This window comes from Drosophila montana, unplaced genomic scaffold, assembly GCF_035044405.1.
Source record: "Drosophila montana isolate Dmon_TW-CO22-7 unplaced genomic scaffold, ASM3504440v1 contig_2626_1, whole genome shotgun sequence".
Classification (NCBI taxonomy): domain Eukaryota; kingdom Metazoa; phylum Arthropoda; class Insecta; order Diptera; family Drosophilidae; genus Drosophila; species Drosophila montana.
The window spans coordinates 9,702-81,790 of NW_026997490.1; the positions used below are offsets into that span (position 1 = coordinate 9,702).

At 40.3% G+C, this 72,089-nt stretch overlaps 4 protein-coding genes across 4 annotated transcripts; 1 reads left to right on the top strand and 3 right to left on the bottom strand.

The window, feature by feature from the left end:
• Positions 1-5,178: 5,178 nt before the first annotated feature.
• Acsf2 (Acyl-CoA synthetase family member 2) lies at positions 5,179-8,689 on the bottom strand. Its single transcript, XM_064683472.1, has 3 exons — positions 8,457-8,689; positions 5,590-7,042; positions 5,179-5,523 (listed from the first exon to the last, which is right to left on the bottom strand). Exons 1-3 carry the CDS (start codon positions 8,528-8,530, stop codon positions 5,254-5,256), a joined length of 1,797 nt encoding a protein of 598 aa, XP_064539542.1. The 5' UTR covers positions 8,531-8,689; the 3' UTR covers positions 5,179-5,253.
• Positions 8,690-10,672: 1,983 nt separating this feature from the next.
• Positions 10,673-12,463, bottom strand: LOC135429295 (cytosolic non-specific dipeptidase-like). The gene has a single exon (XM_064683561.1). It carries the CDS (start codon positions 12,461-12,463, stop codon positions 10,673-10,675), a length of 1,791 nt encoding a protein of 596 aa, XP_064539631.1.
• Positions 12,464-13,963: 1,500 nt separating this feature from the next.
• On the bottom strand, positions 13,964-15,775 carry LOC135429198 (cytosolic non-specific dipeptidase-like). The gene has a single exon (XM_064683454.1). The coding sequence runs from the start codon at positions 15,773-15,775 to the stop codon at positions 13,964-13,966; it is 1,812 nt and encodes a 603-aa protein (XP_064539524.1).
• Positions 15,776-17,150: 1,375 nt separating this feature from the next.
• nompC (no mechanoreceptor potential C) lies at positions 17,151-41,512 on the top strand. The gene is made up of 18 exons (XM_064683465.1): positions 17,151-17,725; positions 19,979-20,080; positions 25,086-25,187; positions 27,072-27,188; positions 28,946-29,038; positions 30,381-30,594; positions 30,678-30,973; positions 31,572-31,874; positions 31,946-33,373; positions 33,505-34,041; positions 34,127-34,333; positions 34,408-35,101; positions 35,530-35,616; positions 37,304-37,515; positions 39,772-39,900; positions 40,366-40,474; positions 40,814-41,043; positions 41,158-41,512. The coding sequence occupies exons 1-18, from the start codon at positions 17,336-17,338 to the stop codon at positions 41,161-41,163; spliced, it is 5,256 nt and encodes a 1,751-aa protein (XP_064539535.1). The 5' UTR covers positions 17,151-17,335; the 3' UTR covers positions 41,164-41,512.
• The last annotated feature ends 30,577 nt before the right edge of the window (positions 41,513-72,089 follow it).

A 72,089-nucleotide genomic window follows, 5' to 3' on the forward strand; every position in this document is an offset into this window, starting at 1 on the left:
GATGCCAATCGATAGTACTGATCCTTACGAGTCCAAAATGGTATAAAATTCCCAAATCTGACATTATTTGGCCGAAATATTCCAAATAATCATCAAAAAAGGTTGACTTTACAAACAAATCGGTTTTTGGTCAACCACTTTTTTGAACCCATCGATTTTTAAAATGTTTGAATGCAGATTGATAGGAGGGATACCTACGAATTGAAAAAGGTATAACATTTCAAAATCGGACAGTATTTACCGGAGATATTCAATAAAAATCATCAAAATAGTTTTGATTTTCGAACCGACCCCGAATTTGAGATAAAACGTGATGTAACCCCTTGCCATTTTGTTGATTTTGGTCAAAATTTAGATTTTTATTTTTTTGATGCCAATCGATAGTACTGATCCTTACGAGTCCAAAATGGTATAAAATTCCCAAATCTGACATTATTTGGCCGAAATATTCCAAATAATCATCAAAAAAGGTTGACTTTACAAACGAGTCGGTTTTTGGTCAACCACTTTTTTGAACCCATCGATTTTTAAAATGTTTGAATGCAGATTGATAGGAGGGATACCTACGAATTGAAAAAGGTATAACATTTCAAAATCGGACAGTATTTACCGGAGATATTCAATAAAAATCATCAAAATAGTTTTGATTTTCGAACCGACCCCGAATTTGAGATAAAACGTGATGTAACCCTTGCCATTTTGTTGATTTTGGTCAAAATTTAGATTTTTATTTTTTTGATACCAATCGATAGTACTGATCCTTACGAGTCCAAAATGGTATAAAATTCCCAAATCTGACATTATTTGGCCGAAATATTCCAAATAATCATCAAAAAAGGTTGACTTTACAAACGAGTCGGTTTTTGGTCAACCACTTTTTTGAACCCATCGATTTTTAAAATGTTTGAATGCAGATTGATAGGAGGGATACCTACGAATTGAAAAAGGTATAACATTTCAAAATCGGACAGTATTTACCCGAGATATTCAATAAAAATCATCAAAAAAGTTTTGATTTTCGAACCGACCCCGAATTTGAGATTAAACGTGATGTAACCCCTTGCCATTTTGTTGATTTTGGTCAAAATTTAGATTTTTATTTTTTTGATGCCAATTGATAGTACTGATCCTTACGAGTCCAAAATGGTATAAAATTCCCAAATCTGACATTATTTGGCCGAAATATTCCAAATAATCATCAAAAAAGGTTGACTTTACAAACGAATCGGTTTTTGGTCAACCACTTTTTTGAACCCATCGATTTTTAAAATGTTTGAATGCAGATTGATAGGAGGGATACCTACGAATTGAAAAAGGTATAACATTTCAAAATCGGACAGTATTTACCGGAGATATTCAATAAAAATCATCAAAATAGTTTTGATTTTCGAACCGACCCCGAATTTTAGATAAAACGTGATGTAACCCCTTGTCATTTTGTTGATTTTGGTCAAAATTTAGATTTTTATTTTTTTGATGCCAATCGATAGTACTGATCCTTACGAGTCCAAAATGGTATAAAATTCCCAAATCTGACATTATTTGGCCGAAATATTCCAAATAATCATCAAAAAAGGTTGACTTTACAAACGAGTCGGTTTTTGGTCAACCACTTTTTTGAACCCATCGATTTTTAAAATGTTTGAATGCAGATTGATAGGAGGGATACCTACGAATTGAAAAAGGTATAACATTTCAAAATCGGACAGTATTTACCGGAGATATTCAATAAAAATCATCAAAATAGTTTTGATTATCGAACCGACCCCGAATTTTAGATAAAACGTGATGTAACCCCTTGTCATTTTGTTGATTTTGGTCAAAATTTAGATTTTTATTTTTTTGATGCCAATCGATAGTACTGATCCTTACGAGTCCAAAATGGTATAAAATTCCCAAATCTGACATTATTTGGCCAAAATATTCCAAATAATCATCAAAAAAGGTTGACTTTACAAACGAGTCGGTTTTTGGTCAACCACTTTTTTGAACCCATCGATTTTTAAAATGTTTGAATGCAGATTGATAGGAGGGATACCTACGAATTGAAAAAGGTATAACATTTCAAAATCGGACAGTATTTACCCGAGATATTCAATAAAAATCATCAAAAAAGTTTTGATTTTCGAACCGACCCCGAATTTGAGATAAAACGTGATGTAACCCCTTGCCATTTTGTTGATTTTGGTCAAAATTTAGATTTTTATTTTTTTGATGCCAATCGATAGTACTGATCCTTACGAGTCCAAAATGGTATAAAATTCCCAAATCTGACATTATTTGGCCAAAATATTCCAAATAATCATCAAAAAAGGTTGACTTTACAAACGAGTCGGTTTTTGGTCAACCACTTTTTTGAACCCATCGATTTTTAAAATGTTTGAATGCAGATTGATAGGAGGGATACCTACGAATTGAAAAAGGTATAACATTTCAAAATCGGACAGTATTTACCCGAGATATTCAATAAAAATCATCAAAAAAGTTTTGATTTTCGAACCCCCCGAATTTGAGATAAAACGTGATGTAACCCCTTGCCATTTTGTTGATTTTGGTCAAAATTTAGATTTTTATTTTTTTGATGCCAATCGGTGATGTAACCCCTTGCCATTTTGTTGATTTTGGTCAAAATTTAGATTTTTATTTTTTTGATGCCAATCGATAGTACTGATCCTTACGAGTCCAAAATGGTATAAAATTCCCAAATCTGACATTATTTGGCCGAAATATTCCAAATAATCATCAAAAAAGGTTGACTTTACAAACGAATCGGTTTTTGGTCAACCACTTTTTTGAGCCCATCGATTTTAAAAAAGTTTGAACGCAAATCGATAGTACGCTTCCGTAAGAATTCAAAAAATGCCAATCGATAGTATGCTTCCGTACGAATTCAAAAATGTATTACTTTCAGAAATCTGGCTAAGATCAGCATGTCCAATTGGGTATAAAAACTAAAAATTTTAATATTGTGTAATATTTCATTAAATAAAATACTCTAACGAGTTCAAAAAAAATCATCTGCCCTAAATCCGACTCAATTTGTAGACATCCATCGGAATAAATGGCTACTTTTAGCGGATACTTAATTATTCAGCGTAATCCGCCGCATCACTTGCGTGTCTAGGCATCACTATTAGGCAATGCTTCTTCTATACAGTTTCGCGAATGTGCATAGGAACCAAAACAAAAGGATAGTTACAGTTATTGCGCTGAGCAGCCATCATGCATTTTCGGAATTATACATACATACATATATATGACCAATGCCGCGCCGGCGCACAATCTGTTTTAATTCTGGTGTCTCCGACTTTTGGCTACTTACTGACATTGTTGTTCGCCTGGTAATTCAGCTGAGTTTTGTTGAAATTTTGTGACACAGCCGACATGCGGAAGGGAAGTTGGCGGCCGTTAAATTTTAAATATTAATTTGCAACCAAGCACCGCATTTGTGTGAGATGCGAGTTTGCAAGCGTATGGCATAGATATAGTATGTTCTTAAGTAGAACATATCTTCATCCTTTATTTTGATTTAATTGCATTTATAATAATGTAAATTTAAGATCAGCTAAATTAAACTCAATTTACTCAATTTGTAGACATCCATCGGAATAAATGGCTAGTTTTAGCGGATACTGAATTATTCAGCCAAATCCACCACAACACTTGCGGTCTAGGCATCACTATTAGGCAATGCTTCTTTTATACAGTTTTGCGACAACAACAATGCAAACGGTCGATACGTATTGACGAATGTGCATAGGAACCAAAACAAAAGGATAGTTACAGTTATTGCGCTGAGCAGCCATCATGAATTTTCGGAATTATACATACATACATATATATGACCAATGGCGCGCCGGCGCACAATCTGACTTAATTCTGGTGTCTCCGACTTTTGGCTACTTACTGACATTCTTGTTCGCCTGGTAATTCAGCTGAGTTTTGTTGAAATTTTGTGACACAGCCGACATGCGGAAGGGAATTTGGCGGCCGTTAAATTTTAAATATTAATTTGTAACCAAGCAACCGCATTTGAGTGAGATATAGCTATTTTCTTAAGTAGGACATATCGTTATCCTCTATTTGGAATAAATTGCATTTATAAAAATGCAAATTTAAAATCAGCTAAAATTAAATTTAATATCAGATCCAGGACATTTTTAATTTACTTGACATCTGCATATCAGCCTGTCCGATTGGCCTCAAAAACTCAGTTTTAATATTTGGTAATATTTCATCAAATAAAATACCGTAACGAGCCCAAAAAAAAGCATCTGCCCAAGATCGGACTCAATTAACTCAATTTGTAGATATCTATCGGAATAAATGGCTAGTTTTAGCGGATACTGAGTTATTCAGCCAAATCCACCACATCACTTGCGGTCTAGGCATCACTATTAGGCAATGCTTCTTTTATACAGTTTTGCGACAACAACAATGCAAACGGTCGATACGTATTGACGATTGTGCATAGGAACCAAAACAAAAGGATAGTTACAGTTATTGCGCTGAGCAGCCATCATGCATTTTCGGAATTATACATACAGACATATATATGACCAATGGCGCGCCGGCGCACAATCTGTTTTAATTCTGGTGTCTCCGACTTTTGGCTACTTACTGACATTCTTGTTCGCCTGGTAATTCAGCTGCATTTTGTTGACACAGCCGACATGCCGGATGGAATTTGGCGACCGTTAAATTTTAAATATTAATTTGCTATCAAGCAACCGCATTAGAGTGAGATGCGAAATCTGCGAAATCGTAAGCTGCCAGGATTACTCCTGGATCCTTCGATTTGTTGGACACAGGACTCGTCGGAATTGGCAAGCGTATGGCACAGATATAGCTACTTTGTTAAAAGGGACATATCTTCATTTAATTGCATATATAAAAATGCAAATATAAAATAGGCTAAATGTTATTTAAATATATACCGATGGCAATGACAGTCGGGATGGATCCGTACAAGTTGAAAGAGGTACGTACATATGTACATATTATATCACTCCGAAATCGGACTGTAGTTTCCCGAGATATTTCAATTCGAAATTTTTTCGCACACTTTAAATGGCCATATCTCGGGCAAATTAAGTCCGATCTGGAAAGATATGCCATCCACCTTGAGCAATTATTATAGATTTGTCATATCCTTATAGATAATCGCAAAAGCGACAGTTTTTTGTACATTTAATTATCAATTTTTATTGCTATATGAGTAAATGAAACCTGTACAAGAACAAGAGCTAATACTTAAACTCGAACAGCCTGTGCTTGGTCCTTCTTTGGGTGGAAAGTCTCCTCAAACTGTTTCAGGAGCTTGAACTTTTGAATTTTGCCGGAAGTGGTCGTGGGGAATGTATCGACGGTCACCACATACCGTGGCACCTTGAAGTGGGCCAGTTTACCCTTGCAGTAGGCCTTCAGGGCCTCGTTGGTAAAGGACTTGGGATCGACGTCGCTCTCGAGGCGAACAAAGGCGCAGAGCTCCTCGCCCAGACGTTCGTCGGGCACGCCGATAACCTGAAGAAAAAGGAAGGAAAACCCAATGAGCAGCTGAAGGAGGAAGCGCTGAATGTGGAAACTTACATGAGTCTCGATCACCTGCGGATGGGTGTTCAAAAAGTCTTCGACCTCTTTGGGGAATATATTCTCGCCGCCTCGTATGACCATCTCCTTGAGGCGGCCCACGATGCGTCCGTAGCCATCGCTCTCGAGCACAAACTGATCGCCCGTGTGGAGCCAATTGTCTTCGGCGAGAATCTCCTTGGTTTTCGCCACATCGCCATGGTAGCCCAGCATGGTCATATAGCCGCGCACGCACAGCTCGCCCGGCTGGCCGAGGGGCACAATGCAGCCCTGTGCATCGATAATCTTGGCCTCGATGTGATCCGTGAGGTGACCCACGTAGTGAAGGACGCGATCATCCTGCTCCCCGGGCAGAGACTGGAAGATGACAGCCGTTGACTCGGTCAGGCCGTAGACGCTGTGGACGGCCTGCACGCCCAGCACCTGCTTCACGTCCAGGACGAGCTGCGGCGAGACTGGGGCGCCACCAGTGATAGCCTTCCTAATCTTGCCTAGCGGCAGCTGCAGTTTGCGCTGCTCAGCCACCAGATCAACATACATTGTCGGTGTACCGTGTATCACAGTGCACTTCTCGTTGACAATCGCCTGCAGCGAGTCCTTGGGATTGAAACCGGCTGCTGGCAGGACCAGAGTAGCGCCCTTGGCCATAGCCGCCATGATGGTGATGCCCACGCCGAAGGCATGGAAGAGCGGCACCTGGACACAAATGCGCTCGCCCCCGAGCTCGTTGCGGTTGCCCACATGGATGCCATTGTTGACGAAACTGTGATGAGAGAGCACCGCCGCCTTGGGATGGCCGGTGGTGCCCGAGGTGAACTGCACATTGCATGGACTCTCGGGCTGTATTTGGCGCTGCAGCTTGCCAATCTCCGCCTGCTCGCTGGCATTGCTCAGATCCAGCAGCTCATCGAAGCGCATCGCGCCTTTCAGACTCTGTTGGCTGTTGATGATGACGGTGCGCAGATGCGGAAACTTTTCGCTCTTGAGCTTGCCCGGCTCCGATTGAGCTAGTTCCGGGCAGATGTCCCGCAGTATCTCATAGTAGTTCTGCGTCCTGAATGTATCCGGCGCCAGAATCGCCTTGATGTCCACCTTGTTCAGGCAGTACTCCATCTCGGGTCCCTGGAAGGCCGGATTGATGCCCACCGAAGTGAGGCCCGCACGCGCCGCACCCATCATGCCCAGATACCACTGGATATAGTTGGGCGCCCAGATGCCAACCGCATCGCCCCTCTGCAGTCCCAGCTTGAGCAAGCCCGCCGCCAAGCGGTCCACCTCAGCCAACAGGCTGCGGAACGTATATCGCTTGGCCTCGTGACACGAAACCAGGGCCTCCGTGCTGCCAAACTTGGAGGCGGCCAGCTCCAGCTGTTGGCCCACATTGCGATACACCAGCGGCTCCTTGCCTATGTGATGTAGGTAGCTGTTGAAAGCTGCACTCGATGTGGACAGGCTGCAATGGAGAGATTGGATAGAGCGTTGAATAAAATAAATATATATCTATATACAAAATAAATAAAATATTTATAAAAAACAAATATAATTCATATATTTATTTATTTGCCGCGAACAAGTGTTATCTGTATTACACCTATATTCCACGCTGTTAGGTAGATTTTCCAAAATTCTTAAATTAAGCTATGCTAAAGATCTTCAAATATGATTTAATGAAAATAAAAAATTACGATTAATAAATACATTGCAAAACTATAAAAATGAGTACAAATCTACTTTTATATTTGGCATAAGGGTGTGTATTCGTCGTTGTACCATAAAATGTGGTACAGTCCAACATTGATAAGATTTGTACTATATTGGGAACAAAATTGTTGGTAAAAAAAAACAAAACAAGGTTTTCCGAATTGAAATAGATTGGATAAAAGAGGGGATTTATTGTGTCTATGAAGCACAACAAATACGGAATATTAACTGATACGAAATATATATATATTTTACATATAATTTAACATAATTACAGTAATTATTTAACTTAAATATGTATCAATCTTTAGAAAATGGCGTACATACATATATGTGCAGTTAATATTTTCCAACCTAATACGCGCATAGGTTTGAATCTCTGCTGCGGGTGGTGTGTACTCACTCAAAAGTTGTTCAGCTGGCAAATCGCTTTTAAAGCTTTCGCCAAATAACGTTTATAGCAAGATTTTATGGCGCTCTGTTTACAAGAACAGCCTTGAAATTACGGCACTTTGTTGCTGTTCTAGACAATGTTATGTTTTTGTTTGGATTAGCTCGCAGAGCGTGGCATGTACATACATACGTATTTATGCACATACATATATGTGTGTATGTATATATATATTTAATCACTTACATGTGGTACATGCTTATCTTCACTATTAAAAAGCTATTAAATGTGACATTTGTATACGAAACTATATGTATCTGTTTAATCTGTTTAATAGAAAAATGAAATAAATATATATATTTCTCTTTTACCAAGTGGCTGAACACCGGCTAAAAATACGCAACTGTTAATGGAAAAGTTTCTGTGTTCAACAGGTGCTTGAAAAGATTCTGCGCAGTTAGATAAAAATTTGATAGGTAAATTTGCAATGCGTTTACACAAAGTTAATTATAACAATTAGCAGCTGGCTGGGCTAATAAACAGGAGTTGTGGGATATTCGAATATTACGCAATTTCTGGTAAGGCGTAGATGTCGACGTGGAGATAAATACAAAGATGCCAAAAAAACAACCCTTGGAAAATATTTGAGCTATGCAAATGTTTACAGCTGTTGGCATATGCGCACTTGGGTTAATCCTTTGTTAGAGCTGATGTCCTTCTGATAACCTGACCTTTTTTGTATGTATTCGGGTTTGTGTCCTTTCTAAGCATTTACCTGCGCAGCGCCTGCTGGCCAAAGCTCTGAATGAGCACATGCCTGGACACGATTTGCAGCTTCTTGTTGAACATGTTTCACACTATTTTTTTAAAAAAATACTTAAAACACAATTTGTTCTTTTTTCATAACTTCTCAAGTGTCAATATGTATTCACGATTTGCGCAGCGTTCGATTCACGTAATAAAACTCCCCAAAAATGCTTCGGACAGACACGTCCACTATTCGCCGCGTACAGGCGCGTACTGAGAAGGCGCTAAACGCAGTCGACGTCGGTTTGCTAAACTTAAAGAGGAAAAGAGATAGCAAGAGAGAGAGAGAAAGAGTGTGGGAGAGAGCGCGGTGAAGGAATCAACAATTTTTAGTTCTAATACCCAGCACAAAAAATAAATGTGTGAAAGAGCGTATATTTAAACGGAGCAAATAGGTCACCACAGCTTCTGCCTCAGGCACGACGATCTTGTCTAGAGACAAAATTAGTTCGAGAGTGTTTAGTACTTTATAAAAATTTCCCCATCACTCGGATTGTATTTAAACAATGAACTTTTAAAGCTAATGACTAGGTCAGGCTTAGACAGCCCATAAATACTGACTCGAATATTTATATATACATATATATAATTATTGAGTAAAAACCAAAAAAATATACATACATGGTTATTTTTTCAGTCTTTTTTTTTGCGTCTTGTGCATGCTCTCTAAACTTATCACAAAATATTTGTGGGCAGGGTTCTACACAATTAGTATAGGTTTTTATTCAGTGTGCAGGGTGTTTGTTAGTCGCTTATATATTTTAAACACATAATTACTTTAAATACTTATTCAGTTTGCAGGGTGTTTGTCAGTCGTGCATACTTGTGTTATACATTGTTAGCTGTTGCTATTTATGTTTTATTAGTTTTCGTTTGCTGATCGGCGCCTTATTTTTATTGCGATTTGTTTTGTTTATCATCATCGCTTGTATTTTGTTCCCACATTCTGCACGCGGCACGTGTTGACGTCGATGCCGACGCCGACGTCGACTGCGACGTCGCTTTATTTGCTTTTCGTTTTTGTTTTTGTAGTTTTCTTTTTTTATGTTTGTATTTTTATTCGCTTCAATTTATGAAACCGGCATTTGTGCTCTTTTTCGACCGACTTTATTTATTTATTTTTTTTTTTTTGGTTTGTTTTCCGCTCGTTTTTTGTGCTTTTAAATTTAAAAAGCTTTGTTGGTTGTTTAGCGGCAGTTTTTTATGAGATCCGCTAATAATTGGCCTCGCTCTGCTAATTCTACTGTAAGTTTATCAAACAAAAATTTTTATTCATCGTAATTGGTTGCTTTAAAAGTTTTCGAATTATTCGTTCTCAGACTCGACTCTAATTTCCCGATTTATGCATAGTATAAAATATGTATGCATAGTATAGTATAGAAAATAGCAAAAAGTACTTTATGATTTAATAATTTATGTATTTTCTTCTCCAAATTTTGTATGAACATCCACGGATACTTCTAACTATTAAACAATCACAATTTAAACAAATGAATAATTAAAATGATTACTAGGATAGTTATCTGAAATAATTCGTAGCTCTTCTGATTTGCTAATTGAAAATCAAGCTCTTTATACTCGTTATCATATCAACTTTCTATATTTTATTGTTGGCTTAGGTCTGCCCACCTTTTGGCTGTCTGGAATTTTTGGTATATATTTTTAATAGAATTTTATTTAGTCTTATACTCTGTTCGCTTAAAACGAAAAGGGCTGTTTTGGGGGTGTGTCTGTTACAGAACGCATTACTTAGGTCTTTCGAGCGAGGGATGATTTTTACACTTTCCTAAGAACAAAGGTATGTGTATCAGTCTATGCCGAAATAATTAAACCAGAGACAAAATTAGGGTATAAGGTCTACTGGTGATATCCAATATAGATTACATAAGTAATATATGTGTTTCTTCCACTTTTCCCGAAATGTTTTTGCACCAGATACACAGAGTATCCCTCAGTTGGGAGCATTAAACGTGCTACTTAATAATTTGAGTATAATTTCTGTTTTTAAGTTTGGCAAATTAATAATCTAAGAATTTCTTATCAATTTTCGGGGCATTAGCATCGTATATGTACAAATTTTATTGGGCTAGTGTGGCGTGTGTCTGGCCTTATCAGGGCATAGAGAAATTAAATGAAATTAAATGAAAAAAACAACGACCCAAACATGGTAATCAGGTGAGGTCTTTATGTGTCTAGCTGGGTTTTCTTCTTTGTTTGACCCAACAGCATTTGGCGCATGTTGGGGAAGGGTTCGTCCTCGCGCGGCATGTTTTCGATCTCAGTCTCGTCCAGCTCGTAGAGGACGTGGGACACGGCGGCCACTCGGGGCTCCATCATGCGTATGAAGTCGTGCTCATACGTTTTGCCCCTTTCGAAGCAAAAGTCCTTGATTTCGGTGCACTTGCATTCGGGCGGCACGATCGCCACCTCATATAACATTGTCGCATAGAGCTCAAGATTCTTCTGGTATTCTTCAAGGCGCATGCCCTCGTCCGGCTTTCCGATCCGCGTGTGTATGGAGCTGAAGGGCAGACCCACAACCTGCGCTTTCTTGGTGCAATATTTGCGCAGCTCGTTCATCATGGGCATGCAGACGTTGACGGTATCCGGAATGGCCGCCTGGACGTTGTACACTCGCTCGTAGGCGCGGCGGGCGGACAGATTGAAGGGTGCATTCCGTGCCTCATTTAGCGGCTTCAGCGAGTCCAGGATCCGCAGAGAGGCGGGATGCTCGCACTTGAGCCGGCAATAGGCACAGTCCAAATGCTGGCGCACCAAAAAGGTAACATATTCCACACTCTGGTCGGGCACCAGCTTCACGGAGAACTTGGCCCTTATGCGCCTGGGCTTATAGAATTCGCGCTGGCTCGAGTACATGCGATGATCCACGCTGTGCAGCACCAGGGTGGACATGCACCAGCGATGCTTGAGGAACAGCGCCCTGGACTGCTCGTGGGGCAGGCGTGTCACGCCGTACGTATCCTTGTACTCCATAATGCCCACCTCGGCCTGGCAGAGTATGTCCCAGTCGTGGTGTGTCACGGGCAGCACATGACGCTGCAGACCCTCCGACAGGGCGCTCTTCGGATCGGTCAGGCTGTTCATTAGCAGGATCAGCTCCACCAGGGGATCATTCTTTGGCGTGGTAACGGTTGGGTCGACCTCATCTGTTGTCGAACTGCGCTGGGGCTCGACTTTCTTTGTTACCTCCAATTCAAAGTAAATGTAGCCGCTGTGGCTGGTGGTTAGCATTGGTAGAACCGGTGTGATCCATAGATTGGTGTTGGTTATCAACAGATCGACAGCCTTGAAGAAAATCGTCCGCTCTGCGATGATTCGTCGCAGGGGCTCATTGTTGTTATCGTCGAAGGTGTCGATAATGAATCTCAGGTTCACCGGCAGATCTTCCGTTTCCTCCATCCAGGCCTGGGTCGCTTGCAGCCAGCACAAGACGGGTCCCTTCGAGGTAGTCAATCCATTACCATAGAGATACTCATTCTTTTGGGTTAGCTTGAAGGGATGCTGCGTCCAGCCATCGGCATCTTTCACGTTTGGCACATCCACATGCCCATAGACGAGCACCACGTTCTTGGCGGGTGTGGAAAAATAATTGGCGAAGATCACATAATGCGTTGGCTTATCAATGCCCTGCGGCTTTACCTCCACCACCTCCACATCGAAATTGAGCTCAATTAGGCGCTGGGCCAACCGATCGACGAGCTGTTTTGATTCCTTGTTGAATTTGTGATTGTTTGATATGCTCTTGATCGCCAGCATCACGTCCATCTCGTGTAAATAATCTTCGTTATTGAAATATAGACGATCCACCACCTCATCCAGTTCGCTTTCTTTCACCGTAATCCGCTCCTCGGGCGGGAAGTCCCTGATGCAGGTATCCCGCAAACAATCACAGCGATCATATTTCGATCGATCCACGAAAACGCCGCAGCAATTGCGCTCACCCCAGCAAATCATTTTTACGTTCTATTTATCTATAATTCAACTTGGAAATTTCTAACAATTTTATATTCGAAAGTAAAGATGAAAGCTAAAACAAATTATTATCACATAGTTTTGACGCAAGGTTGATAGGAATTGGGTATGATAGGCTCACGATACTGAGTTCTGAATTAACTTAATTGGGCTTCAAGGAAGGTAATTATACCCTCTACTTAGATACATGATTGTGACCAAGTCTTAAAACTAATCTTATGCTAATTAATTCTAACTGCTAGCGTGGGAGCCAGTGTTGCCTACTGTCGCTTCAAAAAAGTTGCTAAATACAATACTAAAAAAAATGGCTGACTTTGCTTTTTGAACACAATTCGGCAATAAACTGGTTTTGCGAGGCCAAATCATCTGAAAGTTTAAATTCTTATTAGCTGACCAACACTGAAAACAGCCAATTTTAGCTAGAAAACTGCTGAGTTGACAACACTGGCGTGCTTAGCATGGCACATCTTTATTGAAAGCTTTGGGTTTTCAACTTCACTAAGCTTTCGATCTTCCCATGTTGTACAGACTTGAGCATGGCTGGCATAAAAAACTACAAACTAAAACTTAAGAATGTTCTTAATACTAGTACAAGGCACTTTTAATAAGCGACTGACTGATGTTATTGGATTTCAATGTAAGTAGTGTAGGATTCTATGATTTCCTGTCATTAATGTATTTATACACTTGTCAAGGGTACTATAATTTTGCCATTAAAAATGTAACGCTTAGAACGAGTCAGCTCCGACCTCAAAAAGTGTATATATTATATATCAGCATCAAAAGCCGTGTTAATATAGCTATATCCGTATTTCCGTGTGTCCGTGTATATGCGAACTAGTCTCTCAGTTGTTGGCCTATTGCCTTGAAACCTTGTATAGGTTCACCTTTCTGCTGCAGGAAGTACATAAGTCAGAACTGGCCGAATCGAACTACTATATCATATAATGAGTTATCGATATGCAGGTACTTGTATGAACATATTTGTGGCTTATCAAAATATCTTGACCAACCCTGGCACCTACTTTCTAAACTATGCTGCTTTTACATGTGCCAAGCCTCATCGCACTACTATATTAACTAGCTAACTCTATGGGAAACGGTCAATTTCAAGATATTTTCATAAAACTCAGCATTTGCAAGCTTCACTATTCTCATATATATTTGCAATGCCGTAAGGCAAAGGTCCGCAAGGGTATTTGATATTCCTGACTTTCTCGATTAAGTGTACCCTCGACACAAAATGGTTGACAGAGACAAGTTAAATAGATGAATTAAGGCATAAATTCGCAATGTCTGGTTAATATTTACCAAAATATCACAATCAAATATCGATCAACATACTTAGTAAATATTAACCAAAGATTGTAAATCTTATTTAATTCTCACATGATTTTCAGAAGCAAAAGGACAACAGACATAGATCCTTTAAGCAGATAATTAAAAAGAATGGATGAATCCGAATCGAAGACTCCACAGGCATTATATTGGAGCAGCAGGGGCCCTCTTCCTCTTGTTGGGTTTCTTGAAACTAAATGGCAAACATAGGAATTTCTTCAAGGATTTCCTTTTCGGCGCTTTCTTTGGAGCCGGTTGATCTTTATGCTTTAACTTAAAGAAGCTAGTCAATAGATTGCGTTTGGGAGGCACTGGCAGATCATAGCCACGATCGGCATCCAGTTTCTCCTTGACGCCTCGCAGGTTGCAATACTTATTGATCAGATCACACTTGCACTTGGTTCGGAGGAAGGAGAGCTCATATAAGAGGCGGGCACAGGTTTTGGTGTGCCGCATAAGGTTGTCCTCCTCAATGCTCTCGTTCTCCTGGTGATGGCGATCCCTGCGCTTGTAGAAGGGCATCAGGATGATGGGCTTCCTGATCAGCTTACCCAGCACATTGGCAATGGGCAGACAAATGGGTATGCCCTGTGTGGCAATCGGATCCTTTTGGTAGACTTCGCCCACGGCTCGCATGAGGGCTTTCATTAGCTTGCTCTCCATGGACCAACTGGTCGGCTCCATGTAATCGATCAGATGGACGGAGATGGTGGTGCCAAGAGCCAGTTCGTTGCTCAAGTGCAGCAAATATTCCTTGACGGCGATGTGCACCTGGTCCACTTCCTGATCGGGCACCAGCCGAATGGAAAACTTGCCCAGCACCTTCATGGGCAGGATGCGACTGCAGCCGGGTCGACTGTCCGCGCCCTCGATCCCATGCATGGTCAGGCTCGGCTTGCACCAGCGTTTCTGCAGCAGCTCGACCTTATTCGCATCGTGCCGCAGCCGGCGCACGAACAGCTCCTCCCTGTACTCATAGGAACTAAAGTCGGCCGTCTCGAGCAGATGCCACTCGGGTGTCGACAGACGCCGCACATTGTTCTCGATGCGGGGTATTTCGATTTCGTGCTCGTCGTTGACCAGACGATTCATCACATGGCACATATCGATCATCGGCTCAAATACTAGGCCACCGGCCAGGCCGCCCTCCAGGCTCTTGTTGGCGCCGCGCAGCTCGACCCCAAAGTATGCCCAGCCGGTGAGGCTGCAGGAGATGACGGGTCGATCGTTGTTCAGCCACGAGTTGACATCGAATACCATGTAGTCGATATCCACAAAGAAGTCGCTCCTCGCACGCACATAGTCCTGCAGTCCGGTGCTGCCCACCTCGTGCAGCATGTCCACAATGAACTTGACATTTATCGGCAGATCCTCGTGCACCTGGAGCCAACATTCGATGGCATGGATCCAGCCCACGAGCATGCCCTTGCCGCTGGTCACGCCCCGACCATAGACCAGGCCATCCTTGAGGATCATCTCAAAGGGATCGTTCAGCCAGCACTCTGGTTTGGCGGGCAGCACATCCAAATGGCCATAGATCAGCAGCGTGGGCTTGGTGGGCGAGGAAAAGTATCTGGCGAAGAGCACCTTCTGATGCGGCTCCCGAAAGCAATTGGCCGGATCGTCGGGTATTTGATGCTCATATATTCTGAACTTTAAGTGGGCCAATCGATTGGCGATCCAGTCGAGTGCCATGCAGCTCTCCACAAGGAACTTCGGCTCCACGGACACCGATTTGAACTTGACCATCTTTGCGAGATCTTGGATCAAATCGTCCACCTGGTCATCGATTGCTCTCAGCACATCTGGCTCATTATTATCGAGGCGTTCCCGCTCGTCGATCATCTGTTGTGTCGGATGGCGCATCTGACAGTGCTGGCAATGGCATTTGGTCGGTGGCTCAAAGTTCAAATCCTCGTCAGTGGCTCGCATCGAGGTGCGCGAGTGTCGCGACATTCCCCTGCGCGACAATACGCTGCGAGTTGAACTCGCGGCTCGCATTGAACTCCTGCTGGCCGAACGTCTCCCCCTCATATGTAGCGACATTTTTCGCTTTTTTTTTTATTCTTCACTTATATAAATTTTGATTTTTTTAATATTTATTGAGCACATTCAAAGCAGTGTCATGTCAAATAGTTGATTCGAGTTTATAGCTTGATTGTGATTGAATCAGAAATTGAACTTTACACTAAATAATCCCCGGCACGTATGTTCTTCGAGTTGCCTAGTCTACCAGGGAACTGAACAACGATGAAACCCGATTAGAATCGAAGGCTAATTGCTTTTAGCAATAATAATTGTGCTCGTCGACTTTTTAAAAGGTTTCCTCTAACAACGGATGATGGCTTAGATGGAGCTAGACTTCCGGATTCAGCTGGGAAATAAGTTAGTTACTCTAAGATATTTCTGAACTATGCTAACGGAGTGTAGGGAAGTAGTTTTCAAAAACTTGGATACTTGGTCATGCCCGAATATTAACCCAATCGGAATCTGTAGGTAGGCCTCTGATTTCTTGATAGATTGTATTAACTTTTGGTATTGCCTTTTGAGAAGTGAATGCCAATTAATTGGATATGTATAAAAGAATCTTAAGAACTGTCGCAATTTCATCAAGACCCATCTCTGGGCTGAGAAACTTGACGAAAGTTGAGAGCTGTTCGCGCTGTAGTTTTCGCGCCAAAAAGTGTGTCAGGCATTCAGAAAGGTGTGGAATCAACAATTGTAAACAAACGCGTGCGCCTCAGAGGACGCCACTTGATGGTGCCCCCACGCCCCTCTCCCTCACGTCCCACTGGCACGTTCTTTCGTCATGTTGCCAAGGTGCTGGTCGATGGGGCTTGCCAGGTAAAGTGGCGAAAATAATTTCGACTGGCAAATCAGAAACTCGCAGAAGCTCGTGGCAAACGGTTGTTGGTTCGCTTTGCACTCGCTCAAAACTCACTCAAACATTTTTCCCATTTGGCCAGAAAGCAGCCAAAAGTAGCGGCGGCGGCGGCGGCGGTTCCGCTAAAGTGAGACGCACACGCAACCCAAAAGGGGAGCCATAAAAATAAGGCTAAACATATAAAATTGTGTAGTAAAAGTGAAGAAAGCGAAGAAAGCAAAGGAAACCCAAGCAATAATAATAGCAAGCGGATGTGTGTAGTTGTTGTTGTTGTTCTTGTTGTTGTTCTACAGGAAACATACGAAAAGTGGGCCCAAAGAAACGTTTGTTGTTTCCGTGTGTTGCCAATGAAAATGCCAATTGTTGGCAACAACAAAATATTGGTAGAATGCGGCGGGCCAGCAAAATAAATTGTGCAATGCAAATGCAAATGCAAGCCACAAACAATGTTTAAATAGCGCAAAAAATTATATCAAATTATAAAACAAAACCTAAACAATTCGATTTACAAGCAGAAGCTACATCGAGTTGCAACTGCAAGTTGCAACATCAAGTGGCAGCTACTGCCCTACTCGGTTGTGGTTGTGTAATGGCCAGTGGTCGAGCGTTTTGTTAGGCCTCAAATCCAGAGCATGTCGCAGCCGCTGCGTGGCGGACGCGGTGGGCGTGCCGGCGGCGGCGCTGGCGGCGCTGGTGTCGGACGCAAGACCCCATCCTCGTTGACGGGTCCACCGGACGATTCGGCGAATACCAGCGAACGTGCCACGCCCGCCAGCAAGGCCGACTCGGATCCCAAGGATGATAGCTCCAGCAATGGCGATAAAAAGGATGCAGATCTATTCCCGGCGCCCAAGCCGCCCAGCGCGGGTGCCTCCATCAGGGATACCGCGAACAAGGTGCTCGCCTTGGCGATGAAAAGCGAATGGACGCCAATGGAAGCGGAGCTGAAGAAACTGGAGAAATATGTGGCCAATGCGGGTGAAGATGGCAATCACATGCCGCTCGCCGGAGTGCTCGATATGGTAAGAGAGAACTAGAGAGCGAGTGTGAGAGAGAGAGAGAGAGAGAGAGAGGGTATAAGTAGACGACTTTGTAAAATCAATTTTGGAGCCCATCGAAAGCGGCGCAAAATGTAAGTCGACGTCGCCCTTATCAACGTCTCCAACGGAGGCGGCATTTTAGTTATTGTTGTTGTTGTTGTTGGTTGTTTACCAGCCAAAATAACGACACAGTAGCTGAGTGTAAATGTGTGTGTGTGTGTGTGTGTGTGTGTGTGTGTGTTATTTGATAGCGCGGCCCAAATGTTTGGCTGCCAAGGCAATGGCAGGCGACGTCCTGCCACAAGTTGCGCCGACTACCCCCCGCGGAATAAACTCATAAAGCATCGAAATTGAAGCGCTTCGATTTCAATTTACCATAAAAATATCAAACACAAAAGTCGTTGACATAAAATTATCGTTGCAAGTCTTAAGCACAGCCCACCCCCCCCAGCCGCACGACAACACCCGCGGCGACTGACAATAAAATGCAGGCAGGGTAAAAAAATATATATGTATATATGTATATAGAAGCCAAAAATGTAAATGCCCAATTGGAATGTCGAGACAAGAGTTAAGAGGGAAGCAGCAACCAGGGCAAGGGTTGCCTCATGCAAATTATTTCGCTGTGCGAAAGGCATCATTAACATACAACTTTGGTTACAGCTATGATACCCTGTAGATATGCAAATTAGCAAGGGATTGTATGTGCAGCACACTAAATTTGAGCTAGAATATATTATTAACATTTCTTTTTGTTTTTTATGTGAACGTTTCTTACATCTACCTAAAACTAATCCGATTTTTCAACTTCTCGAAGATTTGAACCCTTAAACTTCATGCTCAATGTCGTTTCAGGGCAAAATAAAAGAAATGGCATTGTACTATTGTACTTAAAAAGAATTCAGCAATTTTACACTAAAACAAAATTCTTACCAAAAAATAATTTTGACCCAGATCACCCGATCTTAAATATATTGTACTTTCATTAAGAACAATTTATTTCAATTTTTTAAATATGCAAATTCTTTTTAGAAGCCTATCTTAATTATCGATATCTTTGTTTCTTCTTATTTCTTCAACATAAATAATTAAGTTTTATAACAAGAAATATATTTTTTATTTGGAAGACAAAATGTATGAATCATACAACCTATTTATATATAAATTAAGTTACAGGGTGAATTTCAGTTACACTGCCTTTTCTCTATATTGTTCCAATTTAGCTTATTTGGCGACTATTTTTGGTATATTTTTGCTGCCAGACAAGGTTAGGAAATACTTATTGTTTTGGACTTGATTTGGTTTTAATTATGAAAATTGCGCCAAGCAAATGAGGTGAAAATGAAGGCTTATCAACGATTGTATGAGAGAAACAAGAGAAAACTGCAATATACTGTGTATACCATAACAGAATAATAATAATAATAATAATAATAATAATGATGATGACCGCCAAAAAAACCGTGACCAATTTTATGAGAATTATAAATTGGGACATTTAAAAATTCAGCAAACAAGAAGAAATTGTGGAACCAAATGGCATTTAACAAAAATATATGTTCAGTTCAGGAACCTTTTTGGCATGAATTTGAACCAAAATTAAACATTTCAGAATTAAGTTCTTAACGGGACGTAATACTAGTTTCGGAGGGCATAACCGATTAAAAAATTTAACTTTTATATATTTTTTTTAACCTGAATTCTTATCCTACAAATAAGAATCAGAAAAAAATCGAAGACATTTTTTTTTTTTTAATTATGATATTACGCGGCAATTTGAAGGAAAAATCATGATGAAAATTATAGAAATCTGTTAAGTTTTGATAAAGCGATAAGTGTTGGAAAAGAACATGAAGGAATTTGTGATTTTGTATCGTATATATAAAACTGTTTGTCCTGACCGACTGACTGACCGATTGGAGTTCAACGCACATCCAAATTAATTTGAGACATGTTACAGACTTCTCGCAAAGTCCGCCCCTCTGGAATGATAAATGGCGAAAGGCTATAAGGGCGACGTTTTAAGTTCTGCCCAATCGGCTTCAAACTTATTTTTAACGCTCTACAACAAATTTGAATAAATACTTGAAGTTATATGTGCACATATTGACCCTACGACCCATTTTAATTCCACACACATTTTAATTCCATATTTAACTCATTTTTAAATACATTCCTAATATGCATTTGTACACGCTGAAATCTCTGATGATTATCCTTTGCGTTTTTTTTTAGAACACGGGCATGACTCCGCTGATGTACGCCACAAAGGACAATAGGACGGCGATAATGGATCGCATGATTGAGCTGGGCGCCGATGTCGGAGCACGGAATAACGTGAGTATCGGGTGTCGACTTGGGTTTAAGTTCGAAACATCGTCTTAAATTATCAAGATATGAGTATTTGGCTTAAGCCGAAGGCAACCAGCTGAGAAAGTCGACAACAAAGAAAAAAAAACAATAGTAGCCGCTGCTGGAATTGTGTCAAATCGATAAAAACCGCATAATTAAATCTCACGCGTGGGCGTCATACCAAGAGCGCAGCAGTTGGCAGGCGGGGCGGGGGGTGCGGTCCACGCACTTGCCGCACACGCGTTGCCGGGCAAATCGCCGGCGGGACTCAACTGCCACTTAACAGCCGCTGTGGGTCAACCGAAGAGAGCTTGGCCAACCGTTTGGCCGGGCTCTAACAATTGTTAACAGCTCAGGCGACACGCAAGGGCGCACCGGAGGTTGTTTGAGGGGGGCTGCAGGGTCTTTGGGGTATCATATTCTGTGATTTATTTTTCCCTGATTTTATGCTGCATACTTTGTGGCACGACGAAAAGTTGCAAGGTTATTTTTGGCGAACAGTTTTTGGAGAGATAGAAGAGCAGCGCGAAGTTGGAGTATAATAATGTATGTTATATGATAATATGATAGGTATGAAGACCTTTCTTCAGCCTAACTTCAGATGTTTATCAAATGGTTAGTGTTGTACAACTCAATAAGAACTGATAAAACTGAAAATCTAGCAACACCACTCGTCACTAACACTAAAAGCAAAATTCATTAATGCAAGCAATGCAACTCTGCCTCATGGCGCAGAATGTAAGCTAAGAAGAACTTGACAGTGCTGTAAAAGTCGCAATATGGTAAATGAAGAGAAATATGTGGCAAGGCAAGATAGTTAACAATTAAAATAGGTGTTAAGATTTGCTCCTTGAATAACGTTAATGAGTATAAAAGTTGGGATTAGAATCAATCATGTTTTAAACAGTGTTGTAAAGTACTCTAAATTCAACTATCTTAACTTCAATACTCTACTCTCTTAAGTTTTAGTCAAGCCAAATATAAGTGGATTACAGCCAATAAACCTTTTAGCAGTGTTGTAAAATACTCTTATTTAAACAATCATTAAAAAGGGTAGCAACGCGTGACATTGAAAGGGTTTAGCTTGACCTTTTTTCTCAATCATTGTAAGCAAACAGAAAGGAAGCCCAAATTGAACTCTGCGTGAAATATAAAGTGAGCAATTTGGGCCTATTCAACGTCCAATTGGACATTGGGCATTTGGCATTATGTTTGCATGCCACAATTACGCGTTACAACACATTTGGCCACATTTCATTTGGCCCACTGCTCTCGACTTGAGCTTGAGGCGATAAAAATCCTTGACCTAATTACAAAATAATTGTTGCCAAACCAAAAGCGAGCAAAGTCAGCGAATTAAATTACCAAAACAAACATAGAAAATTGTGATACGTTTTTTTGCCCCAACGCAGACTCACAAAAAAAACCCTATTGAAGAAATTTTCCCAGCTTGTTTGGCGTGTGAAATGTTAAAGGTTAATTGGCATTTGCTGAATAATACGGCTTGACTGCGAGTATTAAAATGAATATTTATAATATATGCAAATTTGCTTTCCTATAAAAGAAATAATATGCCAGGCATGGAATTTAATGCTGCACCTATTAAGGAATGCTGAGTGCCTAAAAAGGGGCTTTGATTTTTTTTTGAGTAGAATATTTGGTAGAATATTTCGGTAAAAATATATAAGTATTATATATCTCGATCGCAGTTTAAATTCTATATATTCCTAATATGTGATTCCTCTCGGAAATATATTCAGTGGAATGGAACACCAAAAGGATTTATTCTTTATAATATATTGCATGTTATATATGGGTCTTACAGGGTTAGACATATCTTCTTGTCTCCTCTCTAGATTATACTTTTTATACCAATAATTCGTATCTTCTAAATCACATAAATTTTGAATAATAAATTGCATATAGCCTACTTTTTGACGCAGACATCTAGAGTATCAGAAAACGTATCGAAATTTGCAAAAGAAAATCCTGACCAGAGCCATAAAAGCAAAAAGAAAAGTGTGACTTCTGTTTGTAGTCAGCGCAGTAAAGATGGTATCTCGTATACCCCAGCCAAATCTCTAGAGTTTATGACCAAGTAAATTTGAGCTGACGTGTTATATAACAAAAGATGCGTCATGTTTATTTAAATGAAATCCTAATGATGTTTATAAAGCTTGGCAGCTCGTCAGCGTGTTTTATAACAGAAATAAACGAAGTAAAACGAGTGAAGAGTGGCACTTTTAATTAGAGCTGTATTTTTCTTAATGCATTAAAAAAGTAACTGAGGCAGAAGAGGAAAAGGCAGAAGAGCAGTTACATATCACGTGTGACGAGGTGTGTTTTGCATTATATCATTTAATGGCTTATCTAAATGTCGGACATCTCTTAAATAATTCGCATTTGGCACGACAGTTGGCAGCACGTGCGGGGCACGGCAAATGAAATAGAATGGAATGATGTAATGAGTGCGGGTAATTAACATTTTGAGGCTGTCAAATGAGGGTCTTTACCAGCTGAAAGGGGGCTGTGTTGGGGTGGGATAAGGTGGGGGAGGGGGGCTAGAAGCACATGTCATTGTGGCTGCAGCCAAATCGAGTCGAGGCTGAAAAGAAGGAGGCGTCAACGGACTTCATTTGTTGCAACTTAAAAGCCAATTAATCAAGCGGCTGACTTTTGCAATACGCCCAGTTAGCACCTGTCCAGTTACACCTGCCCGCAAGCCTCGTTCGTAGCAGGCAGCTTTTTGGCGCTGACCCTTTTCAAGACAAATGGCCAAAACGAAAAGTGGGAGCCAGCGGCCTTTTTTATGCCTCACATGGCGTCATTAATGTGTGTATTATGCAATTTTAATTAAAACAGAATTTGGGCGCCAGGTATTTAGCATTTGGTATATGTTTTCGTTTCTTATATTTGAGCCACATGCGCGATGACAGCGTGCAATTTTTACATTAAGCTATTAACTGGGCTTAGACTCAATTTGTCAAACGTTGTGCGTGGGCGCACGCACCGTGCACAGGTGTGCGTGTGCGTGTGCGCGTGTGTGTGTGTGTGTAAGGCACTCGAATTAAGTCTAAATTAATTAATTTAATTTGATGCTATGCTTGCTCTAAAGTGGGCGTGCGCTATGCTAAACGCGCTGACATCAGCTCGGGAAATAATTTAGGAATACATTTTATAATTTCATTTTTTTAAGTGTCTTTTAGCTAGAGTGTATGTGTGTGCGTGTGTGTGCAAATGACTTCATGTTGGGCTTAAGAAACTGTAGCATACTTTGTTGCGCTCCGCAAGGTTTACACACAACAAACAACAAAAACTGGGTCGTCTTACAGTCAACCTTTTACCCACGACCTGAGACTGAGCCAAAGAGGGCCACAAAAAATGTGCTGGAAAATTTGCGCTTCCGTTTTTGTTGTGTTTCCGGTTTTTGCTTTCGTTCCGCAACAGCCCAGCAACAATACACAAACGCACACACACACACACACACACACTCTCAAGACTTATTTGGAGTTAAAAACTATGCAAAACAGGCGCGTGAAATATTATCTGTCTGGCGTTCAGTTTACGTGTACTTTTGCAGGCCAGTGTAAATTTGCCTGACTTTACGTTACGAACCGCAAAACTGGATAAAACTAGGCAGAACCGATGTCTTTCACCGGGACATGTGTCAAAGACTTCTGCTTCTTCTTTTTCATGTGGTTTTTCGCCTATTGGCAACCTGCGTTCTATGCAAATTAGCAAAAGCTGTAGCCAGAAATAAACTCCTGAGCTAGAAGGCAAAAGCCACATGACATGAATTATGTATACTCTTTGAGATATAAAACCCGAAAGTTGGGTGGAATATGTAATAGATATATAATGCCATTTTTTCTTGTTTTTTTCTTACATATTGTTTTTAAGAATCGAGAAGATACGCTTTAAATAAAAAATAATATCTTGTGCAACTTAGAACTATACTGAGAGAGTTTGGCAGAATTCTTTTTATTTTGTATAATATGCGCACCCCCGGAATAAAATCTTTACAATTTAAAGACGAAATTCTGCTTAATTCAGTTCCAATTCCGTTTGGACTTAAGGTCAACTTTCCATGTGTTCCAAGAAATTTGAATATACTTGTTCATATTAAAACAATATTTCTGAAGGGAAAAATAATGTTACTCAAATACGCTATAAATGTTGGGTCCGTAAAAATGCTGGCAGCCCCATGACAGAGCATTAAATGGCTAATGCATGTAACAAGGCGCCTATAAAAAGCTCGACTCACTTCCGCTTAGCGGGCGCAGCGAAAAACACACAAAAAATATAAATAAAAAAGAATAAGTAAAAGAAATGTCCACGGGCCGAGTTATAAATTAAGTTAATCCACGGTTGGCCCATGCGGCGTATGTGTAACATATTGGGTTATTGCTTATTATATAAGACGATAAATGGAAATGTGCCAAGTGCCAACCCCTTTCCCTTTCCCCCCCGCCTCGCGTTAGGCATATGTGAGTCACGGGAAACGTGTCGCCAAGTGCTAAGGTAATCACACTTTGGACTCCGTCGTTATCTTTAAATAATTTGCATTGCAGGGTCGTGAGGTAAGCGAGAATTTGGGTTTTGATGCAGTTGTTGCATGTGTGCCACAAACCCAACGACCATTAAGAAATGGCCGAAAGCGAAAGTCCACATGCAAAGATTGCGGGGCCAACAACAACAAACGCTGTGAGAGCTAAGTAATCAGCCGCACCTCTTGGCCTGGCCATGCAAAGTGCTGCCAGAGCATGGGTATGTGTATGGGCAGGGGCACGGGGCATGGACAGGGACAGGGGCAGGGGTGGGGTCAGGGGCAGTTATAGGGTATTGAGAAGTAACTTTGACCCATTGAACAGCTGCTGACCTGTGTCAGTTTAGCCTCGTCGAATGATTTCAGCAATTGATTTAAAGTCTCACCCACTTTTGCTTTCTCGTTCACATTTTTACACTCACCGCTTTTCAATTTGTCTTGCAGGATAATTACAACGTGCTGCATATTGCGGCAATGTATTCGCGTGAGGATGTCGTCAAATTGTTGCTGACGAAACGCGGCGTGGATCCCTTCTCCACCGGAGGCGTAAGTATAACCAAAAGATTTTCCTATTACTAATCACATATATAATATCTATATATCTATATATCTATATAGCTATATATCTATATATCTATATATCTATATATCTATATATCTATATATCTATATATCTATATATCTATATATCTATATATCTATATATCTATATATCTATATATCTATATATCTATATATCTATATATCTATATATCTATATATCTATATATCTATATATCTATATATCTATATATCTATATGTCTATATATCTATATATCTTTAACTATAGCTATATCTATATCTTTACCTCTCAATTTATATATATGGTAGCTATATTCCTTAACAGATCTAGTTTTTAGGCCTGTGTGAGTTTAATTCCCAACCTAAATCCTTCAGTTTTATATCGAACCTATTCTTATGCTCAATTAGGCAGCCTACTGAAGTTTACATTCGAGTGCTTCAAAAATCGATGAATACTTTTTGGCTGCAGTCACCTTATTTAATGACGAATCGTTTTTCAAGCACTTTTGAGTCCATTAAACGCATTTTTAGTGTGCAAAGGTCAGTCGAAAAGATGTTGCCGCATGTTGCATGTGACTTTGGCACGTTAGAGGCTAAGGGGCCAATTAGTGGCGACAAGGTTAAGACTTTGGCTAATGCCGGGCCACAGGGACCCTAATTTAAAAACCAGTCCGCCAGCCAAAAGCCAGGGCTAAGGTAAACAAACTGCGGTTACCAAGCACTATTTAATTTCTATGCCAAGTTGAGCAAAGATTGTGGGGAGTATGTAACATAGCCTGGGAGTATGTGTAATATGAGAAAGGGGAACAAAAATGTGTAAGCTATATATGTACGATTTAAGTAAGAATGGTATATGGTAAATATCTAGAAATTTGCAATATATATACAATATTATCATATGAGATTAGGATTAGTCCAGGTTAAAGAATCAATTCTATCAATTGCGCACTCCCGACTCTATAGTATAATATAAGATAGTAATATATAATATATTACTAACAAAAAAAGAAACGTGTCGTTTATTTAGCTACAATCCATTATATAAGTTAAAACTAAAAGCAGATACTTTCAACGAGTTTTGGGAGAGATTTGAGAATATTCTCACATATTTTTGCTTATGACAGTCACCGTTTATATATATGCAGGATATTTGCTAGTCGATCATTTATAGATTTACTTTTTTCAACATTTTAATTTGGTTTTTTGCCGCAATGACTGAGTGTTGGGGCGTGTCAAGCGCCTCATAGCCCAAATTACTGATGTTTATCAGGAGAGAGCACTTAGAAAGAGAAGGCTATAGCCTAGGCACATTAAACACACACACTCTCACACACTCACACACTCACACTCTCACACACACATGGAAAGCAGATGTTAACTTTTGTTTTAGCAACAGCCAACAGTTTGAAGTGGGTGTGCGTGGCAAACACTAACACCAACACTAACACCAGCCCCTCTCTGTATTGTATTGTATTGTGGGAGCTGTCAGTGCCAGAAGAGAGCAGGAAGTTTATAAAGTGCTGTTGCTGTCAATCTGTGATATGAGACGGCAAAAAAGGAAAAAAAAACAACAAAAAAGAGCCAAGTGACACGAAATTTGCTTATAAGCCAAAATACTGAGCGCTCCTTCATTCAGTTGCATTTGGGATTTTGAAGTGAATAGTTTTTTTTTATATATTTTTTTTCTGGGGTGTTAACATAAAAGATTGTTGCCTACTTTTCGGCGGCAAATAAAAAATCACATTAAAAGTATTGTCTAAGTGCGTGCCAGCAACAGCCAGTGTGTGCACACTTAAGTATTATAATATTTATTGTGCTCATAATAATATTTATATATATATTTCATTTTTATTAATTTCTCGTTACAGTCGCGCTCACAAACTGCGGTGCATTTGGTGTCCAGTCGTCAAACGGGCACCGCCACAAATATCCTCCGAGCTCTACTCGCAGCCGCTGGCAAGGATATACGCGTGAAGGCAGACGGCGTAAGTGTGTGTGTGTGTGTGTGTGTGTGTGTGTGTGTGTGTGTGTGTGTGTGTGTGAGCAAGAGCCACAAGTGCTAGTAAATAGCCAAGTTATGAGCTGCTGGCAGTCAACATTATGTGAAGCACACTCAAAGCCAGGTGCCAGTCGGTGCCAACGTAAACATAAATTTAATACAAAAAAAAAAGGAAATAAAACAACAAATCGAAAAACAACAATCATATAAAGCAAACGAATTGTGAAAAATCAATATGCAAGAAGCCCAAAACAAATGCATTTCCGGAACTACAAAAAAATATGAATCAAAGAAAACTCCCAAAAAAAACCGCAAAAATAATGTCAGCGCTTCTATATACCCTTTGCCCATTGAAAATATTTAAATTGGGGTATTTTGTAGTTGTGCTCATGCATGTAACAGGCGGAAAAGATCATCTTCGACTCCATAAGGATAACATGTTCTTCATGAGTATGAACTGATGAGTATCTGTATCTATATTGTATGTATCTGTATCTCAGATACTAAGAGACTTGGAGGCTCTAAATTTTCTACCATAGCATCGCCTACATTGTCATCGATAACTTTACATATTTCGCAGTAAACGATATATATCGATATCCTGCCTAGGTTTGCTTATAAATTCATTTGCTTTGATTTCTTTAGGACATTTGGAGTAGTTTGAAGAACTTAAATATTTTAATTGTTACTCAACTCTCAAATCCCCTCATGCATATAGTCAACACAAAAGCTATACGGCTGAAGTAATTAAAAGAAGCTCTAGACTTGGGCATATGTGAAACAGAAAGTCTTAGCTGAACACAGGGTATCTCATACCTTGGCTATCACGACTAGAGCTTACTTGTTTGCCGATTAACTTGCATTGAAAAGACTTAAGTGCCTGAAACTCAGTAGAGAATCGGCTTAAATGCGGAACTATTTGTCGCATCACGTGCACGAGTGCAAATTTACTCCGATATTTGGGCAACGCACGCGACGACTAGTGCATAAATTTACGAAGGCCTCCCCATTGTTTGCTCGAGTCGGGTCGATTGATAGTCTAGACAAAAGACTTGTGCGAGTCGGCAACTTGATTTAAATCAATTAGAGCCAGACCCAAAACTATCTACACCCGCACCAGAGTTAATGGCACTGTCAGACATCATTAGCCGGATAAAGTATTTGGGTGCCATCTTCTTTTCCCTCTTCCTTTCCCTTTCCCACTCCCGCTTCCATTTCCATGCCCATTTCCCATTACCCATTTCGATTTCGATTTGGGCCTCCGCAAATAGCTCGACTAACAATGACATCGGCACGCACATTGGCAGCTAGTCTTCGGGGCTCTGCTTCCTATATGGAAGAGACTCTGTACTCTTCTTCCATGAGGGCGCTCAACCCGTTGCCAACAACAAACACATAATGCAAGAGTTGGTTCTGGGGGCAGCCCATCCACAAAAAAAGGGGGTCACAAGTTGCTCTACAACTTGATTTACTTTGTCAGCTGAGCGGGCATAGGCGGGGGTTAAGGGGGTTTTGGGGGGGTTGGCGACTCTCTCATGCGCCTTTGCCAGTTCAAAGTTCGCGCGAAAAGTTGCGAACTTGGCTAAAAATAGGCAAAAACATGCAGCCATTAACACTTGAGGCATGAATTGGCTAATTGGTAATTTACGTGTGTGTGTGTGTGTGTGTGTGTGTGTGTGAGGGTGTGTGTATTGCACCCCTAATTATGTTACCAACTAAAACTATGCATCTATATATTTGTAGCGTGGCAAAATCCCATTGCTTCTGGCCGTGGAGTCGGGCAACCAGTCCATGTGCAGAGAACTTTTGGCTACACAAACGGCGGAACAACTGAAGGTAAGCAAAAAAATATGCTGCGAAAACACGATACCATATAAAAATAGGAGATATAATAGATAGGTTAATATCTGGAATAATATATAAATAATATGTGATTAGAATAGGGAAATTTGTGTGAGCTAAGCGGGTTAACAGTAAATGGTAAGAACTAGTTGGGAATTTTAAGATTTAATGGGTTGTATATCTGAATATCAATATCATATCAAAGGGTCGATAAATCTCCTGTGAATCTGTGATTCGAACAGCCTTTTTAAACTAACCTAATTTAACATGGGATTGATATTCTTCTTAAGGAAGAAAAATTATAATTAAATGCAATATGTTTGAAGCCCATTAACTCTATACATATTTAGGTGAACTATCTGTTACTTGTAAAGGAATGCTGCAAAAGCTTTCGAAAACCTTTTCCCGAAAAACTTTTAAGTGGGAACTTAAGGAGCTTATCCAAGAGCTGACAACTTACCCCTATAATATTTCTGTTGGTAGAACAGAATTATATTTTTACACTGTGAAGGTTACACATTATCAATAGCCAATCTCCCCCTTAAGCTAGAACGCATTAATCTGGCATTAATTAAAAGTTAGCATTTGCGCCTTTAGATGCGTCAAAAAGATTTCAGTGTACAGCTAATAAAATTACTTGACCAGATGTTATCGTTTTCGTTTCCAAGGGTCACAAATCAAAATTATTATCAAAATGCAAATTGCATTCAACTGTCAAAACTTGACAAATAAATCAGAGAAATGCAAATGCCTTAACTAGGTGGCAACGCTACGCACAGCAAATCGGCAACAGTGCACGCAATCAACAGAGGGAGTAAGAGAGAGAGAGAGAGAGAGAGAGAGAGAGAGAGTGCGAAAGAGAGCGTAAAAAGTGCAACAGTGCAAAATGTGATGTGACATTGGGGCAAAGTTTTTAGTGTTGTTTTCAATTTGCACGGCAGACACACATACACACACACACACACACACACACACACACACACACACACGCACACAGGTGTAGAGTCAAGAGCAGTGCGTGTTGATGAAATTAACCGAAAAGGGGTTAAAGTTAAAGTTCGAGTTAGTTGACTTTGGGCCAAGCAGCTTGGCACGCAATCAGCCGGCTAGGAAAGTGGGTCAAAAGTGTTGCGAAAACGCAGCTAAAATATTAAACGGAGGATAGGCTAGAGCAGAATTCGGAGCAGGAGCAGGCGTTTAGGCTGAGGAGTTAGCCTTGTTACGGGGCTAACTCGATTTGCATATTCAAAAATAAACCGAGAAGCGATGGCAATCGCCGTTTGCCGCCGATTTGAGCGCTGCAATTTCTTAAGCTTGAAATTTGATTCGTGACCAGGCAACGACGGCCAATGGAGACACGGCCTTGCATTTGGCCGCCAGACGGCGGGACGTCGATATGGTTCGCATTCTGGTTGATTACGGCACCAATGTGGACACACAGAACGGCGAGGGGCAGACGCCGCTGCACATTGCCGCCGCCGAGGGGGACGAGGCGCTACTCAAGTACTTCTACGGGGTGCGTGCATCCGCCTCGATAGCGGACAACCAAGGTGAGTCAACAGCAGCAGCAGCAGCAGAAAAAACCCATGATGGGACTTTCTTTCTTTTTCCACTCCTCCTCCTCCTTTTACAGATCGCACACCCATGCACTTGGCCGCGGAGAATGGACATGCGCATGTCATCGAGATCCTGGCGGACAAATTCAAGGCGAGCATCTTCGAGCGCACCAAGGATGGCAGCACACTGATGCACATTGCATCACTTAATGGCCATGCTGAGTGCGCCACGATGCTCTTCAAGAAGGGTGTCTATCTGCACATGCCCAACAAGGATGGCGCCCGCAGCATACACACTGCCGCCGCCTACGGTCACACTGGCATCATCAATACCCTGCTGCAGAAGGGCGAAAAAGTGGACGTGACCACCAATGTGAGTAGACATGACTACGATCCTATAAATGGGCAATATGCCTTCTCAGCGACACCTTATAAAAGACTTTATCATTTTGTGATAGAATGTTGAACGGAGACATCTTTGGCCTCGTAGAGTATTCTTGAATATTACTTTATAATTTCCGGAAGACCGTAAACCTTATCTTCCATTTTTCAATTATTCTAATAGGAATTATGTGCTTGGAACGAAAAGAAATTTCTTATGGTTAACATTAATTTTCTTTACCCACAGATACTTCAATTGTTATCTTATTTTTATTTATTTATTCCAGTCACAAATACTTACCTGCTGTTAATCCAATTCCCAGTCTTTATTTACGCGTTGATCGTTTTGTAATATTTATCGCAAGGTCTTCTATACTCTATTATCAATTACTCCATAATTTTGTATTGATTCTCTCATTATATTTATGAACGTGTTTCTATAGAAAGATAAAGAAAAGATAAAACTAATTAGGACTTGACTCAAGCATTAAATAGACCTATTTAAATGAAGTATTACAATTATTACTTAAAGAGAAAACTATCGAAAACCACATCCGATAATTCATGAATACTCTTAATCCCTCTCCCAGGATAACTATACGGCACTGCATATAGCTGTGGAGTCAGCGAAACCCGCAGTTGTGGAAACGCTGCTCGGCTTCGGCGCGGATGTGCACGTGAGAGGGGGTAAGCTGCGGGAGACGCCGCTGCACATTGCGGCACGGGTCAAGGATGGAGATCGCTGTGCGCTGATGCTTTTGAAGTCCGGAGCGAGTCCAAATCTGACGACCGATGACTGCCTGACGCCGGTGCATGTGGCCGCGAGTCACGGAAATCTGGCGACGCTGATGCAACTGCTGGAGGATGGCGGCGATCCGCTGTACAAGTCCAATGTGAGTACGAGCCCGAGAATCGAAGAAGAACTGTCTACATGATCAAAAAATCTCTCTGTATTCTTTTCTAGACCGGGGAAACACCTTTGCACATGGCATGTAGGTCGTGTCATCCGGAGATTGTGCGTCATCTGATTGAGACGGTGAAGGAGAAACACGGTCCGGACAAGGCCACCACGTACATCAATTCTGTGAACGATGATGGCGCCACGGCGCTGCATTATACTTGCCAAATTACCAAGGAGGAGGTGAAAATACCCGAGTCCGATAAGCAAATTGTGCGCATGCTACTCGAGAACGGAGCCGATGTGACGCTCCAGACGAAGAACGCCCTGGAGACGGCGTTCCACTATTGCGCGGTCGCGGGCAACAACGATGTGCTGATGGAGATGATCTCGCACATGAATCCCACGGACATACAGAAGGCCATGAATCGACAGTCGTCGGTGGGCTGGACACCGCTGCTGATCGCCTGCCATCGGGGGCACATGGAGCTGGTCAACAATCTTTTAGCGAATCATGCGAGGGTCGATGTCTTCGACACGGAGGGTCGCTCGGCGCTGCATCTGGCCGCGGAACGGGGCTTTCTGCACGTGTGCGATGCGCTGCTAACGAACAAGGCCTTCATCAATTCGAAGTCCCGTGTGGGACGCACTGCGCTGCATTTGGCAGCAATGAACGGATTTACGCACCTGGTGAAGTTCCTCATCAAGGATCACAATGCGGTGATTGATATATTGACGCTGCGCAAGCAGACGCCGCTGCATCTGGCGGCGGCCAGCGGTCAAATGGAGGTGTGCCAGCTGCTGCTGGAGCTGGGCGCCAACATTGATGCGACAGACGATCTGGGCCAGAAGCCCATCCATGTCGCCGCACAGAACAACTACTCTGAAGTGGCCAAATTGTTCTTGCAGCAGCATCCATCGCTGGTGAATGCCACCAGTAAGGATGGCAACACTTGCGCCCATATTGCTGCCATGCAGGGCTCCGTCAAGGTGATCGAGGAGCTCATGAAGTTCGATCGATCCGGCGTGATATCAGCTAGAAATAAGTTGACCGATGCCACGCCCCTACAGCTAGCCGCCGAGGGCGGACATGCGGATGTGGTGAAAGCTCTCGTCCGTGCCGGCGCCTCCTGCACCGAGGAGAACAAGGCCGGCTTCACGGCCGTCCATCTGGCCGCCCAGAACGGGCATGGCCAGGTGCTGGATGTGCTCAAGAGCACCAATTCGCTGCGCATCAATAGCAAAAAGCTTGGCCTAACGCCCCTACACGTTGCCGCCTATTACGGCCAGGCGGACACCGTACGTGAACTCCTCACCAGCGTGCCGGCTACGGTCAAGTCGGAGACGCCGACGGGCCAGAGCCTGTTTGGAGAGCTGGGCACCGAGTCGGGCATGACACCACTGCATCTGGCCTCATTTTCGGGCAATGAGAATGTGGTGCGATTGCTGCTGAACTCGGCGGGTGTGCAAGTGGATGCAGCTACCGTGGAGAACGTAAGCCATGATCTTTATTCCTTGCTAATACAAATCCCAAGCAAGGGTTAGCTGTGTCACCATCAATCAATCAATCAATCAATCAATCAATCAGTTCTCAATCGGGTTGCTAATCGAACTTTATTTTGTAGGGTTACAATCCGCTCCATTTGGCTTGCTTCGGTGGACACATGTCAGTGGTTGGTTTGCTTCTGAGTCGGTCGGCGGAACTCCTGCAATCCACGGATCGCAATGGTCGGACTGGTCTGCATATCGCTGCCATGCACGGCCATTTCCAGATGGTGGAGATCCTGCTCGGCCAGGGCGCTGAGATAAATGCAACCGATCGAAATGGTTGGACGCCACTGCATTGTGCTGCCAAAGCCGGTCACTTGGATGTGGTCAAGCTGCTGTGCGAGGCGGGCGCCTCCCCAAAGTCGGAGACTAACTATGGCTGTGCGGCTATTTGGTTTGCCGCATCCGAGGGTCATAACGAGGTGTTGCGCTATCTAATGAACAAGGAACACGACACGTACGGCCTGATGGAGGACAAACGCTTTGTCTACAACCTGATGGTCGTGTCCAAGAATCACAATAACAAGCCAATACAAGAGTTTGTGCTGGTTTCCCCAGCACCCGTGGATACAGCAGCCAAATTATCCAACATCTACATAACACTCTCGACCAAGGTGCGCAGGCAGACTTCAGGCTCTTCAGGCTCTTCAGATTCTCCCTAATCTCTCTCTCTCTCTCTTTATGTCTCTCTAATTGCAGGAGAAGGAGCGCGCCAAGGATCTGGTGGCGGCTGGCAAGCAATGTGAGGCCATGGCCACGGAGCTCCTGGCTCTGGCCGCCGGATCCGATTCCGCTGGCAAGATACTGCAGGCCACGGACAAGCGGAACATGGAATTTCTCGATGTGCTCATCGAGAACGAGCAGAAGGAAGTCATTGCGCATACGGTGGTCCAGCGATATTTGCAAGTGTGTTCATCAACCAATGGCAATCTTTAAGCTGGATTAATCCTAGAATTAACATCTTTCGACTCGCGCTTTAGGAACTGTGGCACGGCTCATTGACATGGGCATCTTGGAAGATAATGTTGCTGCTGGTTGCATTTATCGTTTGCCCGCCTGTATGGATTGGCTTCACATTTCCGATGGGGCACAAGTTCAACAAGGTGCCGATCATCAAGTTTATGTCCTACCTCACCTCGCACATATACCTCATGACACACCTGAGCATTGTGGGCATAACGCCCATCTATCCGGTGCTGCGTCTGAGTCTGGTCCCCTACTGGTACGAAATAGGCCTGCTCATTTGGTTGAGCGGCTTACTTTTGTTCGAGTTGACTAATCCCTCGGACAAATCGGGATTGGGATCCATAAAGGTGCTCGTCCTGCTGCTAGGCATGGCGGGCGTCGGCGTCCATGTTGTCGCCTTTCTCTTCGTCTCCAAGGAGTATTGGCCCACATTGGTCTATTGCCGCAATCAGTGCTTCGCCCTGGCCTTTCTTCTGGCCTGTGTCCAGATCCTCGACTTTCTGTCGTTCCATCATCTGTTCGGACCCTGGGCCATCATCATTGGCGATCTGCTTAAGGATCTGGCGAGATTCCTCGCCGTGCTCGCCATCTTTGTGTTCGGCTTCTCCATGCACATTGTGGCGCTGAATCAATCCTTTGCCAACTTTACGCCCGAGGATCTGCGCAGTTTCGAGAAGAAGAATCGCAATCGCGGCTACTTCAGTGACGGTAAGTCCAGACGTTTGCTTTTTGCTTTTCTCTCTAATTATTTTTGAAAACTTCTTTGGTTTGGAATATTTCGTTTGTGTGTTCATGGAATGTTTTCGCAACATCCGCATTGTGTTTGTTTTTTGTTGATTTTCTTAATTTGATTATTCAAGTTCAATGTGTCTTGATAAGTATCTGTATCTGCCTTGAATGAAACTGTGTGCTCAATGTTCACCTATGAAATACAACTACAACCACAAAATACAACAACAATTGCATGCTGTACAACAAACCCAAACTGAACCAATCCTCTTTGATGTCGTCATGTGTTAAACCCACCCACCCCACCCTACCGCCCCTTGCTATATTGAAACCCCTGCCTAACTCCCCCTACTAATTACGCTCTCTCTCCCCCTCTCTCTACCATGCCGTATTATCCCATGCTTCAGATGATATGCCCACCCCACGACCTCCGCCCGTGGAGAGTTATGTCGATAGTCGCTTCAGCGAATTCCGACGCAAACACAAAGATGATCGTAAGTTCTGTTAACTGCTTTCGTTCAGACTCAATTGCATGGGCCTCTCATATATATATATATATATATATATATATGGGCTCTCTCTGTCTCATATAATTCTTAACTATATATATATATATATACTCGTTCATAATTTATCTGCAGGTCGGCGGTCCTAGCATATTTTTGGGCCGGCCGGCCGCTGTTCCTCTTGCCTTCAATGTTGTGTGTAAAAGTTTTTATATTGTCATATCTTATTTTCCAGTTGTAATGGAAAAAGCAAATGCTACAAATCCCACACATAATATACTCTCCCTACTCGTTCAACTATCCAATGTTAGCCTTGCTCTTGTTCTTGTTCTTTAAGTTCCTTTCGTTTCGTTGAGGCATGTTTTGTTGGTCACGGTCAACGGATTCCGTTCTAAATAAATACTATATAATCTATATAATACTTTGTGCATTCTCGATGTTGTGGATCAATCAATGTTAATAGGTATCATCTGCCACATTATTAATATATATTATTGTATATTTTTTAATTGTACCTGTTTTTTTTTGCTGGTTTTTTCTTTTAACATTTTTAAGAGCATGCATTTTTTTCTGTTTAAAGTATAAATGTAGAATACTTTTAGTACTAGATACTTTTCCAAACTTTAGATTAATGTATACATTACTTTCGAAAGATTTCAGATTGTTAGTTAAACATGTTGATTGTGATTAAATTTAATTGAAACAAAATAGCCTAAAAGAAATAGAAATCGGTAAAAAAATAGAAGATATTTCATCATTAAAAACAAAAATATGTTTTAATATTACGGATGGCATTTCAAGTTGTCAACTAACTAAAATGATAGCAAAACTGGACCAAACAGTACATTTTTCTGTTATTTTTTTTTTAAAGTATTATTATTTTAAACGAAAACTTGGTTTTCAAATTTTAGATACAAATAGGGACTAAGGATGGATTAAAATATAATTTAATTCAACTCTGAGTTTGCCTTGTTTTTGAACTTTAAGAACTTGATTTAAAGCCTAATTCTTTTTTATTTTATTTTTATTTTTATTAAATGCATTTCACACATTTGCGCAACGTGTACAAAAATAAATCAAATTAAAATAAATAATAATAATTCAATATTGCATGTTGATGTTTTGCAAAGTCGCCAGCAAAAAAAAAACAAAAGAAACACAAAATATATATGTATATTTATATAAATATTGAACTTCATACAAGATATTTTCTGGGCTTAAAGCTTCTGCCGCTGCTTGGCAAACACCAAAAAAAACAAAACAAAAAATATTAGAAAAAACAATTAAAAATTCTGCACAAAACGGCGAAACGAATCATATGAAGAAAACCCACACGAAATATCGATAATTATCGATGCTGTCGTATGTGTGTTGGCCGATATCCAAAAAATATAACCAATAATATAATCGAATGCCTGACGTGTTGTTGTTATTGCTGTTGTTGCTGCTTTTAGCCACCAATATTCGTACGAATTCTCGCACACACGCCTGTGCCAATATCAATATCAATCAATATCAATATCAATCAATCAATCTAACAATATGCAGCATTAGCAAGCCCACAAGTTCCGCCTCACACAGTTAGCTCGTTTTGTATGTGTGTTAATTAAAAAGAAAAAATCTAAAGAGAACAAAAGAGAAAAAAACCCACCCAAAATTCTTTGGACGTTGTTAGGACCCATGACACCATTTCTGGCTTTCGAGCGTCTGTTCTTCGCCGTTTTCGGACAAACGACCACCGTGGACATCAATCCCATGCGACATTTGCGTCCCGAGTGGACCGAGGTGCTGTTCAAATTTGTCTTTGGCATCTATTTGTTAGTGTCTGTGGTTGTACTCATTAACCTGCTAATTGCCATGATGTCGGATACTTATCAGCGCATACAGGTTTGTATTGACAATCTCCACTAATCGCAAACACTCTCTCTCCCCCCCCCCTTTTTTTTCTCTCTCTCTCTCTCTCTCTCTTCCCTTACACTTAAATATAATCAACCAATTTTGATTTTAATTACAATTTTTTACTGCTGTGATAACAACCCCCTTGACCGTCTATATGTGAAAATTCAACGCAATTGGCGCACGTTTCCGGTTGCTGTTGGGGGTTGATCAATGGGGCCAAATCAAATTCGGATACGAACGCGATTCGGGCCAATTGACCAACCACACACAATGTCAAATGGGCGTCCGTTATCTTTTTATTTTTCAAATCCAATCTCAACGCTGTGCTGTGTCCGTCCTATATTAAATATTGGGGGTTGATAACTGTCAACTGGTATTCGGTATTTCTGTATATATATATATATATATATATATCTTTATGTGGGGGGTATATTTGGTATTTGTGAAATATATTAAATCGGAATCGGAATCGGAATTGGAATTTGGAATTCGGAATACGGAAACGCGACACACGACACAGTGCGCATGCATCCGATTAACTCGTTCGAGTTACTCTTCTTCGCCGTGTTTGGCCAGACGACGACGGAGCAAACGCAAGTTGATAAAATCAAAAATTTAGCCACGCCCACTCAACCGTATTGGGTTGAGTATCTGTTCAAAATTGTCTTTGGCATATACATGCTGGTATCGGTGGTTGTACTCATTAACCTGTTGATTGCTATGATGTCAGACACCTATCAAAGAATTCAGGTAGTATTGCTAATGGCGCTTCATAAAACGAACCACGTTTATTCGTTAATACTCTTTTATGCTCTTCAAAATAACATATCAATATTATATACTTATATATTATCATAATTATCATATAACTAAGCTATGTATTCAATGATAACTGACTAATTTTTAAGTCTTTTTCAGCAAACAACGAGAGTCCTTAGTTTATAAGCTCAACAGGTTAAAAAATAGATTTTGTGAGGAAATAAACTTGGTTAAGCCCGATATGCAGCGAGAAGCAAAGCGAAAAGTGATAAGCAAGATGCACAAGATGTTAGAGTAGGAAGTTAGAAGAAGTCAGGTGAAAGTTAAAGCGAGAAGCAAAGGGAGAAAAAAATCGAGTAGAAAATAGTTGAAGCAAGAAGCAAAAAGGTTAGGTGAATAAAAAGAGAAGCTTACAAGATCATCAGCGAGAAGCAAAAAAAGATGCAATGAAAAAGCGAAGCGAGCAGCCGACCAAGAAGCAAGTCAAGAAGTACAGCGAGTAGCAAAAGCAAAGCAAGACAGAAGACGAGAAGAATGCGAGTGAATAGCAAAATAAAAGAAGCAAAAGAGCGGATAGAAGCAGAAATATAAGTAAAGCGAGAAGTCGGAAGCTCAGCGAGAAGTAAATCAAATAAAAATGAGAACCATCATGAACAGCAAATAATTAAGTGATTGAAAAGCAATTAGGAAAACTAACGGCTCATAGCCTCAATTTTTTTTGGTTACTTTGAAGTCAGTTCTTAGAAAGCATTTACACCTTTAAGAAAGTTTATAGTATCGAAATATATTCCCAATTATTTTTAGCTTGAAAAAAAGTATGGCATATTTCCATCAACTGCCCAGACTTGCATCTTCCAGGTTTTTTCCAAGAAATTAAAGCTGTCTGTCAGATACATATCCAACGGTAAATTGTATCTGACAGATAAAACACGCGCTTATAGATTAGAAAAAGAAAAAATTAGTGTGTACTACAACTAAATTTCGTCTGTGTAATTAGCTTTAGAATTAGTTAAAAGCCTAGCGAAAGTAGCTTTTGTGACCAGTGTTGAGCAATACGCGTGCCCAGTGTTGGCAAATGCATGCTTTACAAACTAACTGCTGCATGTTTCTGTGTCTATGTCTATGTTTAAGTCTAAGTACAAAAAAAAAATATACCAATAAATGCGTGTGGTTTTGTATAGCAATTTCTCGAGTATCTTTAAGATACAAACGGCGTGTATATACAAAGTATCTACGGTTAGAAATTGTTGAGCAAAACCAACGTCTACATTTGTATATTTCTCTTATTGAAATTTCTCAGTTGCAGCGCTTAAGTTAAATATATAAAAAAAAAAATAAAAGGGAAACAACAATTGTAAATTGTGAACGCTTGAAAAATCATGAAACTCATTTGTGTAAATCGTCGTGTTCTTGTTCTATTCTATATATCATGTCCCATCATCATATCATATGATCATTCAATGCGAAAAACCTATGAAACACTAGGCACAATCCGACATCGAATGGAAATTTGGCCTATCCAAGCTTATACGCAATATGCATCGCACCACAACAGCGCCATCGCCGCTTAATTTAGTTACCACCTGGTTTATGTGGATCGTCGAGAAGGTCAAGGTAAAATATCAAGTGTTCGAGCTAAGACAAAAAAAAAAAAATAAATATTATATAACAGGAAAAATGATATAACTACAAGAACTCTTACTAAGCTGAACAAAACACTTAATCAGACTGTGTTAATCGATCAGAACTCGCGTAGTTGCTGACCTTTTCTGCCAACCATTTAAAGCAATTTGGCAACAACTGCAAAACGGGGCAGAACCCAATTTTAATTTTGCAACAAATGTCAACAAATGTCTACAAATGCTTTAAGTGTGTTGCCTGTACCTGCACCCTGTGCTGCACCACCCTGTGAATTGTAGTGTTTAGCACATTTGGTCACACTTTCTTTTTTGTTGTATTCTTCAGTGTTTTTTTTTTGCTCTGTGCTGCTTTTGATGTTTAATCAATGTGTTGTGTCTCTTGTCTCTGTATGTCCTGTGTGTCATGTCCTTGACCTAACTTACGCTCACACGCAAACAGGCACGCATGAAGAAAAAGAAGCGTCCAAGTCTGGTTCAGATGATGGGCATACGTCAGGCCAGTCCACGCACCAAAGCCGGCGCCAAGTGGCTATCGAAGATCAAGAAAGGTGAGCAATGTATGTATCGTTACCTTACGAGTGAGTTCCCCTAGGCCCCCTGCAAAAAGAACAAGTCTACGCACAATGTTGGGTCTGGTGCAAGAGTTTTGTAGCAACAAGCGTTCGTCTGTCAACTCACTCGCTCTTCCTCTCTCCATCTGTCTCTCTCTCTCTATCTCTACGTAACTATGACTCTCTTTTATCAACTACAGCTCTCTCTCTCTCTCTCTCTCGTCTACTCTTTATAAAATTGGCGCGCTCTAGCTCAAAATTTCTTTCTCAACTTCCAACTCTGATTCCCCCCTTTCCCCAAGATCATCTTAAACTCATTCTATTCTATTCTCTCAGACTCGGTGGCCCTTTCCCAGGTGCATCTGTCGCCTCTGGGCTCTCAGGCCAGCTTCTCGGCTGCCAATCAGAATCGCATCGAGAATGTCGCCGATTGGGAGGCGATTGCGAAAAAATATCGAGCGCTCGTTGGCGACGAGGAGGGCGGCTCTCTCAAGGATTCGGATGCGGAGAGTGGTTCGCAGGAGGGCGGCGGCGGCGGCGGCGGTGGGCCACAAGGGCCGGCACAGGTGGGCAAGGGCAGGGGCAAGGCAGCTGCCAAAAAGTAGAATCAAATTTTTTAATGCTTGGATTATAAGTTTAGGCTCTTACACATTGGCTTACTAAATGAGTTTCGATTACAGGTCTAAGCAACATCCCATCTGCCTACTACTACTTCTACTACTACTACTACTACTACTACTACTTTCTACTCTTTCCAAACTTCTCTTCTTTACTTCCCTCCAAAAAAATATCATCTAACTCTTTAACTCTCCAACTCTCCCATCTCGACTGTCTTTTTGTCTGTCCTAACTCTAAGTGACTTTAAAGCTAAGCTGCACTCCTGAAAAAAAAATCAAACAACTCTAAGCTAAGCTACACTTAAACTAAATGAATTTAGCTAGAATATTGAAATTGTTTTTGATAATTTTTAAGCCTTTTAATTTTAGTTTAGTTAAAGAACAAACAATTTTTTATATAGCATTCCAACCAAAGCAACAACAAAACAAGTTTTCCATAATTTGAGCTAAGTAAGTTTTTTAAGTCCTTTTTGGACTCGATTGAAGTCATCCAATTTGCCTAACTTTTTGACATGAACTTCCAAGCATTTTAATAAATTATAATTAAGCTAAAACTACATGAAGTAGAGGAAGATGAAGAAAATAATGTGTGCAGCATTATTTATATTCGTACTTGGTAGTTAGTAAGTTTTTAACATTAGCTTCACTTAACTAAATTTATATCTTTAAGCTTTTCGTGTTTGTGGCGTTTTTTTTTAATTTTAATAAATGTGGAATTATTTTAATTTTTTCTAGTTCTTAATGTAAAATTTATATGTATTTACCAAAGAAATTACGTCTTAAACTTGTTATGTGTACTTATGTGTAAATAAATAGTCATATTTGAAAAAACAAAAGTCATTTCTTTTTATAAAAATTAATTGTTAAAATCGTTAAAAATTTCAAAGCAGTTAAAAATAAATTTTATTGGTGTTACTTAGGTTAAATTTCTCACAGTGCAGCCACTCGCTTTGTCTCTTTTGCACAGTTTGTTGAGTGCAAATGCGTCTCTAGCTGTTCTGTTCTTAGCTGGTTGTTGTCATTGCTTAAACAAGTTGCAGCCTTAGTTACATTTGTAGCCGCCAGATGGGGCTACATACTAGCGCCATCTATTAATACGTGAATGCAACTTTTGTCATATGTACGAATTTTGTTTGATTTTATTACATGTAATTTATTATATGATTTATACTTTGAAAAAGTTTAAAAATCTTTTAAATGCCTTTATTTTAATATTATTTTCAAATTAATTCATTTATAAACATATGGACTGGTCATATGCTGAGGGTTGCTCTGAGAACAATTAAATCAGACCTGACGCAAATGAGGAAATATTTCGAGTTAACATCACGCGAGTTCCCTTCCTAGCCAATAATTGGCATACCTGAGACAATTGAAAAAACTAAGTATATATCTAGATAGATTAACAAACAGCAGAGCTAATTCGCAGCTTATTTCGAAACTGGTTGTTAGTTCAAATTTAATAAGCATTTATTTAACTTGAGCGGTAATTTCTGTTCGTTTCCTTTTAATATTATTGAAATAGTTAGAAATCAACAACTATGGCAATTATTTAACACACACAGACGCGTGTCAAGAGCTTAAATTGACCAAGGTGTTGAACTGAGCAAGTGAATTTTAATTTGGCTTTAACTGCAACTGCAACAGCAACAGCAACAGCAACAACAACGGCAGCAACAGCAGCAGCAGCAGCAACAATTGCAGGTGTCACATTTTGGTTGCAAAGTGTTGAAAACGGCAACTGGTCACAAACAAGTTGCATAGTTGTTGTTGTTGTTGTTGTTGTTGCTGTTGTTGTATTTTATTATAGATAATTGGCTTTTGCTGCTGTCACTTGATTGCTGAATGTTGACATTGTTGTTGCCGTCGACGTTGTTGTTGCTGTTGATATTTTCAGCCAGATAGGCAAAAAACAAGTTGTAAAACAATCTTGCAGACCTGCTTTATGGCCACAAGCCTGTCAAATTTGCTTACAATTAGGCAGTTAATAAATTTCGTTGCTGATTTTAAATGAATTTCCCATATGGTCGAGCAAAATGATTAATGCCACTTTCCCAAACAGCTACCGAATAGTTGAATAGTTAAAGATCGCTCAGCTCAATGATGAACTGGCCGCATGCTAACTGCAAATAAATTCAAATTCAATGAAGGCAACAGACAAAATGAATTCAAGTCTGCACTGTAGACTGTTCATCATTCATCAAATGCCGGGCCAGCAACCAGCGCCAGGAAGCGTGCAGCAGCAACAACAGCAACAGCAACAACTGCAACTGCAACAGCAACAACTGCAACATGTGTGTGGTGTTTGGCACAGCAGGTGACATTTTCAGACCAGGAAAAGGCATCAAAATAAATGTAAAAAAAAAAAAGAAAAGAAACTGAACACACACCCAGATGAAACGAACACGACATGAAACAAGTTGTAGTTAGTTGTGGCTTTAATACAAAACACTTTTTCATATCGAAATTTGTGATATGTTTTGATTAATGGCAAGCGACACAAACACTTAATTTGACGCCAGGCGCCTTGAAGAGAGGAAGGGAGAGAGGGCAAACGGCAGCAAAACCCAAACGAATGATCTACACAACGCCAACAGTTGCTGCTGGGAGAATTAACAGAGAGAAAGAGAGAGAGAGAGAGAGCGAAATAATCTCGAGCAAGATTAATTATTGTAATCACATCAACAGCAGAGGGGCACCCAGCAACTGAGAGAGACAGAGACAGAGAGAGAGAGAGAGAGAGCGAGAGAGAGCGAAAAATGATCAATGATCATCAGTTGATTTTATACACTAGCCTATGGGCATATGGGCATTGCTCATGGGGGTATGGGGTTACACATTTCATTGGCTAATCAAGATGCTAATTTGAAGAAGATTAATTTGTGCGCAACTATCGAGAGCTTGAGACGCTGCGACTTTTTTGCCTGAGAGTTTTTTCAAGATTATTATCTGCTATTTCATGTTAAGAGCCAGAGAAACAGAAACAGAAACAGAAACCGAAAACAGAGACAAATCTGAAGTCTTGTTATTAATACAATCCCAACCTGATGTCGTTGGCTCTTCGTATTTCATTAAATACGCATGCGCTGTCATTTAGCATAGGCTACACAGATCTCTACACTCAGAGAAAAAGCTTTGCTAGAAATTGAGAATTTACACGATTGTGTTCTTTAAACTTTCTAGTACACACGTTCCACAATATTCTTACAATCAGCATAAGGAATTTTAACTCAGCAAAAAAAACCTTTATTAAGTGTCAAATACTTATAACAAGAATTTGCACACCTAAAGAAAAATGTTCACAATGCATGTTGGAAATTTCTGATATTAATAAATAATTTATAGATTTCAAAAAATGTCTGCTTATAAAAAGATATTTAAATATGAATTTTGTTCACACTTCAATCTTGGCTAGATTTGAGCAAAATTTGCACATGATTTAACTATAATTTTTTTTCAAGTGTAGAATTGTTGTTGCTGTGGCTGTGGATGTTGCACAGTGACACGCAGATTAATTGAAATTTTATGAGTAGCGCAGACGTAAACAATCAGCGAGACCACCTTTTGCCAGCCCCTAAGGTCATAAGAGCCTGTCTTCGCTGTTCCGTCTCCTCGTTCTGCCACAGTCTCATGTCTTCAGCCAACGGCGGGTTGATGTTGCTTTTGGAAAGCTGCGACTTTTGTTGTTGTTGCTGTTCCTGTTGTCGTTGCTGCTGTTGTTGTTGTTGTTGTTGTCGTGGCTGTTGCTGCTGTATGAGCATGAAAAATGGCCTACTAACTTGCACAGTGGGCACACATTTTGAGCATTACTTTATTACTATTACTATTTGTAGTTAATTTTTGCCTGTCCTCCATGGTCACTTGATTTGTGGGCGTACTTGGTGTATCTAGAGCATAGCCCATGCTCACTCACAGCTGCTCCATAGTCACTATATTTATACATGTGCTTACAATGTCACAAGTTTGTGTCAAGCTTGCAATGTTATGTTTCCTCCATGGTCACAATTTTCATATGCATGAGACCTTAGCCTTTCACTCACATTTCCTCCATGGTCACTTTATTTGCATTTTTGGAAAAACTCCTTTTAGTTTATGTTTCCTCAATGACGACTATCAGCATATTATGCGTGTCCTCCATGGTCACATTTTGCACATGCATGGCACCTTAATTTTTCACTCACATTTCCTCCATGGTTAGTTTATATACTTGAAATGACTCTTTTTAGTTTATAAGCCCATTGCTGTAACTTTTAGCATGTTCTGTCCTCCATGGTTACATTTTTCGTATGCTTGAGACGTCACTCTTTCACATTTTCTCCATGGTCACTTTGTTTGTATACTTGCCATGACGCTTTTTAGTTTATGTACCCTCAATGCCAACTTTTAGCATGTTATGTCCTCCATGGTTCCATTTTTTTTATATAATTAAAAGGCCTGACTTGACTTGGTTTATTTTTTGTGCTATAATTCCTATACTGAGACGCTCTCAGTGGACACTTTGTTCATTTTCTTGGACACTCTTTCGCTAACATGTCCTCCATTGTCACATTATTAATTTAAGAACAAAAAAACTGTGCCAAATCTCAAGTTTTTTATTATCCACCTGCTTGAATCTATATAAATGCCTACTAAGCACCTGTCACCCACACACGTCCTCCAAGGTAACATCAATTTCACATATACATATTTTAATAAAATATAGACTCTTTCGACTCCACTGTTGGTAACAGATCCTGCTGACGCGCTCGCCACGCTAATTGATAGACTGTGAAATTATTTAGCAATGGCAAAAAAGTGAGCTCCATGAGCAACTCCTGTGCTGGCCAGTCGGAGTCGAGAGTCATCAAGAGTCGCAAGATGGGTTCAAGACGACTTCAAGTCGGCACATCGTTTGGTCTGGCAGCCAAGCATTTTAATATTTGGCCCCCGGCCAAGGGGGAACACCGAAACCAAGGGGGGTAACCCGAAACCGTCTAAGTGAAAAGTGTTAAAAAGTGCGACTCGTTGCGGCGACTCGGCCGGCGACTATGGCAAATTTGAAGACAAATGAGCGGCATCAACGGAACGGCATTTTTGACATTTGCAAAATTTGAAATGTCAGCCACAGCCGAGCGAAGCTCTTGACGAAGGTTCCGCTCACTCACTCGCTTTTGCCGGGGTGGGCCCGGCTCCAGTGTGCAAGTCAGAGATCTCTGGGTAGTGGCAAAAAAAAAAAAAACTGTTACGGTTAGGCGAATAAGTTGCGGGCATTTAAATTAAAACTCAGGTGAAAGGTTATTAATTTGCCAAGTGAAACTGGGTCGTTGTTGCTCTTGTTGCTGTTGTTGCTGTTGACGCCTTTGACACGGCTCATTTGGTTTAATGCTGATGTGCAAAGCGGCCGAGACGGGCAACGAATTGAAATGATGACGAATGACATTGAATGAATGCCGCACACCGTCTGCTAAGGTGAAATGACAGCGGATGCAAACATACAAGGCTTTGATCTGGGCCTAGGTGTGCCTGCACACAAGAGAAATTATTGGGCGGACAGCCTCAGGTAAGGCATTCACAGACATTCAAGGCTGGCTAAGAGAGAACTGAAGCAGACAGAATGCGACAAGTTGACATTAAAAACGATGCCTATTTGATTAGTTTAAGTTTGTATAAATCGAGAATAAAAAGCCAGCATATTTCGGGTAAACAATTTGTATATATTATAAGAACTATGTAATGTACCACGTTTAAGTCTAAGCTCACATCCTAAGAGTCTCTTGGTTTGGGAATTTTAAAAAGCTTTCTACTTCAAGAAGACTATTTCCTTAGTATAGAATCCTTATGTTGCCTTGGCCTATTGCCCCAGGTAGCACTAGCATGAGCTTCCTGATTCCTTGGCCTACATTTCGAAGAATTCGGTGCCCTAGATCCTTAGCTTAGGATCCTTATGTTGCAGAACTTGCATGAACTCTTGGGCTTTCTAGTTGAAGCACAATTATTGCTCATCAACCTAGGTTCCGAAGAGTTCCAAATGTCCTGATGCTTTCTAGGTCTAAGGTCCTCAGATTTCCTGGGCCTACAGTCCTCAGGGTTCTTAGAGATTAATTCCAAAGAATTTCTGAGAAGAGCTTCAAGCATTGCCAGCTAACGGATCTTTAAAGTTCCCAAGTTTAGGGTTCAAGGAATAGCTCAGATAGATGTTTGTACGCTTTGGCTTGGATTTAAGGATTGCCAAGCCTAGCGCTGTCAGAGTTTTTAAGCTGTGCTTGAGTTCAGCTTTAAATCTAATCTTTTTTAAATCAATATGTCAAATTATTTTAATTATTGCAATACATTGTTACAATGTATTCCAGCGTATATTAATGTGGCATCAAATTTTGATCAAACTCTCTGAGCTTCATATAATTTTCCAATTTAAAAAAATGTCCCTTACAGCTAAATTCGCGGGCTAGAATTATTAGAAGTACTTGTAGCTTTTGTTTAATAATTACAAGTCTGGCTGATGTAATCTGGTCGAAATCGTTGAAACAATTGTTGGCAATTTGCGTTGTAACTTATGGGCCAGCATCAGTGGCACAATTAAAATCATTTAGAGGCCAATTAAATTTCGTTAGCAGCATTAAAAATGGCAATGGGCACAGAGACAACGCAACTGATTGTCATGGGTCACATGAGAACAATTGCGTAATCGCAACCAGAAATTGTTGAGAGCGGGAGATGGGAGAGTGTGGAGTGGAGTGGAGAGGAGGAAGTAGAGGAGGGTGTTTGTGGAGTCATTGCACATGCAGTGGACAATTAAAATCACGAAAATGGCTGTTGATGTTGCGCCAGTTGTTCTGTAACCGACACCCAGAACCAACTACCAGCTCTCAGCTCCTCGCCCCGGCTCCAGCTGCCTCCTATCCAGGCAAGGATTGCGTGTGCGTGCTCTACTGTGATTTGGCTTAAATTGTGCCGGACTCCGGCTCCGATGCTGCACTGTGGCAGCTGGACTGGCCATTAGAGAGTGCGAGTGCGAGTGCGAGTCCGAGTCCCCAGTCCAGTTCCCAGAGCATGGGAATTTCAATTAGACAACTCGTAGGCAGTTGCCGGGCAGAGAAATTTTCCCACCACTTGACCAATTATTGTGCAGAATTCGCCAGTTGTTGACTGCCACATCACATCATGTGCATGGGCCAAAATACTTATAAAATAAATTCACTGAAAAATTACACATTGGCATCCCGTGTGCCGCCTACGTGTTCGACTGGACGACAGTTTGCTCATTACGAGCTTCATCATCGCCTCACTTAAGTTGGCAGCATTCAATTTCCCGAAAAAAGAAAAATAGAAAGAGAAAAAGATTTGCTACTCTTTCGCCGCAACTTTCACAGCTTCTGCAGTAGACACTGAGTGCGGCTGTCTTTTGGCTAGCTGATTATTTTCTTTTGGCCAACAACATGCACAATTATTGGGTAGCTGCATTTTTTACGCCGCCAAATCGAATAATTTTTGCGAGTTTTGCGCATAAGTTATGGTCACAGTTACTTTACGTATTTTCCTCAGCCGTGTCGTGCGTGCTGAATTTCCCTCGCTTACCGTTACCAAATCAACTAACTAACTATTCCAGCTGGCCAACGGGGGGGACGGATACGGGAACGGGAACGGGATCGGGAACGAGAACGGACTAACTGAACATGGCCACGGCTCGTTGGGCTACCAACTAAGCGCTAAGGCTGAGGCCGCAGCTAAAGCGTTCGCCTTGGGGCTAAGGCTCAAACAGCTGCCCTTTGCCCACAAATCAGCAGGCCCGAGTCGGGGTTCGACTGCAGCCACCCCTTTTTGCTAAGGTTAGCTAAGCAAATTTCACACTTTAAGCAAGAAAATAAAAAAAACAAGCACAAAGAAAAACCGCAGATACAAACAACCCAAAAGCAATAAGGAAATGTCGATCATTCTGCTTGGCGAATATTTTTCACTCTTTTCTTAAAGGAGGCGGATTGATATAATAAAAGAAATGATGATGATAATAATAATAAAATTAATGGAAATAATAATAATAATAATATAATTAATAACATTAATAATAATGAAAACAATAATAATAAAAAATAATAATTATGGTAATGATAATAATATTAATAGTAATAATCAAAATATAAATATTATTAAAAGTAATAATAATAATATTAATAATACTAGTAATGCTAACAATAATAGTAATAGTAATAATAAATATAATAATATATTACTAAGAATTTATTTATTTATTTTACCGAAGAATAAAACGGCTTATGCATCTCAATAATAATAACAATAATAATAATAATAACAGCAATAATAATAATAATAACAATAATAATACTACTAATAAAAATAATAATACTACTAATAAAAATATTAATGTTAAAAATCATATTTATATTTTTGTACTCATTTTATTGCAGTCTGCGGTTAATAGATTTTCTAATTAATCCAGGCAATCAGGACACTAAACAAGAAGGAACCTTGTTAAAATTTCAGCCTGTGTATATTACCCTAGCCATTGCTATTACAAATCTATTTATAACAATAATAATATTTTTTAATTATTTAAATATCACTTCAAGGGTTTTTTTCTCTTTAAATTTAGAAGGAATTAATTGTCGTCCTCCAATAACATTTCATTGCGCTCATTAAGCTCATTAGCCTAAATCACATTTTTTCTTATAGCTTCAACGGAGACGCTAAACTTCAAACGTAATATTGCAAGAGTGGAAGATGGCATTTCAACCTCCATTCCGGAAAAGATGCAGATATGTCCGGCAGTTGTATAATTATGGGATTTTGATATATAATTATGTTTAATTGCCAAACGTTCGGGTAAGTCAGATTTTCATTTGGATAAACACATGAGTTTTCTAATGGAATCATCAATTAATGTGAGGGTTCTTGATATCTAGTCCCAGCTTAAAATATTTAGTATATTTAGGCAACTGCACAAGAAGGATCAGAGTTTGCACGCCAAACTTTGTCCTAGCCAAAGGCTGTTAGTTTTAAGAATATCTCATACAAGTAATACAAAAATAATAGTAATAATAATGTTTAGTACACGCATGATTGTTAAAGAGGAAACAAATCACAGTTTTTAGTTATTTTCCCGGCGTACTAGCTGGCTTATATGAGTGTCTCACTTTAAAGCTCAAGCCTGAAACGTTTTTATACCCTTTCTTGCTGTCTTATTACAATTGCTAAACATTCAACAGTCAGCAGAGTCCTCATCCTCATCCTCATCCTCATCCTCATCCTCGGCGTCGTCGTCGTCGTCGTCTTTCATTTCCTTTGATCTTGTAGCGCCGATCAAATCGATCAAATGTAATTTTCGCAGCACGAACGTGCGGCATGGCAAAGAGGCAGCTACACAGCGCCAAGTGTTGTGCCCTGCTTGTTGTTGTTGTTGTTGTTGTTGTTGTTGTAGCAAAGTACATTTACACCAATTGCGCTGATCGATCTGGGTGTAAGTTATATGCCACGGCAGCGTCGGAGGCGGCTGCAGCAGCAGCGCCTTGGGACCGTGCCAAATTCTTAATAGTTGCGAGCTTACTATGAGAGCACACACACAGCACACACACAACACACACACACAACGCACACACACACAATCACAGCTCGAAATGCAGCGAGTGTAAACAAGAAGAAGAACAGTCGAAAACCACAGACAGAGAGTCAGCAGCACCATCAGCCACCACTCGCAGCCACACTCAAAAAAAAAAAGGAGTAACTATTTGTAAGCACAAGAAAAGCTATTGAGATTAAAAGATTAATTTTCGACTAAATGTATTCTACTTACAAAAAACTCTTTTTAATTTCAAAAATGTTCATTACCATAATCGCAAATCTTACATTTTTAGAAAATATTTTTTTTGTAAATTAAAAAAAATATTTTGTACTTTTTAGAAAAAAGTTCAGATTTTCATTAAATATTTATATTACCAAAAAAAATTGTTATATCTGGGAAATGATCCTATATCTTCTATAGCTAAAATAAGGAAACAATTTTTGCTTTAAAAAAAACCCGCTCATAGAAATTTATTTGTACATTTAAGAAAAGTTGCGTGTTTTTTATAGAAAATGTTTTTCCATGCAAAGTTTCTACATTTTCTGGCTGTTTCTGTTTTCTGAGTGCATGATAAAAGCGTTTTGTGGTTTAGAGTCCCTCTCTGTGGCGGTTTCGCTATAATTAAGGACTTTGGTGTAATTTGTACACCTATTTAGGATCGCGTTGATTACAGGCCGGCGTTTTATTGCTTTTGACACCTAAAGGGAACCGGCCAAAAGCTGCCCGACCGGCTAAAGTCAAAGGCATTTGGAAACTGTGCGAAAAACGCAGAGACAGAGAGAAAGAGAGAGAGAGAGAGTCAGCGATGGGGAGTAAGAGAGAGAGGGAGAGAGAGGAGCACTCGTGGCGCACATCTCGATCTCAATCTGAGATCTGGCGTTGAAGATTGCGTCTGGCCACAGTTGAAGTGGATTTATTGGCTGACGTGAGTATTTAGTGTTGACGGCATAGAACAAAAGAATCCGCAGCAGCAGCAGCAGCAGCCGTCGCCGTCGCAATCGCTGTGGCTGCTTCTTGGCGGTCACCCGCAACATCCCCAGCCCCGGCCACCCCGCGCGCCAAGCTGCAGCTAATCTGCGCCGCACACCTGGCCGGACAGGATGGCCAAATCCAGCTTCAGCTTTATATTATATCCAGCTGCAGGGCCACACAAAGCTGCTTGTTGACCTGCAAGATCGTTGGGCAACAGATTCTGCTTATGCAGCGATTCTATTGGAGCAGGGCGCCAACATTTGATTCAAGGTAGTTGATGGCAACAAGAGATACACAAAAATAATCATAATCAAAAATAAAATGTACCCAAAACAATCTGAAGCCAAAGTCATGTTCAAAAATGAAAAAAAATTAGTTTAGTTTGGACAAAATTCTCCCTCTAGACTATATTTATATTATTCAAAGAAATGATTTAAGCTACAAATTTAAGATTACAAATTTTAACAAATTTTCCTCTTGAAGAATGACTTTTTTAAAGAATATGTTTTAAAAATGTTCCCATTAAATAAAGCTTAAATATATATAATCATAAAAGAGGTGGTACTGTAATCTAAATACCTCCTAAAAGTCTAGGAAGAGTATCAAAAATTGATAAAATTATTATAAAAACTGAACAGCTGGAAATGTACATTAAAAATATTGCGAAAAGCATGCCACGCAGTCAAACAAAAACAGAAACAATAATAATATAAATATAAATATAAATATAAGCCATAATTCATTAACGCATTCAGACAGCCAGATAGATAGAACAGCAAGAACAACAACAAGGGCAACAATATTAGCTAGTCTAGTCCGATAAATGGCATAAAATTATATAATCATAAATAAGTTGTCAGCAGTTTGCCAAATGCGAGAGGCAGCCGCGACTTAATCGACAGCAATTAGTTGCTCGTGGCCAATTTGACAACAGAAATTCGCAGACAAATTATTAGAAATAAATTTCGAAATGGTTTCAGTTTCAGTTTTTGCGATAAACGATGTTTATCGGTGGCGGGGGCGGGGGCGGTATCGGTGTTGGTAGAAGCACTGAAAGCTTTTGTCATCGCTTGATTCCACGAATTTGAATGCAGCAGCAGCCACACACACCCACACACCAACACACCAACACACACACCCAGTCAGTTTACACAAAGAGCTTGGCAACTCTGAAGCCTGCTTCCAGAGAATTGCGGCCAGTTGGGCGTCTCAGCGGGTGGGCGTCGATTTTGACACTTGAACGCAGTCGCGAGCGGCTTAAAAAATTGCGGATATGTCACATGATTTTATATGGCTATATAAGCACAGACTGCCACAGCAGCAGAGCTCGGGGGCAAATGCTAAATCATTTGTATAAATGTTGCACAGCACAACAGGATATATCAGGCCAGGCCAGGCCAGGCCAGGGCAGTCCTGGCCACAGGCCTCAGCCCAGCCTCCATTTAGTGGGCATTGCGGGCTGCTCACTTACGTTGATTTCACACCTCGGGGAGTCCTCGAGCTCAGTCGCAGTCACACTCACAGACACAGACACACACACACTCACAGACACAGACACACACACACTCACAGACACAGACACACATTCCTGCGCGTACATGACAGCCTTTGGGGGGCCGCATTTAACATGACATGGCTGCCAGAGCGCCCCTCAACCCATCTCCTCCTCCCCGGCTCTCATGGACTTGGTGTGGTCTGCGGCCTAGCTGCTCGTCACTTAGTTAGGAGCAGTCTCTAGATTAACGCTTTTATTAGCCAAATGCACAAATCGCATGACGAATGCACTTGGCCTAAGCTGACAAATGAGACTCTGAGAGTTTGTAATGGGTATTACGAGAATTATAGAGAGGCTTAACTCTATCATTTTCGATCATAAGTGTTGCTCATTAAATAAATGGCTATTTTTTAATTATAACTAAAAGCTCTTTGCTAGAGGTTTTTTTTGCACGGATTGTTTCTATGGGTATCCAAGCATATTACTGGAGCGTTTCAATAAGAATCTATAGAATTTATAAGGTATCTTTCTTTAAATCTTATAAAAACATAAATGTTATATATTTATCGTATATAAATATATTGTTATATGAGGCTCATTTTGAACTTTGTCTTGAAGAGTATACAAAAATATATATATATGTATATCATTTAGCTATCTAGAATCTTTATATTTTTGAGGTTACAACTATCTTAAAATATAACCTAAGTTAGATGTAATTTTTTCAGTTAACTTGCATATCTATATGGAATATAATTTGATGAATTTAATTATACCATTTCTTTATGGGCTGAATTTTTGAGTCATGTTGTTTACTTATGTTGCCAAAATCTTTAGAGGTTATTTCCAATTCCAAATGGAATTGGATAGTTTGACATTTATATATGATCTAGAGACAGGATTCTTGTCGCCTTCTTTAAAGAGAGCACAGTTAGCCCATTTCTCAATTTCCTCGGCCAAATCTACAAATTTGATTTCCTACAGATCTACCTAAAACCCATATCAATCTTATCGTTAAGCATGTATGTAATCCAAGTGGAATGTTAACCCTAACCACATTGCCAGCGCGTGCCACCGTTGTTTTTTATTTTTTTAAGAGCAGGCAACGCCATGTTTGGAGTGACAACATTGTTAAGTGTGGCAACCCTGTCTGCAGCTCTCTTGATGATTGCTCCCATTCAACCCTGAAGCACATTGTTGTGGTCTGTTGTTGTTGTCGTTGATTGCCTCAAAGAACACGCAATACTTTTGGCTTGTTGCCGCAAGGCGTGGCACAATATTATTGAGTTATCTATAAGCCATATAAGGGGCAATTTCTGCATATATATATATTAGCTTTCAGTTCTGGATGGATTGAGGCATATCTTTAGATTTAATATAATAAATGGTTTTTAAGGTATATATATTAATTAAATATTTAGATTGGATTTAATTGAAAGATCCTTACTTATATGGAAATTCAACTCAACCGTTTGATGAGCTCTTGTACCTAGGCGTAATCTTTCTAGAGTGCTTTAAAGTCTTTTACGCTGAGAGTTCAATTAGTTCAGAGCCTTAAGCTCAACTCAAGTCAACCTTTGCCGACCTTTCAGTTGCCTCGCTTCAATTAAAAAATGGACGTGTAAAACAGAGTTATCAAAATTGTTGACCGCAAATCCACCGCCAACTACAGGGCAACATTTAAATGTACCAAATGAAGTTTTATGCAACTGCCCGCGCCTCGGAGGCCCCTCCCTCTCCCCCCTTGCCCTACCACAAAGCACTTCAATCAAAAGACAATTTGGCTGGCGAAGTGAAAGAAAAACCTGTGCAAAACACACGCTCGTCGGCAAATGGCAAAGGCAGCAATCGCAGCCCCCCAACCCCTCAAGACTCCACCCCTCTCTCTCTCTCTCTCTCTCTCTCTCTGCCTCTTGGCCCTTAGCCCTTTACCTTTGCCATATTCAGGGCCATCTTCACGTCGGCAACGGCATCCTTTGAGCCTTTTGCCAAATTACCGCGCATTTAATTTTAACTTTGATGTTGCATGCGGCAAACACTTGCCCCAGCCCAAGCGTCAGTGTGTGTGCGTGTGTGTGTGTGTACGTGTGTGTGTGTGTGCGTGTGTGTGTTGGGAACCTACACACAACTCTAACCGGAGCATGAAATGGCGATAACTGGTCAACTGGGCTCTTCCAAGCTTAAAACTGATTTGCATGTAAATTTTTCTTCACATTTGCGCATAATTACCCCCCCCGCCATATAAATCGATTAGGGCGCGGCGGGGCCAGAGACAGGTGCAGGTGCATACAACAAGAAGAAGCGTTTAAAAAACATAATCAAACAAAAAAGCATTTGTATTACAAGCTGAACACGGACGACACGCCCGCAGCTGATTGTCAATTGCCAAAGACGCATTTGATTTCTGGTTAAGGGTTAAGGGTGAGGGCTGGGTCGGAGGGCGGTAGGTGGGCACGGCTTTCGACCGTTTCGGGCATAACAAAGTTCAATTGTTTGGCTTTGGCGTGTGTAGGCCCCACAACAACAACAAAAAATTTATGGACATTTTGATTGGTGTTTGTGATGTACACAAAAAAAAAAAGACAATAAAAAAAAGCGCCAGTGGGCACAAAAATTACATTTTTGCCGCTCGTCAATTTGGGACTGTAAATGTGTAGAGATATGTGTGTGTGTCTGTGTGTGTGTGTGTGTGTGTTGTTGCCCCATTGTCGTTGTTGCTTGCGCCACAACGTTTGCCGTTGACAACATGTTGTTGGCGCATTTCGTGGCGGCATTATGATAATTTTATGGCAAATCATTTTGTTTACAACACGTCGCGCACTCAGGTGGGCGTGTGGGCGTCTCTCTTATTTTTCTTTATTTTTTAGGGGGGCGTGTCACAAAAGCTTTACACAAAATGCTGTGAATGATTATCGATTTTACATGCCAAATTGCAGGCCACATCTGCTAATGGAGCAAAATCCGTCTGACGGACGGACGGAAAATGCAAATAGTGGCCGGCCAATTGTGGAACAATAGATAATATGTATTTATCTAGAATTAAGTCATGTGGCGTCTATAAAGCAATCTTTTTAATAATATAAATTATGCTGCAGTGGCTGAAAACTAAAAAAAAGCTTTAGATTTCTTAAGCAATTTAAAAGATTTCATACTTTAATCTTCGATATTTTTGTAACTGTTTAAGAATGCATATAGAAACTTCTTTAATTAATACATATTTAAATATAAATAAGACTTAAATACGTTTTAATTAAGTTTTATTTAGAACTAGCTGAGAGGCAAGGCGGGCAAGTTAGAACCTCGAAGAGAATTTTCCTTTTTTAAGGGACGCTTGATAAAATTTAAATTTAATTTTTTCTGACTACATAAGGAAAATTTCTTTTTATACAAATAATTTTCATATTAAATAAAAAAATCAAAATAAAATCGACAAATAAAATATTTACACATATATACATACAAATTAATTTTTCCAATATATATCCAACATATATCCAATATATATCCTATCCCTTTTAACAACTTTGCCACAGATAAGCAAGGCGACTTTTGTGAGCTTTCTAAACATCTCTTCAAGTGCCGTCGGTTGCTGCGCATACGGAAGATTTACTTAACTGAAATCCACTCAGAAAAAGCCCAAGACAAAGATCCTCTAGAAACCGGCCCCCAAGACTCAGAACGTAAAGTAGGCAGTGCCATAAAAGATTCACTCAAAGTGTACACATAGTTGGTCAGATCTGATCCGGTTCAGGTCTGGTCTGGTTGTGATTTTCGGGGCCAGAAGCTGGCAAGGGGATGGACATGGAGGCAGCGGCGACTGGTCCAACACTTTAGTTTTGGGAACGAGCGCTAAAGAGCTGCTGATGCCCAGGCCAAGTGAAGAGCCAACTACAAACCAGTTTACTTTAAACACCAAACGAGTTAACAACAACAAGCACAACAACAACGAGCCACATTTGCCCAGTTGAACGAATCAGTGCCAATGAGCTGAAGGCTGGCTAAAAACTGAAGAGCTGAAGAGCTGAAAAGCTGCAAACGCCAAGCTACGCCCCCCTCCATGGGGGCCAACTATACGAAAAAAATGGCTGCGATGCGTGGATCTTGGAAAAATGTTCTTCATTCCGGAATCATCATTAAGCCAAGAACTATAAAAGCAAAATTGACAGACAATTTGTTGTTAAAAATATTATTAGATGTAAAGCAAATTGTAATTGTTATTAAAAATAGTGTTTAAAAATTATCGAAGCTTGGGGCTTTGTAAAAATATCGATAATTATCGATTGCAATGGAATAAAGGATGAATTAAGGAACAAGTCAAATATATTAAGTATTACAATTCAAAAGTAGTTAATTTAATCATTTTGTTCATAGTTTTTTGAATCAAACTTATTTTTGGGCTTTGTTAACAACGCCAAAGCTCGATTGTTATCGAATAATTGAAGTATTGAAAAAAAATACTGGACAATAAATTTTATATTACATATTACACATTTTAAAAAAGATTTGACTTCTATTTCGATTTTGCTTTCCCCTTCGATGAATTATCAAGTTAATCGAATAGAGAAATCGATAAATTTGATTTGTAATTGATTTAAAACAAAGGTATTGACTTCCTTTAAGGATAAGTTTCCAATGTAATTCAACTATAAAGAATATGGATTTGTATATCTGGCTTGATTTAATATCTAACCCGAAGGCTTTGACAGCCAGTTCTAAATAAAAGTCAGGTTGACATCTCGCAAGTCGTACGTAAACTAACCGTTGACTCAACTCGAATTCTTTTCATACATTAGATAAGTTTTTCTCTGCACCTCCTCAACCGCGCTATAGATAACAAAATTCGTATCAATTTTCATGTAGCTGCCACTGAAGCAGAACATTTTGGGGCATGCAATTAATTTTACTAAAATTACCGCAGACCAACAAATATGATTAACAGAGAAAACAGAGGAAAAAAACAAACTGAAAAGAGCCGAAAAATTATGCGTGTGGTTTTTCACACTTTTTCTCTCTATCTCCCTGAAATTTTAAAGGTTTTCTTTTCCAGCTTCACGCCTTGCACTTGCGCCGGGGCGTGTCCTGTGTCATTCACCACAATTTCGTATGCTACTCCGGGGTCTGATCTGGTCTGATCCGTTGGCCTGGCAAAGGGAAATGGAACTTTCTTTTAACAATTAAGCACGCTTTACGCACAATTTTTTGTTCTTTCCAACTTTGACTGCACGCATTTCAAAATGTAAAACGATGCCACATGTGTCTGTCTCTCAGCGTAATGTATCTTCACATATGACTCGCTGCATTTGTATCTGTATCTGTCTTGGCTTGTGTATCTGTAACTGTAGCCGCGCTTGTTGAGCGTAAGATTGATTTTTGCTCGCCTTTCAGTTCGCATCGCATTCCGAACAGGCATCTTTCTTGTGTGTGGTGTGTGTGTGTGGCATATTACTTGTTTTCTGTTTGGGGGCATACACTAATCCCATTAACAAATATGAAATTATTTTATGCACTCATAAGTGCAGCATTAGAGAGCGATCGCATGAGGCATAACTATGCGTAGTTGAACAGATTTTAATTTTTGGAATTTTCCATGGTTTTTATGAGTACAAATTTGCTGTAACTCTAGCTACATATAGCTAGTATAATATTTTGAACATTTATAAAAGATATTTGGAGAAGGTGGAACATATTACAAGAAAATAAATTAAGATTAAAAAATTAAATTATTGAAACTCAAACTTTATATAGTCAGTTGTGAGACTGAGAGAAAGGGATAGTCAATAGGTCTTTTCGGTTAGAAAATTCAAAACTTTAAAATCATCGATAATTATCGATTGTAATTCAATAATAATCAAAGAATTGAAAAACAATATTGTGTTTCGATAATTATCGATGCTACTTGAATAATCGAAGCATAGAAAAATATTTCAAATATATTATCAGAATTTAAAATAAGGTAAGTTATTATTATTCTGTTCAAAATAGTATTTAAAAGTGTATATAATTTTGGGTGCTTTGTAAAAACATCGCTAAATATCGATTGTTATCGAATAATTAAAGCACAGAAAAATATGATGGTCGATTTAAGAATTTGATTTCTATTTCGATTAAACTATGAAAGCCTGTTAACATACTCTAATATTTTCTATTCCAACAAACATTTTCTCATTTATCAAAATATTTTGCCATAAATTCTATTGTTGGATTCTGTTCGATAACAAACGTAGTTGATATCTTTGCATCAGTTACCTACAGCCTACCCAGCTTCAGCTTCTTTAACAGTTTCAGTCAACAGTTTCCCAGCAATTTCCCAATATTTTCAAACACTTGAAGTCCACAAATAATAATATGCTGCCCAAAATGGGTTTCCATTGGCTCGCATCTTATTGTCATTAAAGGGCAGAAATTACGCGCACACATTTTGGGGTATTCATATACGAAATATGCCAGCGGCAGTGGCAGCAATATATGAAGATGCCACAATCTGCGGCGCAACTCAATCTGTGCGGCACTGTTGGGGCTAACGTGCCGCCAGCAATTTGCATACCAATTGCAGCTGCATACGTCAAAAAATGTGAAGTTTAATATAGAAAATGCTCAAACTGTGGCTGCAGCAGCAGGCTCAAAGGCTCGCAGGGATCAGGAACGGGCACGGGAATGGGCACGAGAACGGGCAACAGGATGTGCCACTGTGGCAGTGGCAGTGGCACCCATTGACTGACAAGGACAAGTCGTGTGCGACAGTTGACAGCTGCTGCCGCTGCTGCTGCTGCCTGCCACCGTTTGATGGGCACAGATTGGGTTGGGCGGCGGGGCAGACAGACAGACACCACGGGGTTGCGCCACGCAGCGCACAGTAGCCAATGGGTGGCCGATGTGGCAGGCGGCAAGCGGCAGGCTGTTGGAGGCGCCACTGGACAAATGGCAGTAAATGTTGCAGCTGCAATTGATGAATTTATGCGGTGGCGCACGTCGAGAAATGCATTTTTCATAACTAATTGAAATGAATGAAGCCAACGAACAACAACAACAACAACAACAGATAAAAGTGCAAATATTTGCCTTTTTTCAATTAATATGCATTTACGAGAATTAATTTTATTTTTTTATATTTTTCGTGGCGTTTCTCCAGGAAAAGGGTAGGTGGGGCGCGTTGTCTCAGCAACAAACTGTCAGACATTTTTATCAGCAATTAATCGTGTTAATCAAATGCGTTGTCAGCATCATTTTACGCGCAGCAAAGATCCAAAAAATGGGCTTACGAAATGCGTTACAAGCGCAGCACGACGACTTGTTACACACACTTTGTATATACCCTGTATATATAGATAAGTGCGCGTCGGGTAGTCTGCGCTTACTTAAATATGTATGCAGTGCATGTTTTGAATATAATAAACCAAATCTATCTATAAGAACTTAGAGATAAGAAGTACTTGATATTATTGAAGAAGTATTTTATACAGAAATATATCTGCACTTTTAAAAGCCACAAGTTGAACTCCTCATCATATTAGAATATCTTTCTGAAATCTTAAATCTATATTCTATCACCTCATCGATTTCAGAGTCTTTAGGCGCCAAGGCCATAAAATGTAGAACAAGGGATCTCTCAACATTAAACTACACATATCTTAGAGTCTGTTTTCCTATTTATAAAAAACCTAATCCAGCATTTCAATACCCTTTAGATAGATGTTCTTATGCCGAAATTTGATCTCGGAATTTAAAATACGTCATAGATTTCTACAATAGATTGAGTGTTTCTTAAAGATTTCTTTAGAGTATCAACTAATCAAGCGATATAGTATATGATCACGGAAACGAAGCTTATGTTTTCTACACTCTAAACCTTTTAAAAAGAGTATAATCTTTGTCAATTTATGCGAACTAAGAGCTATTATTATAATTACAGTCCACCTTAAAGCTTATTCTAATCAAATAAAATTGATTTTTATTAAATTTTCATTCCTTAGAGCATAGTACAGGGTATATATGCTCGTGCATCACTTGCCTAGCCAGCATATCTACTTGACACGAGAGTGAAAAGCTCTTGTTTTGTTTTTTTATAGAGATTTTTACAAGCCAATCAATCAATGACAAAGCCGAAATAAAAAAAAAAGCCAGCCGAGGGCAATTTTCATTAGAAATGCATTGCATTTTCATAATACAAATTGTTGAAAATTAAGCGCACGAGTCAACAGCAACGCGTGAAAACAAGCCAAGAACGCGGGTGTGGGGAGAGAGGGTTGTGGAGGGGGGGGGGGGTCTAGGGTCAGGCAGCAGCGTGACTTGTTGGGCAATAGACAATAGGTGTAAGTACTTACAGCCAGACGAACAAAAAGGCGCATTAAAAAGGTTTTTCATGCTCGTGCCACATGCTTAGAAAGTTGCATGTGGCATTTGTTTGTGGCTGTTGCACGTAGCTGTTGTTGTTGCCGCAGTTGTTGTTGGCGCTTATCTTGGCTGTGCATCTCAAGTTGTCATGTCAACGCTTCTGATTCTAGAAATTTTTTAGGCCGCATTCCACGCATGTCACTTGGCTCTTGGCTAAAAGCAGGGTTCGCGCCAAGACTCGAGGCGACTTCAAGCTCTTGCCACAGATTGATGCCGCACAGTTGGATACGGTTGGAAGTTGTAGCTGCCGCTGCTGCCGCTGCTGCTGCTGCCGCTGCTGCTGTCTGGCTTGGCCTCTGACTGATTGTATTGGGCTGCTAGTGGCAGCCGCATCAATGTCAGCATCAGTCGCCCAATATCATCAACAACGTCGCGTTCCGTCAGGTTGATTAATTTGCCTCGTCTTGTGGCCAGTAACAGGAGGTTGGTGGGGGGAAATGCGGGGCAATACACACTCAACTGGGCAAGTTTAGTGTTTGGTTTCGTTTCGACTGTATTTATTAAAAGCGGATTTAGTTAATGAGTTATTTTTGGTGGCACAGTTCGCGCTCTGCGGCCATCAATTTTATACAAAATACTTCAGATACTTTATAAAGCAGAGTGCGGGTCGACACGCAGCGCCTGTCCAAGGTTTAAGTTTTGTTAATATGCAATGATTAAAAGTGTCATTTGTTATTGTTTCACAATTCACAAATCTCGCACACACGAAATGCGCAAACGCGGAATGCGGAGGTGAACAGATACATTTATAAAGATAACTCAAAACAGATTATATGCTAATGATATGAATATGTTTTAAGTTGTTATTATAAGTATGTATTGCACTCAATAAAAAAATGTATTTATAATAGTATGTATAGTATAGAACATACATAGTATTCCATATATAGTAATTATTTTATGGCATAGTATATATTAATAAGGAAACAAATAATTGTAGTAAAATTATTAGATATAAAAAATACAACTAAAAACCCGAGAGGAGTGTAGATAAAGGTTCCCTTAGAAAAATCAATTAAAAAAAAAATGATAATAATAATAAAACCATTTGTATACCCTGAACCCATTAAAATTGGTAAACAGGGTATAATGTATTTGTGCAAAGGTATGTAACAGGCAGAAGGAAGCATCTCCGACCCCATAAAGTATATATATTCTTGATCAGCATCAATTGCCGAGTCGATCTAGCCATGTCCGTCTGCCTGTCCGTAGAACCTCTTACTTGTTTTGACCTGGTTCCCGACCAGTTCTTGACTAAAGCTGCCCTAAATGCGTATATACCTACGTATAATACCAAAGGACCTATAAAATTAATTAGCATAAATAAAATGTATATCGAAATTCTCGCACCTAATATATAATATCATCTAATATTATAGATACTTTTCCCATCAAATCTATAATGTAATCGAAATTTTTATTTGTTTTCCCTTTAATTCGAGAGTTGAAACATATATCATTAAAATATTTGCTTTACATGAATTTTTATAATGTTCGTATATATTTTCAGATGAAATTAGTTGATTTTTGGACAATTTAGTCCTGGAAACTTCGAAGTCCTTTAGCCATGTATTCAACAGAATCCATCTATACAAATATTTGAATACTTCAACATTTCTCTCACTGTTTTATTTGTTTTCATTTTTGTTTTTGGAAATGTTTTCCAAATAAATTATCGCCAAATGACGCAGCGCAAATGCGTTCAATTTGTCGAAAGATGCGACAACGGACAACAAAGCGTTGCAAATTTCATTTATTAAACGGGAAACAACAAAAATCTGCCAAAATAATATTTAAAATTAATGCGTTTTGGCCGACCAGAGACGGGAGAAACTGAGAAATCGAATGAGAATCGGGGCTGCACCCACATGTCGAACTTCACACCTGTTTGTTGTGCGTGCGTGGCAAGAGGCAGGGGCATGAGGCATGAGGCATGAGGCAAGCGCGGCAAATAATGTCAACATGTGGTCTCCACAGGATCCAGCTGTGCGCCGCTTGAGGCAGTTGCAACGGCCAGGATTGAGCCCAGGATTGTGTCTTGTCTTTGGTTCCAATATTGAAATCGGTTTGTTTTTTTTGTTCTTTTTTTTTGCTGCGCTTTGTGTGCAAACAAAACGACGCCGCTTTGTCTCCTGTTGTCTGGCAGTGACAGGCCGCAATGCAAACAACACACAACACACACACCGCTCACACACATACGCACACACAACAAAGGCAGCAATTTTTATGCGCAGCGAATATGCATAAATATTGCCGGGCCATAAGCAAGTCGTGTTTATAGCAGCAGCCCGAACCGTTTCCCATATCCTTTAAGGATATTTACTTATGGCTTTTGGCTTATTAATGACCTCGTCCTGTTGTTGTTGTTGTTGCTGCTGCTGCCACATTGTCTGCCGAGACTCAGTCAATTGCTTGGCCCTTCTCTGTCCTGCTGGCCCTTTAGGTGCTCAGCTCTTTGGCTCTTTACTTTGGTTATTTAGCGCTCTCCTGTTGCTTGGAAGCGTTTGTAGTTTGGCCGCTAAATTAGCAGAAATAACGGTAGGCCGTCTATGGCCGTTCACTAACGGTACCCAATTGGCTACTGTGCCAGCGCTCCCACGCGCACCTTTTGGCTTTTAACTTGGAATTTGTATTGTTTCCTGCGGTTTCCCATACGATGCTGAGAGTTGTGCTTCCTCCCGGGTCTCTGGGGCAAAATCTTCTGAATGAATCAAGTTGCAAGTGAGTTGGGAAATATGCCGAGAAAGGGAGTGAAAGGGAGGGAGAACGAACGAGGCAAAGGGAGAGACTCCATATAGAAAATTTCAATTCTTCTATGTGCGATATCCTTAAACGTGATTTTCTTGCTCTTGATATTTTTGGTTATTTTCTGATTTCCTTATGATATAATATTCTTAACCATTTACTCTCTGAAAAGCAATGTTACAGATAAACATTATCAATTGTTTTTTTTTGTGTGTGCAATTTTCGGGAACGTTTTACAGGCATTCATTTTTTTTGTCCAGTCAAGTGAATTTAATACAATTTATTTTCAAGCCACTGAATTTTGGTCTCAGCAATTTCCTCGTGGCCAAGCATGGCATCTGATAATTTTATATAACCAACAAAAGATGATTACCCAAAATAATTGGTTAACATAATTCCCATAATCTCCATATTATTACAAGCGCTCATCGGCCTCACGCACTCAACCCTTGAGCACTCACTCATATATGTATAAATATAAATGTATGTGTGTGTATTTATATAATATTCATCAAGGGCAGACAATTTGAGCACAATTTGGCTACTTCTTTGGCATGTCTGTGGGCCCTTATCACGCTTATCATCTGGAATTGATCAAGGCGAACGAACACCGACTTTCGCGTTGCCGAAGAACGTTTGGTGTCAAATTTGGGTGTTGACCACATGAGCGCGTACATGGCAATCAACGCCAAATTATTTCTTTTGGCCAAGAGCCCAAATCGACCCGAACCGCGTCCAAGTCCAGCTCGTCGCTTCCTTCCGCAGCTGCTGTGCGTCGCTGGCAATTATTTCAGGTAGCCGCCCCGGGAGTGCGACCTATCTATGGCTATATACATATAATTTTCGGGTTGGCCTGGCCAACGGAATACCCTCGGCACGACAACACCTTGCGTAGATTACTACTGTAAATAATATTAAGCGCAGATTACGATCGCCGGCGCGTTGGAACCGTTCATTAAATTCTACTTTTTTTTTTTTTTTTTGGTTTTCTTTAGCAATATCAGATTTCGTGTGGCCCGAAAATATGAAAACCAACCAAAAGTTGCGCATGCGCAGCGCCGGCGCCGGCGCCGTCGTTGACGTCGACGTCGACGTCGCTGCTCGCTCAAAGGTCGCCATTTTGTTTTGATAGCATTTGACGGGCAATTGACAAGCTCTGTCCCTTGGGGGCCTTGCCACATTTATGCGGCATTTAAACCAACTAATTGCGCACAATTTCCCGCCACGTGAAAACTTTTTTGTGTCATGTTTAATTATTTCCACATTTATGTAAATGGTTTTTTTTTTCGAGGTACACCTGATCCAAGTTATGCGCGCAATTAGGCCCCCAAATTGTTGCGTGTGTTTAGGTGCGCGTGAAAAAAAAAACAAAAAAATAGAGACAATATAAAAATCGGTTAAACAAAACTCTCGCCATGGAAAGTTTTTCCGCCCCGATTCGAGTCAAATTCGTAAATTATTCAACAAACTGTCACGCAATATTCATCGGCAGCTACCGAAAATCAGTTGAAATCAAAGCGAAAACGTTTATTTTATGTCCAGCCAATTGATTGGTACCCCACCCTCCCCTTCTGGCGTACTACAGCCCCCTTTCAGGCGGACAGAGATAATTCTACACGCACATGTAAAATGTTCAACAATTTTTGACAATTAGCGGCACTTTTCATGTGCACAGGCTTGGACTTGGCCTAGAGGGGGGCGTTGGGTTGGTCGAACAGTTGGGGGGAGGGGTTGCTGTTGGCCAGTGTCATATCGACAATTTGGGCGCAAATTTGATTGAACATTTCAATGCCGTCGCTTAGTTGAGAAAATCGAATTCCGGTATTTTGTGTATACAATGCATAATACAATGTATTATTCCAGTATCTAAATAGGTGTGGGTATTTTATCTGATTTTGTGTATTTACGTATTTACTAAATCCAAATGAGAGTATTTGACATTTAAATGTCATTTGAATTTCAGTCAGCAAGTGATTTGTGACATTGTTATAAAGCAGAAGGCATATTTAGCCAGAAAAACAAGTAAAGAACTTTATTCAATTTTTTGAAAATTTCAAAAAAAAAAAAAAAAAGACTTTTTAGCTTGTAAAAAATTGCATGCTTAGATAAAATTGCATTAAATAACTAGCCTTAAAATTTCAAAAATATTTTCAATTGTTTAAGTTATGTTAAAATTTCAAAAAGTATTATTTTTTTCTTATATAAAATTGAGTGCTTATAAAAATTAGCTTTAATAATATCTAGTTTTAGAAAATATTTTCGAAATTTTAGAACATTTTGTCATTTTATGGCGATTTATTTAAATTTTGAATAAAAATTATCAAATCCTAAAAGGTCAAAACGAGTTTTTCGAACAAGCAGTTCATTCACGCAATTCCTGATATTATAACTGAGCTTTAGGCTAAGTCTTCTAATTAAAAAAAAGCAATTGCAAGTCCTTGAAGTATGATAACAAATATGATATATAATAATCTATGGTTTATGTAGCTAGGACTTACCCATAGTGCTAGTTAGGTATTAGAATTTAACGATCTGCATTCGGTAATTTCCTAAAAAAATATTAAGTTTATTTATTTATTTATTTAAATTTTAAATTTATTTAATAATATTTTTTGTTTCTAATTATTTATGTTATAGTAATAATTGTTTACCCTGAGCTGTCTTTTGAATTACATTTTTAATTACTTTAAGCCGCAATGTTATTTAATTGCCTAAGCATCAAAATTATTAAAAAAAAAAAAAAAACCATTAAAATTTAGCTACTTTTTGTGCATTTCCAAGCGATTTGTACTTACGCCATAATCTCTTTCATAAGCACTTATCGTGGCTCTGTCTCAATTGCGGAAGAATAACACATCAATTTGAATATCCAAAATGGAAAAGTACTCAAAAGTATTCACAAATTGCATAGTGCTAGCCACTGACGCATTCAAATGACTCAGAAATCGCCTGTTGAGTGAACCAACAAGAAGAACAACAAAAAGCCAAAAGCCACATCCATAAGGGAGAAGTCGTAAAATCAAAAGTCGTAAAAAGTTAACGCAAATTTTTGCCATTGAAAATCCAAAAAGAAAAAACCAATAAAAAAAAAAAGCACAGATATATAAATACATATATGAAAATGAAACAAAAAACGAGCAACATTTTATCAATTTCTTTTGAAATTTACTGGCAAAATGCTTAAACATGGCGTCGATTTGCTTAAAGAATTTCCAATGCGGGGTCGTCGCACATGAAAAGATCACAGATCAAAGAGAAGCCAAAAAGCGGCAGGGAAACGATTCAGCGGGGCATGCGGTGTTGGGACGTTTTGGGTATAATTTTCAATTTTCCACAATTACCGCGAGCAACGACGAGCGAGGGGCGGCGGGGCGAGGGGCAAGGGCGCACAAGTACAATGTTGTGCGTTGGGTGGACGAGAGGGATGGGGAGGGGGAGGGAGAGGGGAAGGGGTGCGCCGTGAGGCGGTTGCATAAAGTGCAGATAAAATTAATTAAAATTTAATTCAATTCAATTCAATTCACTTGCGCCGGCGCGGAAACACAAAGAGATTTATCGCTGATAAACGCGTTGAGAATGGCCAATGGCCAAAAGCTCGTTGGCTCGGTCGAAGAGATCAATGGATTCGAACTAGGTTCCTGCAACCCCGCCCGCTAGACACCAGTCTTCACATTTCGCTGTACTTCAAATTGTGGATGGATCAAGCTTGTTGATTAATACGCTATAGTTGTTGTTGTTGTTGTTGCTGCTGCTGTTGTTGTTGTTGTGGGTTTGGGCCATTAAAATGCCATAAAATTATTAATTAAGCCAAAGTGCAAGCCAAAATGCCGCCACTTGCCAGATTTATGGCGCAGCTACTGAAGAGACGATAAAATGCCTTTTGGCCGGATACAAAAATCAAGTAAAACTGAAGCGAAATGCCAGGCGCTGATATGAACAGCCTGGCCAAAAACAATAGGCACACCTCACCACCCCCTAGCAATGCCCCCGCACTCTACCACACCCCCCCCCCCCTCCCCCCTCGACCCAGTCTGCCTTTGAGTGGCCTCGCGGCCGCTCACATGGGGCCAAGCATTATGGATTTTTAACGAGTTTTCAATTTATTTGCGCGCCACCAGCCTGGGTTAAATGTTTCGAGTGCTTTTCATACAGACACTTGACTATCAAGTGCTTTATTTTCCTCAGTGTTGTTCGTTTCGTTTACTTTGCGGCTTGTCCATCTATGACGTGGCCAGTGGCTGTGGACTAGTCAGCGGAAAAGTCAGCCGAAAAGCAACAGATGCCAAATTCAGCGCAATACGACAAAAATACACTGTGCTGCAAGAGAGATGAAATGTCTTGTGTTTAAATTGCACGACTCTAGTTACTCTTATTTTTCATTTTGCTGAAAAGAGAAGCCTTAAACAATAAATATCCACGAAAGTCATACCCGCAAAATCGTTGATTTTAATTAAGCTTGTTTATTTTAATATTTAAAAAATTTTAAATTAAAAATAAAGCGATGTTCTCTTATTAAGAAAGTGGAGAAGATTTTTGGGAAAATTTACTGTTTTGTTAAAAAAAAGGGAAATAGAGAATTGTTTTTTCAAAGAATCTAGCAAAAGATTGAATAAAACATATATTTATTCGCAAAGGCAGAAAGTTTTCCATTGGAAGCGTCTTGAACAAATAAATAAATAATATATATTTATATATATCATAATTGTGGACATCGTTAGTTACATCGAATTATTTTGATTATTAGTTAATTATAATCAGTTAATTGATTTCGAAAAATCTGCCTGAAAGAAGCAATATTATTTATATTGACATTGTACTTGCTCAATATAAAAATCGTTCAAATAATTTTAAATGGAACGTTAATATCATTCAGTTCCTTGACTGTCCGCTCAGCCTTATACTCTCAACTGTCCAAACGATAATGCGACTGGTTTACGGCAATAATATTATTATTCCCGTCTGATTATCGGGCTCTAATTACTGTGCACAGCGCCTAGTTGAGAGTTATTCGAGCTCTATTCGAAAATGTTTGCCTTTTGGCAACGGCACCAATTAAAAGGCACAACATTAGCTGCCCGGCGCATATCTGGTGCACATCATCACAGCGAATGCGGCTCGAGGTTCGTCCCACTTAGCTATTTCACACCTTATTTATTGGCCAAGTTCCGAGTTGTTTTTTGCCATTCGTATTACCATTTGTTGGGGGGCAGCTTTCGTGCGCTTTCGGCATTTGTGTCAAAAACATGCCGAAAAAAAAAAATTGGGAAAAAAAGAACAGCTTGTGAGATGCGACGTTTGCGATAATTTCTCAGTGGGCTGGCAACTCTGGCAATGGCACTGCAGCTGAAGCTGGAGCTGGAGCTGGCAGAAGCAGGCGGCAACCTGGCCGCACTCGCAAGCGTTAATGTGAATTATTAATAAGACAAAAGGCAGCGGCAAAGGCGGCTCACTTTGATCCCAGGCACTGGCCAAAAACGATGCAACACGACCCAATCCCGGCAAGAGCGACTCCCAGAGTCGACCGGAGTCTACCAACAATGCCTAATCAAGATGGCGCACAATTGCGCCCGAAAAGCAAACTAATCAGGCGGTGAGATTTAAAAATTAACGTAGCCCCCAGCAAGTTGTCCGTCCGCGAGTCGCGAGTCGTGGATGGTATTGGAGCGTTCGAGTATTGCCTGGCATCGAGCATTGGCCAGTCAATATATATACATGTATATATGTATGTATATGTTTGGCCAGTGAAAGTGGGTTGATTTAGGCGCATTGTCGATAAGCAACAGCAACACATTAAAAATGCATAAATCAATGCGATAAACATGATTTGCCGCGTGTTTTATTGACTATTGTTGCAACTTGCAACTTGCAACAACGGCCTGTTGCTTGCCGCGCTTTGTTGTTGTTGTTGTTGTTGTTGTTGTTATTGTTGGTTTCTCTTTGGCATTGACTTGACTTGGTTTATTAGCAGACACGATTGTTGGCCCTAAGGTCACCCGAGAAATTAATGTACTTATTCTCTGAGTGTCTTCTTCTATTTGTTCGACTCTCTGCGGAGGAGGATAACATTGTGAATGTTAGATCAGATCCTCTTCTGCTTCTTATTTTTATATATATATATATATTCTTGATCTGCATCGAGAGTTGAACTTTTGTAGCTCTACTCGCTTTGGTCTTTGCCTAAAGCACAACTTTAACGAACTGCCAGCAAAGTATTCAAACTTTAAACCTTGATGTGCAGATGTTTTATTCATTCAAGTAATTCATATTCAGTTTGATTTATGGTATTTATATTCATCAACTGTTATCGCTTCAGACAAGCTCTTTATTTATCTATTAGATGCTCGCTCCTCGCCACAAATTTCAACTTTTAATGCCGCAAGTCTGTCACATTTGCACGCCGTTCTGCTCTGTGTGCGTATTTGCATAGTTTCATAATTGCGGCAGACCTACAAAAGGATTAAGACCTCATTTGCATAGGTAAACAGCAGCAGAAGCGGAAGGAAGGAATTCCCTGCCTGCTGTCCTGCGTGAATTATGAACAGGAATCGATGTTCTGCTTTGGCTGCCGTCGCATGTGTCAAAAAGTAAACAACTCGCATAATTTGCATAGGCAAATTAAAATGGCTTAAAATGTTGAGCAAACAGTTTCCGATGCGGCATTAACTGGCATTAGCAAAAGGCAAAATGTAGCATACTTTAGAGTGTTCCACAGAGAGAGAGTGCGAGAGAGGGAGAGAGAGAGAGAGAGGGGGTGGGGGTGGAATGGGATTAGAACGTGCCGCAGCCTGCACAGACAGAGGAGTTGGAATTGAAGGCGCAGTTTTTATGTCCACTTTCGGATGCCGCCTAATTGCCAGCGGAGGCAAGCAATCAAAGACTCGAGTCCAGGACAACGTGAGTTTTGATTAACAAAAGGGTTTTCCCGGCCACGCAGCAGGCAAATGGGCCCGAATGCATTTTGTATGAGATTTGGTCGTAAATCTAAAAGCAGCTTGCCGCAGCAAATTAATAGGAGAGCTGGCGAGGGTGTCAGACGGGGGGGGGTGGGTAGTACTTCCATTCATTGTGGTCATGTAGCATCTTAGTCGCCATATCCCTTAAATGATGTATACAAAAAAAATTGGAAGCGTAACGAGAAAAAGACACAAAGAAAAGAAGTGGAAGTGGAAGTGGAGGCAGAAGCTGTGGCAGGCAAAGGCCAAACGATATGGCCATAAATGGATCAACTCGACCGCGTGCACACCTGAGGCCATGCCGGATAAACAGGAGCAGAGTCCACGCCAGAGTCCGGGCAATAATAGCCAGGACAGTGAAGCGTTTTTATGGCCCAAACATGGCTCTGAGGGTGGCTTCGGTGGGTTCGGTGGGTTCGGTTTCAGCTGCAACAAATCAGTGCAAGGATTTTTTTACGATTAACTGCGTAATTGAGTCGTTTCGCAGTAGCTGAAGCTCTGCCCGAGCAAGACGCACGCAAGGGCACAAAATTTAATTAAACTGTAATAAAGCAAATCCTGCCCCCGCCTGCCCCACGTAATGAGAGCTAAATCAAGCTTAAGCCACTCCACAACTAACCGCCCACAGACACAGAAACAGAAACAAAAACGGAAACAACAACAACAACAACAACAAATTGACATGAAACTTGCCTTTGATGAAGTTGCGCGCAGGGGGGAGGGTGGGGGGGGTTGTGCTTAAATAATGCAAGTGCGACCACGCCCCTACGATTACGATATAGCAAATTGAGGCAGATTTATCATCGCCGCCGAAGACGCCGTCGCCGCCGCAGCAGCAGCAGCAGCAGCAGCAGCAGAGTGGGTGCCATAAAAAAGTTTATGCCGC

Coding starts and splice junctions, on each gene's coding strand:
- LOC135429198 (XM_064683454.1), bottom strand. CDS start 15,775: ATGTCGCGACACTCGCGCACCTCGATGCGAGCCACTGACGAGGATTTG.
- Acsf2 (XM_064683472.1), bottom strand. CDS start 8,530: ATGTTCAACAAGAAGCTGCAAATCGTGTCCAGGCATGTGCTCATTCAG. Junction 7,043..8,456: donor GGCCAGCAGGCGCTGCGCAG/GTAAATGCTTAG, acceptor TCTCCATTGCAG/CCTGTCCACATCGAGTGCAG. Junction 5,524..5,589: donor CGCAGGTGATCGAGACTCAT/GTAAGTTTCCAC, acceptor CTTTTTCTTCAG/GTTATCGGCGTGCCCGACGA.
- LOC135429295 (XM_064683561.1), bottom strand. CDS start 12,463: ATGATTTGCTGGGGTGAGCGCAATTGCTGCGGCGTTTTCGTGGATCGA.
- nompC (XM_064683465.1), top strand. CDS start 17,336: ATGTCGCAGCCGCTGCGTGGCGGACGCGGTGGGCGTGCCGGCGGCGGC. Junction 30,595..30,677: donor CTCGATAGCGGACAACCAAG/GTGAGTCAACAG, acceptor CTCCTTTTACAG/ATCGCACACCCATGCACTTG. Junction 31,875..31,945: donor ATCCGCTGTACAAGTCCAAT/GTGAGTACGAGC, acceptor ATTCTTTTCTAG/ACCGGGGAAACACCTTTGCA.